This window comes from Nicotiana tabacum, chromosome 7, assembly GCF_000715075.1.
Source record: "Nicotiana tabacum cultivar K326 chromosome 7, ASM71507v2, whole genome shotgun sequence".
Classification (NCBI taxonomy): Eukaryota; Viridiplantae; Streptophyta; class Magnoliopsida; order Solanales; family Solanaceae; genus Nicotiana; species Nicotiana tabacum.
This window is the reverse complement of record NC_134086.1, coordinates 161,204,179-161,276,267: the sequence shown is the minus strand read 5'-3', so window position 1 is coordinate 161,276,267 and position 72,089 is coordinate 161,204,179. Positions and strand designations below refer to the sequence as shown.

At 39.1% G+C, this 72,089-nt stretch overlaps 1 protein-coding gene across 3 annotated transcripts; it reads left to right on the top strand.

The window, feature by feature from the left end:
- The first annotated feature begins 21,538 nt into the window (after positions 1-21,538).
- Positions 21,539-34,880, top strand: LOC107806310 (phosphatidate cytidylyltransferase 4, chloroplastic). 3 transcript variants are annotated; one of them, XR_001652644.2, is made up of 9 exons: positions 21,540-22,021; positions 22,505-22,806; positions 23,817-24,007; positions 30,438-30,562; positions 32,312-32,445; positions 33,112-33,227; positions 33,732-33,790; positions 33,897-33,998; positions 34,300-34,880. XR_001652644.2 is itself a non-coding variant. In XM_016630446.2 (7 exons), exons 1-7 carry the CDS (start codon positions 21,767-21,769, stop codon positions 34,389-34,391), a joined length of 1,215 nt encoding a protein of 404 aa, XP_016485932.1. In that variant the 5' UTR covers positions 21,539-21,766; the 3' UTR covers positions 34,392-34,880. The 3 variants fall into 3 exon arrangements, 1 of the variants encoding a protein (XP_016485932.1); XR_012693630.1 differs by lacking the exon at positions 33,732-33,790; XM_016630446.2 differs by lacking the exons at positions 33,732-33,790; positions 33,897-33,998 and having other exon boundaries at positions 21,539-22,021.
- The last annotated feature ends 37,209 nt before the right edge of the window (positions 34,881-72,089 follow it).

The window sequence follows — 72,089 nt, the reverse complement described above, 5'->3', positions numbered from 1 at the left end:
TTTGTCTCATAATCTTGTTTAAGTTTAATATAGGAATTGTTGGTTGTAATGTTGTTAGAGTTGGTTTTAAGTTCAATATTATTGAATTTAGAAATTTGAATATACTTGTTTGTTGTTGTTGTTGTTGTTGTTGTTGTTGTTGTTGTTGTTGTTGAATCTGAAAATAGGTTTGTTTGTTGCTAAATATATTGTTCAATCAAAATTTTAGTTGTTCTTTGTTGTTTAATTTGTGTTCATGTGATTTGTTGTTGAAATGTTGAAGAAATCATGTTCATGTGATTTGTTGTTTGAATTTGTGTAGAAATTGGTCATATTGGCTATATTTTGGTTGAGTTTGATTAATTGATTAGTTATAGCTGATGAGGGTAGTTTGGTAAATTGCAGCACGTCCAGGGGTAAAATAGTAATTGCAATAAGGTCGGAGGGGTAGTTTAGGAATTGTACATTTTGTAATTTTTTATGTTAAGCATGGGGGACAAAAGGTAATGGGGTGTAGGAGATATAGTTGTTTAATATAAATGGGGAACAAGACAAAATGAAGTGGAGGGGAATATGATATTTGTTTATGGTAGGCATGGGGGACAAAATATAATGGGGTGGGGTTGATATATTTATTTAATGTAATGGGGATGAGTGAGAAGAATAATGGGTTTGGTAGGAAAAAGTATTGATTTATTAGTTAATTAAAGGGTTTGGGAATGTGATATATATAGGAGGTCTTGGACAGATATAAGAAGACAGACAGAGAATAGAGAGAGAACAGATTAGAGAGAAAAAAAGAGCTGAACATTTATTCCGAAAAAACATTGAAACTCTCAAGAAAAGAAAAAACATACAAAGAAAATTAAAAATAAAAAGTTGAAAATTAGAAGAGAGAGTAGTACACACCTGATAAATATTCTGGTATACAGGTGTAGAAATTAAGGGTTGAAGATTAACTAGCCTTTCAAAAATCTGAAAATTTCCCTTGGTTTCTGTCTGTTATTTTCGGCATTCCTGGATTTTATTTTGAATTTTTCAAATCTGTCACTGGGGTTTTCGTTGACTGGTTATTGCTGGTTATTGTTGTTGTTGCTGTGTTACGTATTACGTTGCTGACTTTCTTCTTCTTATATTGACAATATCAGGTACACAACTGTAATTTTGGCATTTTGTAAGCCGAAATGAAGAATGGAGGGTTAAATTTTTAATTTAGTTTTATTTTTTTTTGTATTGTATTTAGATTATTCATGTATTATTATTCTGTAAATCACTGTCATTTGGCATAACTAGGCATGTTATAGCGATATATTAAATAACGCCTTAACCGGATTATTAGGAAATATATTTAAGCCTGATTACTAATTAAAACTGTTTAATAATCAAAATAGAAGAAATAACATAAAAAATGGCGTTATTGAATCAGTTTGACAAAAATTGACTAAGTTCCTTATTCATAAGGTTTTTTGTCAACGTTAAGTTAATCGGAATCATGTAGTTAATTTCAGTTAAAACATGAATTAGTTTGCGAATCAAGTATTAGGACATGATGTGAATTAAAACAATGTTAGTTAAGGTTAAATTGTTTAATTTTTTAGAAATATGGTTTAGTAATCAAGTTTTTTTTCAATTTTCAGTATTTGTAAATAATTAATTTCAATAAGCTTAAGGTCATACTAACAATATGAATTTTAATCCAACTATGGGATAATTAGTTTTTTTTTTTTTGACAATTCCATGTTGTTTGTAATTATAATTTTAGTAATATTACTTTCCATTAATATTTGTTTTAAATTAGTAATTAATATGTTATTTTTAAGTATGTAAAGATTGACTTCATAATTATAGATAAACTTAGTAATAATAAAGATGTAGTCATTAAAGGGTATTCATAAAATAAGGGAGGATCTCGCTAAAAAATAAATAAATATAAATAATACAAAAAATTGCAGTCCTCCAATCTTATTTATTTATTTTTTTAATATAAGAAAATATCTAGATTCCGAGATGGGCGATTTAGTAAAATTCACAGTCCTACCTAATAGTACCATAACGCGTAGTATTTTGGCGCATATTTAATAAGGTTATTTTCTTAAATACGGGTGTACATTTATGTAACCCAAATCACGATCTTGACGAAGTCAAAATGCGTCAACAAATCACGTGTGCACTGGTTGTGGCGTGGTTCGAGATGCGTTTTCACGACGTTGCAATTTTGTATAAAATAAATAATGATAAAAGCGGTTTTAAAAGTTAAATTTGCATATAAGTTCTTAATTGTTTAAAAATCAGATAAATGAGCCAAATATGACAATTGAGCGACCGTGCTAAAACCACAGAATTCGGGAATGCCTAATACCTTCTCCCGGGTTAACAGAATTCCTTATCCGGATTTCTGGTTCGCGAACTGTAATACAGAGTCATTCTTTTCCTCGATTCGGGATTAAAATTGGTGACTTGGGACACCCTAAATCTCCCAAGTGGCGACTCTGAAATAAATAAATAAATCCTATTTCGATCGTCCTTTAATTAGAAAAAACTCCCTTCACCCCTCGCGGGGCGGTAAAAAGGAGGTGTGACAGCTCTGACGACTCTGCTGGGGAAAAATTACCCAGAACCACTGGTTCAGGGTTAGAAATTCGAGCTTAGATAAATTGTTATATTTGGTTTTATCTGATTTTGTTATATGTTTGGGCTCAATGTGCTAAATGATGCTTTTACCGCTTTGATATTATTTGAACTGTATATAAACTGTGCCGAAACCCTTCTCTTCTTACCTCTGGGGAGAAGCTCGCTGGTCGAGACTCCCTATTCTGTTAGTGTCAATACCTAAAATAAGAAAGAGGCCGGATAAGTTACAAAGCCGGACGACCTCGCGGGTCCCCGGTACGTAGCCCCCTCCTCGACTCGAGTTGTCCGCTCGGGTACACAGTCTAGAACAAATACCCAGGTTATGAACCTAGAATAACTCAGCTTCATGCCGGATCCCTAGTAGGAACGTTTGTTTGCATCACGTGCATTTGACTTTGGAGGCTCAACACAGGGGTTGGGTCTGTCTAGGACAGGTGTACCAAAAAATGAAAATGACCATCCTGATGCATCTTACTTGCTACTACTTGCGCATTTATTTGATTCGGACTTGTGTGTTGACTGACTTGTGAATATCAGGAATAATATTTTGAAATTGAAAAAAAAATAGCGGTTAGGGAATTGATTGTTTATTTTTGAAAAAAACCAATACCCAAATACTATCAAAACTCTGCCGAAATTTTGAGAAAATGAGAAAAAAAAATGTCTTATAGAAAAAACAAATAGAAAAAAATAGTTTGTCTTGCCATGAAAATGAAAATGAAAAAAGAGTCTTATTTTTAAAATAGTTTTTTTTATGAAAATGCCAATAAAAATAAAAATAAAAAGAGTCGGGCGTTGAAAGTGGTTTCATTATTTGTTGCAAATATATATATATATATATATATATATATATATATATATATATATATATATATATATATATATATATATATATATATATATATATATATATATATATATATATATATATATATATATATATATATATATATATATATATATATATATATATATATATATATATATATATATATATATATATATATATATATATATATATATATATATATATATATATATATATATATATATATATATATATATATATAAAATAAAAATATTTTCTTTTAAAAAAATCCGAAAATATTTTGATTCTTCTTTCAAATTGAAAAGAAAATTCAAAATTCAAAAATATTTTTTTAGAAGCATTTCTTTTATTAAAGGTAAAATTCCAAAAAAAAAATATTTTCTTTCTTCTTTAGAATAAGAGAAAACAAATGAAAATTCAGACAAAAAATATCTTCCTTTTACTTTTGAAATTCTCGAAGTTCAAGTCAAAAGAAAAGGAATTCTTAAAAGTCTTTCTTTCAAAAAACAAAAAAAAAATAAAATCAATCAAAAATCCGAAAAAATACTTCCTTCTTTTAAAGCAGTTCTTTCACAAATTCCAAAAAAATAATAATATAATAATTAGTTTATTTACTTAATCATGATATGCCCCGAACTACGCGGGTTTGATTCTCACCGGATGTGAGATACGTAGGCAACCCTCATCGGGTCCAACCTCCCCTTTTGCTAAAAAAAAAAAGTCAAATTTTAATTTTGTCATGAATAAGTCGGGTGATGTTGTTTTGTCAAAATAGTCGAATGTTCCCGAAAGGGACGCCGGAGGGCTGACTTTGCATAAACAGCCACTTTTCGGGTCATGTTTAAGATTTGGTCTAGTGGACCCACACAACCCTATAAATCTTCGTCCCCGCGCTGAAGGGCCGTGTTTGCAACACCAAGTTTTTATTGTAATTTGAAAAGAAAAAGAGTCAGCGGTCAGGTGAATACCGTTTGGATTTTTTGTCAAAAACAAGCCGAGCCAGCTTCGGCCGCGTCTTAAACCGTTCTTGCCGAAATAGCCTTAGAGTATCTTTCAGTTGTCGAAAGGCTGTTTTCGTAAAAGAACGGACAAGTTTGTAAAGTATCATGAAATAATCCTCCCCGGCCTCAAAATTCATGTGGAATTCGGAAGGGGCCACGTTTGCAAAAGTAACTGTTCCGTTGCATTTGTCAAACGGAGAAAGGAAGCTGACCATTTGTTTTGGAGTTTGTAAATCTTTTAATCGGAATATGTGGGTTGTTTGATTTTCCAGTTTGTAGGTCATCTTCAAACCTTTGAAACCCAGTTTGTTATAATATGAAAATTGAAAAAAAAATATTTAGTATTGTTTATCTTTTAGTGGTCCGAACTACGCAAGGTCTGATTCATGCGGGGACATGATACGTAGGCAATCCACATAAGATTCGACCACCATTAAATAATAAAATAATAATAATAAAAAAAATGCGGGGGTTCCCTAAGTATAAATAAAAATAATAAAAAATATATATAAAATAAAATACGGGGAAAATAAGAAAATAAAAATACGGGGGTTCCCAAAGTACTTTAAGGGGCAAGTAAGCAAGCCGGGATGACGCATGTGTTCGAAGCAAAGCATGTTAGAAATGATTGACTGCCTAGGATCATTGCATCCCCAATGTGCTATTATCAAATCTGTTAAACTCTGACGCTAACAAGTTGGTTGTTTTCCCAAATACCAGACAGTTAGTTGTTAAGGCATTCTGGCAACACACCCGTACCGAACCAGATCTAAAGGACCGGTAACAACAAGCATGACTACTTCAGAAAATAGTACCGAGGAAGTAAGGCCGTTGAGCCAATTGTTAAAAAAAGCGATGGAGAAGATAGAAAAGATGGGGTTAGAGATGAATGCAATGCAGTTCGCTCTGGCCAAAACACAAAAGAGCCCTGAACCACTGGGGCATATGCCGAAATACCCTCACTCTGGCCCCTCAACCAGCCTCCCGAATCACCGTTATCTTCAGGAGAGAAGCCCCCATGATTCCCAAGCTCCACCACCCCATCAACCTCTCCCAATACCCAATGTTCCCACTTTTATGGGACCTGCATCAGCCACCCTGCAAAGATCAACCAGCGAGCCGTTGTTTCAGGCTCACGATACACAATACTATCCCCCTGAGCCCACATTCCATGCACCAGAACCCCATACTTACAATCCACCCTTGGAGGTACCGACGGAAATTGAAAAACCGATTAAGGTCCCAGAACAAGATGAGGTAATGAGGAAGTTCAAAAGCCTGGAGCAGTCCTTCAGGAACCTGCACAGATTGGGCAACCAGGTCAGCGTGGCCTACAAGGATCTATGCCCTTTCCCGGACGTCCAACTCCCGGCTGGGTTCAAGATGCCCAAGTTTGATTTATATGAAGGGCACGGTGATCCCATGGCGCATTTGCAGCGCTTTTGTAGCAAAATGAGAGGGGCAGGCGGCAAAGATGAGCTACTGATAGCTTATTTCGGTCAAAGCTTAACTGGATCGGCACTGGAATGGTATACCCGGCAAGATTCCAGCAGATGGTACACTTGGGATGATCTGGCACAAGCTTTCGCGAGTCACTTTCAATACAATCTCGAGATAATCCCTGACCGTCTCACATTGCTGAGGACCGGAAAGAAGTCTAGGGAAAGATTTCGTGAGTTCGGTTTCCGCTGGAGAGAGCAAGCGGCCAGAGTTGATCCTCCCATGAGAGAGGGAGAAATGGTGGACTACTTCTTGCAAACACTGGATCCAACTTACTTTGGTCACTTGGTGACGACGGTTGGAAAATCCTTCAACGAAGTAGTGAAGATAGGGGTCATGATAGAAGAGGGTCTGAGGTCTGACAAAATCCTGAATTACTCGGCACTCAAGGCAACGACCCAGGCTATTCAGAGCGGCATCGGAGGTGCGCTGGGAAGGAGGAAGAAATAAGAAATTGCCACGATTGAGGCAAGCAGTTGGTCCAGGTCTGACAAACCATACTACAACCAACCCAGACCCCACAAACCAAACTACCCATATAGCCCACCACAACACTACTATCCACCTCAAGAACCACACTTCCCTGTGCACCAAGCCCAAACATACACTCAGCCTCCGGTTCGCCCACAATGGCGCGCGCCGGCTCCCCAGAACACACATACACCACCGCTAAACACCTATCCACCACCAAGAGCCTACAGGAACCCTCAAGGGGCAGGTTTCCGGGGAAATCAGGCTTTCAGAAATGAAAGAATACAAAGAACATTCACTGGGTTGGGAGAAACCTATACTGCCGTGTTCCACAAATTAAGGCAGTTAGGCTTGTTGAGTCCTGTTGAGCCCAGATTGCCAAATCCCCTTCCCAAAAATATGGACCACTCGGTAAGCTGTGAGTATTGTTTGGGGGCTCCCGGACATGATACCGAGAAGTGTTGGAAGTTGAAACATGCAGTACAAAATCTTATTGACACCAACAAGATTGAGGTTCAGACACCAGAGGCACCCAACATCAATTAGAACCCGTTGCCGGCACACCTTGAAACCCACATGATTGAGCTAGCGCACGAAGGAGGGGAGCTAAAGAAACCCTCACAAACAGTGATGATGATCCGTGTCGGTTCAAAAGAAAAGTTAACCAATGGAAAAGCGGTGGTATAGTTGGAAAAGGTGGATGACAAGCCAGTTATGGTGTTGGAAAAGGGTTCAATAAGGCAGATGTGCAGTTTGTGGGGCTGAAAGCAAAAATCAACAATTGAATGGCTACTCCTCTTCCTATACGAAGGGAGTCTTGGTAGTGGGCTCTGATTTTCTTTCTGGTTGTCTGGATTATTCCAGGGTTGTAATCCAGATTTTTTCTTGTGCTCGCCAAAGTGTGAAACCTTGCTATCCCGTATTTTAATAAAGTGAAAGTTTTTTTTTTCTCATTCCTTATTTTGTTTTAATTTTTCTTCTTATTTTTCTCTTCTGAACAATTCTCTTTATACCGGTTCTAATCACATGGCATGCACGACGGATCTTTAACCTAGTCTAAAAAAAATCAATCTGATTTCGAACTTATAGTACAAGATTGTGATGATAAGTCGGAATACGATAAGGATGAAGCCTTCGAAGAAATTAACAGAGAGTTGAGCCAATTTGAAAAAAAAGAAAAGAGCCCAACTCAAATGACACGGAAGCCGTCAATCTAGGGGATGCAGATGACATCAGGGAAGCTAAGATAAGCGTCCACATGGAACCAAACATCAGGGAAGAACTAATCAAAGCACTTACTGAATTCAAAACATTTTGCATGGTCATACGACGACATGCCGGGTTTAAGCACCAATCTAGTGGTTCAAAAATTGCCCACTGACCCGGCATTTCCCCCCGTCAAGCAAAATTGAGGAAGTTCAAAACCGATGTGAGTGTAAAGATTAAAGAAGAAGTAACCAAACAGCTGAATACTAAGGTTATTCGGGTCGCTCGATATCCTGATTGGTTGGCTAATGTGGTGCCAGTGTAAAAAAAAAAAGATGGAAAATCCGGGTGTGTGTTGATTATCGCAATCTAAACAGAGCAAGCCCAATGACGCTTTATGATCAACAGATATCGAAGGGAAATGCGTCGACATGACTATCAATTCTGACACAGTTAAGAGATATTATGTATGATTTCTTGTAATTGTAATTTTTGTTTGTTTGTACTTAGCATTTATCAGAGAATGAAATGACGGAGGCAATTATTTCTTCTATCCAAACACTTTAACCTTTGCTTCCCCTTTTGAGCCTTATTTATTCTTTCATACCTCTCTTTTGGAATCAGTAATGAAAATAAAAGAAAAAGAGAAGGAAAAAAAAGTAATGATAATAAGAACAAAAAAAAACAAAAAAAAATAAAGGACTTGGGAACTACGTTTGACCTGATTCCTCAAAGAAGGATACTTAGGCGCCTCACGGCTCGGTCATAGTGTAACATAGTGTGCATAAGGTAACATAGTGTGACAAAATAAAAATCCCCGAGCAAGAAAAACTGGGGCAGAAGTTGGCGCTTGTAATTTTGGCAAGAAAGTTTGATTCCAAGAGTTGTACTATTTTACCCCTAAAAATTATTTTTGAACTTTGGATACCCCCTTCTCCTTTCAGCCATACACAAAAACCCCTATTGATGTCCAAAAAAGACCTCCCGATCAGTATCTGAGAAGTGCTAAGTCAATTCAAATGGAAGTCGGGAATAACACTCTGATCCCCAGCAAAGAAGAAGATCATAAGCTGGAAATGAATTGATAGCCGAAAGAATCCCCAACAGAGAGAGTCATATCGGCAGTACTCCAATCCCCGGCTGAAAAATAAAATAAAATGGGAGAGTCTTATCGGTGAAAACCTCCACAGGCACCATAAGGCGACGGGAGTTGAGAGAAATGAGAGAGTCTTATTAGTGAAAACCCCTCGAAGGGCACTATGAGGCGACAAGACAAGATTGGCGGGAAGGATCCGCATTTGTCAAAGAGTTGAGTGCCTGTTTATCCCCAGCAACATGAGGCCGTCCGAAAGGTTGATTGATACAAATAGACTGGGTTGATTAATCCGGAATGCGCGACATGATCGTTGGAATCGGTTATATCATTCAGATAAGTTCTTTTCTTTCCTTTTCCCCAGCATTTGTTCAGAAAGACTTCTTCTTTTTCTATTTTTTGAAATCATCACTTTTTCATTTCTTGGTTTAAAAGACTTTACCTTCCCAGCAGTTTGTTTTTGAAAAGGATTTTCAGAGCTTACTACCAGTTGCCAAAATGATGCAAAGCAAAATGCGAATAGGACATGCCAAAGATAAGGCGATAAAGAGAAAAGAAGTTGGTCGCAAGACCAAATGATGAAAGGGGTCTAGATCCCAATAGGACCAAATTTCCAAGGGAAGTTGAAGAAAAACAGGAAAACAATAATTGAAAGGTTGTGGACTTAATTCGAAGAGGGCCCCCAGCAGATCATCAAGATGTAGGAGCATCCCCGACAGATTTTCGATCAAGTTCCAAGAGGGTCGGACAACACAGAATTGGGGAAGGAAGGAAGGGAAAATTCATCCACAACAAAATAATTCCCAGCAAGTTTTGATAACATAATGAAACACAGAGCGGGGAAGGGAGAAAGACCATCCCCGGCAGGAGTGGCATGACCACTCAACATATTTAAAACTAACAAATTTTCTTTGATTTGAAGCAGGAAAAAGAAATCTTATTAATGGCGAAAAAACATGCCACAAGGAAAAGCACCAAAACCGGGGCAGAAAAATTTCTGTCATTTGTCAAAAAATTTCTCGGAGGAACGAGGAAATCAATTCAAGTTTTAAGAGATAGCAAGACAACACGATTCTAAGAAAAACAGTCGGAGGTAAGACAATTCCAAGTTTTGAAGTTGGGTTCACCTGCCCTCGAATAGGATATTTTAAGTTCATCCGCCCTCGAATAGGATATTTTGGGTTCATCCGCCCTCGAATATGATATTTTGGGTTCATCCGCCCCCGAAAAGGATATTTTGGGTTCATCCGCCCCCGAATAGGATATTTTGGGTTCATCCGCCCCCAAATAGGATATTTTGGGTTCATCCGCCCCCGAATAGGATATTTTGGGTTCATCCGCCCCCGAATAGGATATCTTGGGTTCATCCGCCCCCGAATAGGATATCTTGGGTTCATCCGCCCCCGAATAGGATATTTTGGGTTCATCCGCCCCCGAATAGGATATTTTGGGTTCATCCGCCCCCGAATAGGATATTTTGGGTTCATCCGCCCCCGAATAGGATATTTTGGGTTCATCCGCCCCCGAATAGGATATTTTGGGTTCATCCGCCCCCGAATAGGATATTTTGGGTTCATCCGCCCCCGAATAGGATATTTTGGGTTCATCCGCCCCCGAATAGGATATTTTGGGTTCATCCGCCCCCGAATAGGATATTTTGGGTTCATCCGCCCCCGAATAGGATATTTTGGGTTCATCCGCCCCCGAATAGGATATTTTGGGTTCATCCGCCCCCGAATAGGATATTTTGGGTTCATCCGCCCCCGAATAGGATATTTTGGGTTCATCCGCCCCCGAATAGGATATTTTGGGTTCATCCGCCCCCGAATAGGATATTTTGGGTTCATCCGCCCCCGAATAGGATATTTTGGGTTCATCCGCCCCCGAATAGGATATTTTGGGTTCATCCGCCCCCGAATAGGATATTTTGGGTTCATCCGCCCCCGAATAGGATATTTTGGGTTCATCCGCCCCCGAATAGGATATTTTGGGTTCATCCGCCCCCGAATAGGATATTTTGGGTTCATCCGCCCCCGAATAGGATATTTTGGGTTCATCCGCCCCCGAATAGGATATTTTGGGTTCATCCGCCCCCGAATAGGATATTTTGGGTTCATCCGCCCCCGAATAGGATATTTTGGGTTCATCCGCCCCCGAATAGGATATTTTGGGTTCATCCGCCCCCGAATAGGATATTTTGGGTTCATCCGCCCCCGAATAGGATATTTTGGGTTCATCCGCCCCCGAATAGGATATTTTGGGTTCATCCGCCCCCGAATAGGATATTTTGGGTTCATCCGCCCCCGAATAGGATATTTTGGGTTCATCCGCCCCCGAATAGGATATTTTGGGTTCATCCGCCCCCGAATAGGATATTTTGGGTTCATCCGCCCCCGAATAGGATATTTTGGGTTCATCCGCCCCCGAATAGGATATTTTGGGTTCATCCGCCCCCGAATAGGATATTTTGGGTTCATCCGCCCCCGAATAGGATATTTTGGGTTCATCCGCCCCCGAATAGGATATTTTGGGTTCATCCGCCCCCGAATAGGATATTTTGGGTTCATCCGCCCCCGAATAGGATATTTTGGGTTCATCCGCCCCCGAATAGGATATTTTGGGTTCATCCGCCCCCGAATAGGATATTTTGGGTTCATCCGCCCCCGAATAGGATATTTTGGGTTCATCCGCCCCCGAATAGGATATTTTGGGTTCATCCGCCCCCGAATAGGATATTTTGGGTTCATCCGCCCCCGAATAGGATATTTTGGGTTCATCCGCCCCCGAATAGGATATTTTGGGTTCATCCGCCCCCGAATAGGATATTTTGGGTTCATCCGCCCCCGAATAGGATATTTTGGGTTCATCCGCCCCCGAATAGGATATTTTGGGTTCATCCGCCCCCGAATAGGATATTTTGGGTTCATCCGCCCCCGAATAGGATATTTTGGGTTCATCCGCCCCCGAATAGGATATTTTGGGTTCATCCGCCCCCGAATAGGATATTTTGGGTTCATCCGCCCCCGAATAGGATATTTTGGGTTCATCCGCCCCCGAATAGGATATTTTGGGTTCATCCGCCCCCGAATAGGATATTTTGGGTTCATCCGCCCCCGAATAGGATATTTTGGGTTCATCCGCCCCCGAATAGGATATTTTGGGTTCATCCGCCCCCGAATAGGATATTTTGGGTTCATCCGCCCCCGAATAGGATATTTTGGGTTCATCCGCCCCCGAATAGGATATTTTGGGTTCATCCGCCCCCGAATAGGATATTTTGGGTTCATCCGCTCCCGAATAGGATATTTTGGGTTCATCCGCCCCCGAATAGGATATTTTGGGTTCATCAGCTCCCGAATAGGATATTTTGGGTTCATCCGCCCTCGAATATGATATTTTGGGTTCATCTGCCACCGAATAGGATATTTTGGGTTCATCCGCCACCGAATAGGATATTTTGGGTTCATCCGCCCTCGAATAGGATATTTTGGGTTCATCCGCCCTCGAATAGGATATTTTGGGTTCATCCGCCCTCGAATAGGATATTTTGGGTTCATCCGCCCCCGAATAGGATATTTTGGGTTCATCCTCCCCCGAATAGGATATTTTGGGTTCATCCGCCCCCGAATAGGATATTTTGGGTTCATCCGCCCCCGAATAGGATATTTTGGGTTCATCCGCCCCCGAATAGGATATTTTGGGTTCATCCGCCCCCGAATAGGATATTTTGGGTTCATCCGCCCCCGAATAGGATATTTTGGGTTCATCCGCCCCCGAATAGGATATTTTGGGTTCATCCGCCCCCGAATAGGATATTTTGGGTTCATCCGCCCCCGAATAGGATATTTTGGGTTCATCCGCCCCCGAATAGGATATTTTGGGTTCATCCGCCCCCGAATAGGATATTTTGGGTTCATCCGCCCCCGAATAGGATATTTTGGGTTCATCCGCCCCCGAATAGGATATTTTGGGTTCATCCGCCCCCGAATAGGATATTTTGGGTTCATCCGCCCCCGAATAGGATATTTTGGGTTCATCCGCCCCCGAATAGGATATTTTGGGTTCATCCGCCCCCGAATAGGATATTTTGGGTTCATCCGCCCCCGAATAGGATATTTTGGGTTCATCCGCCCCCGAATAGGATATTTTGGGTTCATCCGCCCCCGAATAGGATATTTTGGGTTCATCCGCCCCCGAATAGGATATTTTGGGTTCATCCGCCCCCGAATAGGATATTTTGGGTTCATCCGCCCCCGAATAGGATATTTTGGGTTCATCCGCCCCCGAATAGGATATTTTGGGTTCATCCGCCCCCGAATAGGATATTTTGGGTTCATCCGCCCCCGAATAGGATATTTTGGGTTCATCCGCCCCCGAATAGGATATTTTGGGTTCATCCGCCCCCGAATAGGATATTTTGGGTTCATCCGCCCCCGAATAGGATATTTTGGGTTCATCCGCCCCCGAATAGGATATTTTGGGTTCATCCGCCCCCGAATAGGATATTTTGGGTTCATCCGCCCCCGAATAGGATATTTTGGGTTCATCCGCCCCCGAATAGGATATTTTGGGTTCATCCGCCCCCGAATAGGATATTTTGGGTTCATCCGCCCCCGAATAGGATATTTTGGGTTCATCAGACCTCGAATAGGATATTTTGGGTTCATCAGACCTCGAATAGGATATTTTGGGATCATCAGCTATCGAATAGGATATTTTGGGTTCATCCGCCCTCGAATAGTATATTTTGGGTTCATCCGCCCTCGAATATGATTTTATTATGAAAAGTTGTTGAAATCTCGCCAACCTATAGAAAGGAATGACATTTTATTTTCAAAGTTGTTGAAGTCAGGAGCCCGCCTAAGAGAGGAATGGCGTTTACTTTCAAAGTTGTTGTTGAAATCAGGAGCCCGCCTGAAGAGAGGAAAGGCGTTTATTTTTCAAAGTTGTTTGTTGAAGCCAGGCGCCCACCTGTATAACGAGAGGAATACTTTTCAGTCTTATACTGCAGATTTTGAAGTTAGTAACCCCACCGGAAGGCAGAAGGTTACAACAAGAATCCCCTGCAGGGAACAATAAAAATCCAAGTACCGGAAGGTAGAAGGTGGCAACAAGAAGTCCCAGCGCAAATTCAAGCGCATGAGTCAAAAGAAAGAAAAGACGCGTCTTGAAAAATGGCGTGTGAACATTAAATCATGCCCAACCTAACAAATCTGATGAAGAGAATCGTGTCCCCAGAGGAACCGCCAAAAAGCTTAATGAAGAAAGCCATGTCCCCAGCGGACCAAACAAAATGATGAAAACTGGTATTCAAAAAAGCAAAGGGCCAGAAGTCTTGGTAAAAAGGCACCAGAGAAAACACAAGCCGACAAAAAGCAAGGCAACTGGAGCAAGGGGGAATACAGATAAGATTCTGTAATTTCTAGCTTAGTCTAGCTTCTTATTTTTTAAGAATGGTGTAATAAGGAGGTCAGCAAACAGTAAAAGTAGCATGCAACAACAGTAACATTGCAGTCCCATGGTAGTCCCAGCTACCAAGACTTCCCGAACTACATTGACCTGATTCCTGTTCAGCCCAGGATATGTAGGAAACCTCTGAAGCAAAGGTTCGGTCAAAATCTTTCAAAAATGCTTCACACGGAGTACTCGAACGGGCAAAAATCGCTCGTATTCGCTCACTTTATCTTTGCACGAAAACCCTTCGTGTTTTCGGACAAAGAGGGGCAGCTGTGAGCACGTGATTTTTGCCCTATATGAGAATTACTCCCAAAAATTCACAATAAAATGATTTTCCTTGGTGTGCAATTTTGAGAATTTTGTGACATTTTTGGATAATTATTTGTATTTGTTTGTGCATGTTTATTTGTTAAATTAATAAAAAAATACAAAAAATATGTCGCATTTGCATTTAGGATTTGGTCCTACAATTGTTAGTAATTAAGTTTGTTTTACAAAAATTAAAAATTACAAAAATAGGCATCTTTTACATTTTAGCATTTAATGTCCAAATATACAATTTTATGCTTAATTAGGTGTTAATTGTTATTGGGAATTAATTTGCGCTTTTATAACTTAATATAGTTCTTAATAATAATTTAAGTATTTTTATAATTTAGTTCTAGAAAAAATAAAAGAAGAAAAAGAGCAAAAATACAAAGAAAAACAGATTGGGCCATTTCTTCAAATTTCAACCCCAAGTCCAAACAATTGTCCAATCTTCCCCATGACCCGGTCCATTTCAAACTGGGTCGACCCAATCCATAACCCAACACCCCCTATCTTGCAAAAAAGAAAAAAAAACAAAGCAAAACAAAACAAAAAAAAAGAAGAAGGAAGAAAACCCTAAAAACCCTTCTCTCATCCGCCCCCCCCCTTTCTCTTTCTCTCTTTTCTTCTTCTTCTTCAAGCATCCAAACACACCATCCATGGCTGCCCTTTCCCCTTCACATACACACACACATACACCCGCTGCCCGTGTTCCTTCCTCTTCAAGATCGCGAGGGTTTCTTCTTTTTCAAGTTTACATTGAATGTCGTTGCTTCTTCTTCCTCACTTCATGCTGCATTTTTCAGCTCCCATAGCTGCTACTTGTTCTTCGTCCAACTGTCCCAGCCCTATCCGCCAATGATGAAGCTCGTCGAGCTCCCATGGTTGCATTTTCTGCTACATCACGGCGTTGCGAGCAGCTGTTGCTGCGTTTTTGCTGCTGCCACGCCACAACTGTTGCTGCGTTTTTGCTGCTGCCACGCCACAACTGTTGCTGCGTTTTTGCTGCTGTCCGCGCCTTGCTGCCGCTGCTGTCCGCGCCTTGCTGCCGCTGCTGCTTCACGAGCTGCTGCCCGCCACTGCCTGGCGCTGCTGCTGCGTTCCGGTTTTTTTCTTGATGCATACTTCTTCATCTTTCACCTCGAATGGTGTTTGTCGCTTCGACGTCTCCCAAGTTTCGTTGGTTTCGTTTAGAGTTCGTTCGATGTTCGTCGTTGGTCATTTACGGTTAGTTGTTCTAAGTTTTATTTCATCCATAATTTGTTTGATATTTTCAGATTTGGAATTAGTATAAGTTTGCTTTAGTTTTCTTATTTATTTTAGATAAAAATTGTTAGTTTAATTATATTGTTGTTAGATTTAAGTTGAAGATCCAATTTAATTATTTTTCAGCTTGTTTTATTAATTTTAAGAGGATTTAGTGTATTAGTTTAAATCGTTTCAAATCCGTTGTTGGTTGTTAATATAGATTTAGTTCGTGTTCATCTTGTTTGAAGTTCGTTTTTAATTTAGTAATTTAATGCGAAGTTGGTTTTGGCTTTAATTTTTGTATCATGCATCTTTGTTATAAGTTTTGTTGGATTTAATGTAAGAAAGATTAGTTGATTATTTGAAGATTAGTGATTTGAATATGTTTATTTGTTTTGTTTAAGTTTAATTTGAAGTTTGAACAAAGTTTGTTTGTTATTGTTATTGAATATTTTCATTCATGTTCATACTTTGTTTGGTTGATCTTGAATTCAAAATTTGTATAGTTTGATTTCTTGTTTATCATTTATGATTATTTCTTGAATTTGTCTCATAATCTTGTTTAAGTTTAATATAGGAATTGTTGGTTGTAATGTTGTTAGAGTTGGTTTTAAGTTCAATATTATTGAATTTAGAAATTTGAATATACTTGTTTGTTGTTGTTGTTGTTGTTGTTGAATCTGAAAATAGGTTTGTTTGTTGCTAAAAATATTGTTCAATCAAAATTTTAGTTGTTCTTTGTTGTTTAATTTGTGTTCATGTGATTTGTTGATGAAATGTTGAAGAAATCATGTTCATGTGATTTGTTGTTTGAATTTGTGTAGAAATTGGTCATATTGGCTATATTTTGGTTGAGTTTGATTAATTGATTAGTTATAGCTGATGAGGGTAGTTTGGTAAATTGCAGCACGTCCAGGGGTAAAATAGTAATTGCAATAAGGTCGGAGGGGTAGTTTAGGAATTGTACATTTTGTAATTCTTTATGTTAAGCATGAGGGACAAAAGGTAATGGGGTGTAGGAGATATAGTTGTTTAATATAAATGGGGGACAAGACAAAATGAAGTGGAGGGGAATATGGTATTTGTTTATGGTAGGCATGGGGGACAAAATATAATGGAGTGGGGTTGATATATTTATTTAATGTAATGAGGATGAGTGGGAAGAATAATGGGTTTGGTAGGAAAAAGTATTGATTTATTAGTTAATTAAAAGGTTTGAGAATGTGATATATACAGGAGGTCTTGGACAGATATAAGAAGACAGACAGAGAATAGAGAGAGAACAGATTAGAGAGAAAAAAAGAGCTGAACATTTATTCCGAAAAAACATTGAAACTCTCAAGAAAAGAAAAAACATACAAAGAAAATTAAAAAAAAAGTTGAAAATTAGAAGAGAGAGTAGTACACACCTAATAAATATTCTGGTATATAGGTGTAGAAATTAAGGGTTGAAGATTAACTAGCCTTTCAAAAATCTGAAAATTTCCCTTGGTTTCTGTCCGTTATTTTCGGCATTCCTAGATTTTATTTTGAATTTTTCAAATCTATCACTGGGGTTTTCGTTGATTGGTTATTGCTGGTTATTGTTGTTGTTGCTGTGTTACGTATTACGTTGCTGACTTTCTTCTTCTTATATTGACAATATCAGGTACACAAATGTAATTTTGGCATTTTGTAAGCCGAAATGAAGAATGGAGGGTTAAATTTTTAATTTAGTTTTAATTTTTTTTGTATTGTATTTAGATTATTCATGTATTATTATTCTGTAAATCACTGTCATTTGGCATAACTAGGTATGTTATAGCGATATACTAAATAACGCCTTAACCGGATTATTAGGAAATATATTTAAGCCTGATTACTAATTAAAACTGTTTAATAATCAAAATAGAAGAAATAACGTAAAAAATGGCGTTATTGAATCAGTTTGGCAAAAATTGACTAAGTTCCTTATTCATAAGGTTTTTTGTCAACGTTAAGTTAATCGGAATCATGTAGTTAATTTCACTTAAAACATGAATTAGTTTGCGAATCAAGTATTAGGACATGATGTGAATTAAAACAATGTTAGTTAAGGTTAAATTGTTTAATTTTTAGAAATATGGTTTAGTAATCAAGTTTTTTTTCAATTTTCAGTATTTGTAAATAATTAATTTCAATAAGCTTAAGGTCATACTAACAATATGAATTTTAATCCAACTATGGGATAATTAGTTTTTATTTTTATTTTTTGACAATTCCATGTTGTTTGTAATTATAATTTTAGTAATATTACTTTCCATTAATATTTGTTTTAAATTAGTAATTAATATGTTATTTTTAAGTATGTAGAGTTTGACTTCATGATTATAGACAAACTTAGTAATAATAAAGATGTAGTCATTAAAGGGTATTTATAAAATAAGGGAGGATCTCGCTAAAAAATAAATAAATATAAATAATACAAAAAATTGCAGTCCTCCAATCTTATTTATTTATTTTTTTAATATAAGAAAATATCTAGATTCCGAGATGGGCGATTTAGTAAAATTCACAGTCCTACCTAATAGTACCATAACGCATAGTATTTTGGCGCATATTTAATAAGGTTATTTTCTTAAATACGAGTGTACATTTATGTAACCCAAATCACGATCTTGACGAAGTCAAAATGTGTCAACAAATCACGTGTGCACTGGTTGTGGCGTGGTTCGAGATGCGTTTTCACGACGTTGCAATTTTGTATAAAATAAATAATGATAAAAGCAGTTTTAAAAGTTAAATTTGCATATAAGTTCTTAATTGTTTAAAAATCAGATAAATGAGCCAAATATGACAATTGAGCGACCGTGCTAAAACCACGGAATTCGGGAATGCCTAATACCTTCTCCCGGGTTAACAGAATTCCTTATCCGGATTTCTGGTTCGCGGACTGTAATACAGAGTCATTATTTTCCTCGATTCGGGATTAAAATTTGTGACTTGGGACACCCTAAATCTCCCAAGTGGCGACTCTGAAATAAATAAATAAATCCTGTTTCGATCGTCCTTTAATTAGAAAAAACTCCCTTCACCCCTCGCGGGGCGGTAAAAAGGAGGTGTGACAACGTGCGACAATGATCTTTATGCCACAAAAACAAAATTTATATCCTTTGTTATTCTACCTCTTCAGGAGGTGAGTTGTGGTATTTCTTCATTCACTCTAGGGAATGAAAGTGTGCTTCAAAAATAACTTTGAATAGCTTATTATTTTATTTAAGCACAAAAGACACACTTTCATAATATTTTCTTGCTTCAGAAGAAAAATTCAATTGTTTTACTATTCAAGGAGCAAATTTAAAATATAAAATATTGAGTATATATTCTCTCAATCATATTACCTCTTGGAGGTGAATCATAATATATTTACATTAATAGCGCGCTCATATTTACGAGCTTTATTAATATTGTCACATTCACTTCAGGAAATGGATTAATATTTATCAAAAGTTCTCATCTTTCATGGAACGGAACATAATTATCTGAACGCGCATTAATCACACAAATTGTGTGATGTCTTAGAAGCTCTTTTACGATAATGCTACTTCAGGAGCAAATCGAGGCATACATGTACCATAGAGAATATTTCTCTAGCTTATCTTCTATTGTAACAATAGAAAGGCTAAATTATCACTTCAGGTGGCCATAGGCATATACCACTTCTGGTGGTTAACGAAAATTTAGTTACAATGAGATATATGAAACATAACCATTTCCGGTGGTTGTTTATTTCTTGCAAACTCTGCTGGAGTATAAATGGATGTAACAATGGCATCACTTTATAGTTTCCTATGCAATATTACTCTTCTTGAGTAAAATTAAAATCTTAATTCGAAAATGAGTAAGTGAAAACAGAATATAAAGATATACAAATTATAGTGTTTTAAAATTCATAAAATGCTCCAGAATCTCGTCCAATGATTATGGCTCACTTACTAGGTTCCTAAGTACCTTTTTAATTTTATTTTAGTGGCAGTAGCATACATAGCAAGTAAAACGCATAACTTATCTTTGATTGTGTCTGCTAGACTCATCATATTAAGATGAATTTCAGCATCAAGCACCCAAGACACGTAGCTTTTGCCTTTGATACTTTCAAAGTATTTGCTCGAGATGACAGAGTCTCGTGCTGATAACGTGTTATAAAATAAAGATTTTAAAGTAAAGAAACTGAAGACAAGTAGAGAGAGAGAGATTTATTATTCAACTTCAAATACATGCACATAATGAATTGAAATCTCCTCTATTTATAGAAGAAAGGAAGCTGCTGTGTAAGCTGCTACTGCACGATGCTGTGTAAGTTGCTCGTAAGCTACTACTGCAAGCTGCTGTGTAAGCTTCTTGTAAGTTGTTTGTAAGTTGCTACTGTACCAGATATAGATAATCTTGTGTCGGGGGTAATATTTATCCATATCGGAGTACCGAAATGATAAGCTTCTTCAGGAAGCTTATTTCCAATAGAGTACTAAATAGATAACCATATTTACGGCAGAGTCCCATATGAATAAGCTTCTTCAGAAAGCTTATTTACAACGGAGTACTAAATGAACATCCATAATATAATATAATACATACATATATATATACATATATATATATATATATATATATATATATTTATAATACAAATACAAAAGTTGAATAAATTTACAATAAAAGATTGTCGTATACAAAAATATAAATTAAATGTAGGGAGTGCTATGTATTTCTTTACCATAATTTAGCACTTCCTAAAGAAAATCACCTAGTACTTGTAAACTTTAGTAAGGGCATAAACTTTTCAATTCATGAGCCTTAATTTGCAAGTAATTAACCTAATGTGAAATGGTACACATTTGCTCCTAAACTTTGACGAAAAGGGTCACTATTCTAGCAGTAGCACCACAATAAATGGAATTCAAATAATATCAATTGCACAGCGAAATTAATAGCGTCAGATTAATTGCTCCACATTAACCTCCTAATGCTAAAACAAATTCATTTAAAATTCAATTCCTAAACTATTGTAACAATCAAGGATGATTATAATGCTCGAGGACAACAGTTGAAGCTGTTGCCCCGATCTTGACTTCCACCTGTCTTAATTTTCATCTATTTTTGATTCTACGTATCACTTTATTATACGAGTGAATCGATTTTACCTTATATAAAATATAACTGTAAAATTGATAAAGATGCCAAATGTGCTATTTTTTGTATGAATATTTCGCATGTTCTTTTGGTGGGTGTCGTGGATGTGAGAAGGGGTGGTGAAGGAGTAAATGTGGTCTTTAAGTTGTATTTTTAAGAGGAGGAGAATTAATTGTTATGGTGATGTTCAATTTAGAGAGATTAAGAGACCGTTGGGACATAAGAAACTTTTTTTTTTTTAAAAAATATTTTTATTTTTTTTCGAAATCAACGTTTGTTCATAAATTTCGAATTTTCACTTGAAGATGCATTTTAAAAATTTTTGAAAATTCGAAAAACTCCGAAAAACTGTTTTTCAAAATTTTCACTCAAATCACTTACAAAACTTCAAAAACAACCCAAAATTATATTCATGTCCAAATACAACTCAAAATTTCAAATGCCATTTTCACTTGAAATTTTACGATTCTTATGTTCAAACACCTACTAAGGATGACGATCAAGAAAAATAGTTGTCAATTTTGGACTATTTCACAAAGTTTAAGGGTAAATTTAGATCATACTGCATAGTTCAAGGGTGATTTGAACTATTTTTTTTTTCTTTCTAAAAAGGCCAACGCATTAATTTTTTTAAGACAATTTCCCAAAATTGAACATTTTCCATAAAAAAAATGAGGAAGCAAAAGCCGGTAAAAACAAAAAGGTGTTGCTAATTCCTATGCAAGTAGCGGTGCTGAAATACCAACCCATCCCGTCTTCTATCACTTACATTCTCTCTCTTCTTTCCATTCAACAAATGGCGAATCTTGATTTCGTCTAACTCTTTTTTCAAATATGCCTCAAAATAAAGCTTAATTGAACTCCATTATCATCAATACCCTCAATTTCATATTAATGGCTTCTTCTTGTATAGATTTTGATAGATTCAAGCTGCTTCCTCTCTCCCTCGCTTCCCTCTCCAATTCCCACTCTCCTTCTACCTCATCCAGAGCCTTAATTTTGACCCGACCCAGATGTTCAATTCCAAGAATTGGGCTTTTTCTTGATGGGTCCAGAGTTAAGAGAGAGGTTTCGGGTATCATACCCAGAACCATTTTCTTGAAACATCCTCGAATTATTACTGCCGTTGCTCGTGCTGAACCGAATGAGGTAACTATTAGTCCTTGTTAGTTTGGCTTGAGAGTTTTATAAACTTTTAGTTAAAAAAAAGCCGTGATATGTGACAAATTTATATAAGTGAAATTGTTGTAATAGAATGACTTGACCCTAGTTTTGTTTGGCATTTAGGTAATAGTTGGTTGGTTGATTTTATCAATATAGCTATATCTTTTATTTTTGATTGTTAGAAGAAAATGTCTGCAAAATCATGATAATAATTATTTAAGTTGAATATAAGATGAAACAGGATCGCTACTTCTCATTTGATGATAATGAGTGGTTCAGCTTTTAACATTAGCTATACTACTAAGTTAACTGTTGCATTAACCTATGTGTGTGTGTGTGTTTGTTTGCTCTAATTAATCACATTAGGGAGTTATATAAGCATTTTTACTTCTTATCTTGGTTTGATCTATGCATGTCATGGTTAAAGCAGATTATTGAATTGGAATCACTGAGATAATTATGTTGTAGGAAGTCAACAAAGGCAACAGTACAACGGCGAGGGAAATTCCCACTTCTGAACTTAAGCAGAAAAATAGTCAATTGAAGAAAAGGGTAGTCTTTGGACTTGGTATAGGTATTTCTGTCGGAGGTGTGGTATTGGCTGGAGGATGGGTTTTCACGGTTGCCCTTGCTGCAGCTGTTTTTGTGGGTGCACGAGAGTACTTTGAGCTGGTTAGGAGTCGTGGAATTGCTGATGGAATGACTCCTCCTCCTCGATACATATCAAGAGTTTGCTCTGTAATCTGTGCTCTCATGCCTGTACTCACACTGTAAGTGTCATCATCTACCTTTTCAACATTCATTCTGTTCAGAAGACACTGTGCCATTAATCCCATGCCACAGATATTTAGGAAGTGGAACAATAACAGCAAGGTTTCATGCCTGCATCATCTATTGTACGTTGATGGATCAATGTAGCGCTTCAAAGAAAAAGTATATATGCATGGACATAAAATATTTTTGACGTTACTTCATGATACCATTCAATATTTGTGACCTTTGCTCATTAAGATAAATAGATTATCTATTTGCTGTCGCATTGACCCTTACCAGAATTATCAGCGGAAAGACTTTGTTTTTTACAAAATGTCAACCATGCATTCCATTGGCAAGACCTGCATTACTGTGACTGTATTTCTCAGTCTTTTAGAAAATTAGGCCAATAATGCTAGAAAATGATGACTTGATCCGTCAATCATTTATGCATTGAACGCCAGCTACCTGTGCTAGCTAGCATTGTGTGTAACCTCTTGTCTTTTGTTGTACCCTTTTTGGGCTCCAATACCTTGAAGAATTATGACTCATTTTGTGCATCCCGATTTAAACCGGGAAGCTACCACTTGATTAAACCCTTTTGTTGGGTTGAACTTGCTTGTTTAGACAGTCCAAGTCTTTGCTTTATCCTTTAGATTAAAAAACGGCAAAATTATCACTTCAAGAAGAGTTAATGGGATAAAATTTTTACAGAGCTATGAATGTCATCTTGAAGGTCTTCTTTTTACTTGGATTAACAACAACCCGAAGACACTGGTACTTTTATCATGCTTCCCCAATGGTCACACCCTATGTATGATTTTCTTCTACAATTAGGCTTTGTTCTTCCACAGTAAATGGACAATGGTTTCTCTCTAGAGTAGCTTGATACATGCTTGAGGACAGTATACAATATCTTAGAGTTGTTTTAATTGTTATTTCTTTCTTGTTGTTATGATTTATTTCTTTTCTGGAATTTGTTAAGATGAAGATTTTCTAATTGATTGCTCTTCGAATTTTTTGTCAGATATTTAGGTCAGATTGATGTTTCTGTTACCTCTGCGGCCTTTGTTGTTTCAATGGCACTGCTGATGCAAAGGGGAATTCCTCGTTTTGCTCAACTTACTAGTGCCATGTTTGGGCTCTTTTATTGTGGCTATCTCCCTTGTTTCTGGGTTAAGTTGAGATGCGGTTTGGCGGTACCTGCTCTGAATACTAGTAAGAACTGATGCCCCTTGTTCTGATTGTTTAGAAATAGAAAAGTATATACATATGTGCTAGCCCCCAGGGCTTTGGTCTAGTGTAAGAATGCAGAGCGTGACGTCTGGGTTAGGCACTCATCATGGGTTTGAAACCTGCCGTAGATAAAAGCATGGTGTTTAAGTGGAGAAGGGTAGAGGGGCGAACCCATTATCGATTGAGTTTCGGACCATGTGAAACTATCCCTTGAGGATTTCTCGGTTATTTAAAAGTGTACACACACACACACACATATATATCATGATCAGAATTCATGATAACGCTTCTATAAAACATAAAATTCCTCAATCCCGCCTTCATCACCCATTGTTTGAGTCCTGTTCTCTCAATAACCCTCTAATGGCCAGACGAAGGACAAAGTACTTTCCATTGTCTTCCTTTTTTAACTACTCAATTATTTAGACTTAATTTTCTGAAGTTATGAAGAAAAAACTAGATCAAGTAGAAATACTGAAGAAAAATTATTGGCAGGATCTTAAGAATCCATAAATTAATGGAGTATGTTTTCTTATGTCATTTGAAGTAGTCGCTATAACTACAGTGTTCTTTTGTTGAAAAAAATAAATGTACTATAATCTTGTGTTAGCTACGTGTGTGTCTCCTTTAATTTTAATATTTGTATCTGTGTCCAGCAGGAAATTAATGTTGGCCACGGCGTTGCGTAGGTGCTTTTCATGGTCTTCAATGAGCTATATTTTGGGTATAGCTTTTACATTTCAGTATCCCAATTGCCCCCAATCATTCCCTATTAGGATGATAATCAGGTTATGAGCTTCATTGCTCATTCTCAATTCATGGTTGTTGATGATATTCACGCCAATAGAAAATGTAGGGAACTTCTAGTGTTAGAGAACCTAAATTATTGAATACTAGAATGAGACAGCCATAAGATATTGGGCAGTGGGAATTTATATAGCGACCCCCAGTAGTGTGGGATTGAGGGATGTTTGTTGTTGTTGTTGTTGTTGTTGTTGTTACCTTTAGGCTTGTATGTCACATTGAACTTAGAGGCGGATCTAGGATTTCTTGAACATGGGTGCACCACTAAAAAAAAAATAGAACAAATATTATTAAGTGGGAATCGATCCTTGTTGCTCAAGGTAAATAACCCAAGATTCAACCAAATGCACCATTGAATCTTTTGGGAGCATGGGTGCCAAAAGACAATATTAGACTAATTTTTAAAAATACGTACATAAAATACATAGTTTGAAGGAGAGACCATGGGTTCATGTGCCCCATAATTGGGGCTATAAATCCGCCCCTGATTGAACTAATTCATAACTATGGACGTTAATGTAGTTCTTTACAAAAGAACCTTTATTACCCCGGAATATGGATACCAAATCATAGGAATGCTTTATTTGTTCCACATTTATAGTCTGGCATCGACACTAGTGGGACAGCCCTTCCAATGACAAATCAAAGTTGCAGTTTTCTGTATAATCTTTTTAATTCATACGCTGTTATTACTTATTTGAGGCACGAGTGTCACCCTATTGCGCATACAGGAGTTCACACTCAGGAGTTCTCCCAAGATTTTGCTGTCTCCAGAATTGTTTTCTTTCGGATACAAAAAATGTATTCTTAGAAAGAACATTTTAAGGTTCTATATGCCCTTTATTACTAGCTTTTTGGTGTTTCCAGATAGTGGTTTTGAGCTAGAGAAGTTATTAGTGATTTTTAATGGTTTTGAGCTAGAGAAGTTATTAGTGATTTTTAACTCTTTGCAAGAAGATGTTATAAAAAAAATGTTATCAAATTTTTTTTGCAAAGAGTAGTCTCCAATTTAATGTTACATCCATACTTTGTATGTGAAATGAGTTAAATTTACTGCATAAAGAAAGATAAGTTTATTTTTTCTTCTTATAAATTTTAGAAGAAAAAAAAATAACTAAACTAATTTATAACTCTTTTAGTCGATAAGGCACAAATTGGAACAGGGGGAAGAGGTTGCCACTAGAGTTAAACACTTGAAAGTGTGTTTTATTCTGAAAGTACTTGAACTATTTTGCCTTATTAGCAAACCATTAAAAGTTTGCCGATTTCAAAAGCTTACTTCTCACTTTTCCTTTTTGAGTTGTCCCAAAATAATGTCTAATTTACCTTTTTGTTGTCCGAAGATAATGTACACGTAAAATAATCTTCCTTCACCTTAACAAGAAAAGATTTTTTTCCACATATTTCTATGGCTGATGGGTATTTAGTACATTCTAACCCTTGTACGATTTTTCATTATCGTACTTAAAAATACAAAACCATCACTTAGAAGTCCTAACCCCAAATGGTTAGCTAGAGAAAAGGTCCTTCCACAAAACTATCACTTAGGGGTCTCTCTCTCTCTGTGTGTGTTGTCTTCTTTTTGTTTTTTATGCAAACAATTCTATTTGGAGGGGCGGTTATCTGCTATGGGAGCTTGGAGGAGTAGTGGAGACGCGAGCACTATGTGGTCAACTACGGCGAACTATGTGAGGAAGGCGGCGAGAGAGGTGCTAGGTGTATCGAAGGGTTTTTCTGGCAGGCACCAAGGAGACTGGTGGTGGAATGACATAGTCCAAGGTAAAGTGGAGGCGAAGAAGGTAGCGTACGCGAAGTTGGCAGGGAGCTCAAGCGAGGAGGAGAGGAGAGCGAATAGAGAGAGGTACAAAGTGGCTAGGAAGGAGGCGAAGCTGGCGGTCACGGAGGCTAAGAATGCAGCGTTTAGCCGTATATACGAGGAATTAGGGGAGAAAAGAGGGGACATGAAGTTGTTTCGGCTGGCTAAAGCGAGGGAGAGGAAGGCCCGGGATCTGGACCAAGTGAGGTACATCAAAGATGAGGATGGTAGAGTATTGATGGGAGATCCCCAGATTAAGCAGAGATGGTAGACGTACTTCTATGGTCTTCTAAATGAGGAGGGGGACCGGGATATAGCGCTAGGGGACTTGGGGCATTCGGAGAGTCTCCAAGATTTTAGGTATTGCAGGCGCATTAGGGTCGACGAGGTCGTGGGGGCTTTGCGTAAGATGAGTAGGGGTAGAGCGACCGGGCCAGATGAAATTCCGGCTGAGTTTTGGAAGTATGTGGGTAGAGCAGGATTGGAATGGCTGACTGGGTTGTTCAATGTAATTTTTAGGACGAAAAGGATGCCGGAGGAATGGAGGTCGAGTACAATGGTACCGTTGTACAAGAACAAAGGTGATATCCAGTGTTGTAACAATTATAGGGGTATCAAGTTACTTAGCCATACCATGAAAGTCTGGGAGAGGGTGGTGGAGGTGAGGGTAAAGAAGACGACGTCTATATCCGACAATCAATTTGGGTTCATGCCGGGCCGCTCCACTACGGAAGCTATCCACCTTATTAGGAGGTTGGTGGAACAGTACAGGGATAAGAAGAAGGATCTGCATATGGTGTTTATTGACTTGGAGAAAGCGTATGACAAGGTTCCTAGGGAGGTGCTCTGGAGATGTCTTGAGGCGAAGGGCGTGCCGGTAGCCTACATAAGAGCGATCAAGGATATGTATGATGGAGCTAAGACTAAGGTTAGGACTGTGGGAGGCGACTCGGAGCATTTCCCGGTTGTTATGGGATTACACCAAGGCTCTGTGCTTAGCCCATTCTTATTTGCCTTGGTGATGGATGCTTTGACACATCATATTCAAGGGGAGGTGCCATGGTGTATGCTATTTGCTGATGACATTGTTCTAATTGACGAGACGAGGGCAGGTGTTAACGAGAGATTGGAGGTTTGGAGATAGACTCTCGAGTCTAAGGGTTTCAAATTGAGCAGGTCTAGGACAGAGTACCTGGAGTGCAAGTTTAGCACTGAGTCGAGGGATGTAGGCGGGGACGTGAGGCTTGGGTCACAGGTCATCCCCAAGAGAGATAGCTTCAAGTACCTTGGGTCGGTGATTCAGAGGGATGGAGAGACCGACGAGGACGTCACTCACCGCATAGGGGTGGGCTGGATGAAATGGAGGCTTGCATCTGGAGTCTTGTGTGACAAGAAAGTGCCACCGATACTCAAAGGTAAGTTTTATAGAGCTGTGGTTAGACCGGCAATGTTGTATGGGGCAGAGTGTTGGCCGGTTAAGAACTCCCATATCCAGAGGTTGAAAGTAGCAGATATGCGGATGCTGAGGTGGATGTGCAGGCACACTAGGTTAGACAAGATCAGGAATGAAGATATTAGGAGGAAGGTGGGCATCGCCCCTGTAGATGACAAGATGCGGGAAGCGAGGCTCAGATGGTTCGGGCACGTACAGAGGAGAAGCATCGATGCTCCGGTGAGTAGGTGTGAGCGGTTGGCCGTGGTGGGCACGAGAAGGGGTAGAGGGAAACCTAAGAAGTATTGGGGAGAGGTGATCAGGCAGGACATGGTTCGTCTGCAGATTTCCGAGGACATGACCCTTGATAGGAAGGCCTGGAGGACTAGCATTAGAGTTGTAGGATAGGGGTAGTGGAGCTTTCCTTACTGCATGCCGGGGGTGAGGCGAGGTTGGATTAGGGTTGATCTTAGATGGTTTGCAGTTTATGTTGAACCCACACTATTCTTGTTGTTTATCTTAGATTCCTTAGACTCTGGTTACTGTTATTGCAAGTCATTCATCTTTTAATTTTTATGCTTCTGTTACTATAATGGTTTTTACTGGAGTTACTAGTGAATTCTCTTTTCTTTTCTTGTTTTCCTTGTTTTTCTTTATTTCCGTCGTTCTGAGCCGAGGGTCTATCGGAAACAGCCTCTCTGTCCTACCGGGGCAGGGGTAAGGTCTGCGTACACATTACCCTCCCCAGACCCCACTATGTGGGATTTTACTGGGTAGTAGTTGTTGTAATTCTATTTGGAAAAGGCGAAACCCCAGTATAAGTTTTACTCAAAGGGGGTCATTTGGTTTTCGGGATTAGTAAGATTAGTATAGCTAATCAACAACAACAACAAACCCAGTGTAATCCCACAAGTGGGTCTGGGGAGGGTAGTGTGTACGCAGACCTTACCCTACTGTGTGAAGGTTGAAAGGCTGTTTGCGATAGCTAATCCCAATATTAGATTTAGGATTTATTTATCCACTGCCGGCCTTTATAGGAGTAGGGGAGCGTGGTGAGATAGATAGACGTCCAATCCTGCAGCAGCAGCTAGTTGCTTGGCCTTAGTCGGATAACCAGTGAAGACACATCTCACAGCTCTAGGATCCAATTTCTCATGAGAGGTCCCGGTTACATAGACATAACACACACTGTTTGGTTATTGTTATTAGCTAATACCGGTATAAATTTTATACCAAAATCTTGGTATTATCTATCCCAAATAGAAAGTGGGATTATAATCCTGATTATATTCCAGGATTGTAATCCTCGGATAACCTTTTGTTTGAACCAAATGAACCCAAGAGCATTGTACCTAATGATTAGCTCCAATTTCCATCAAATCATCTACACGAAGCAGCACGGGATGCGTACTTCAAAAGTAGAGAAAAGTAGCAAATGTGTTGATCCATATCATTTGATTTTCCTTAAAGGCTAAAGCTTTCTCAAAAATCTTCCCTTTTTATAAAAGAAAATTACAATTTTCCTGTGAGATTAACACATTGTATAATTATATATGATTATTTATCTGCATATGATGTAACAGTTAGACTTTTCTTTTGTTTCTTTATGTCTGTGGCAGTGTATGTGCTACTTCGATTAGGAGTCATTATTTGTGTCTCACTATTTGATTGACCCACTAAAACTCCCAGCTCAAGAAGGCCAGGGCTATGAAGAAGTTTCCTATTGAGACAATCAAGCATGAACAGAAGAGTGTGGTGTCAAACAATTGTTACAGATTTAACATCCCAACAGTGTAATCTGATATGATACTTTTATTGGATAAATATAATCTGATATAATTATCTTAGCCACTTGTTTTTTTTTGGTTGATAAATAGCTTCGCCTCTTATGTTTCATGCCTTCAAAAACCTAAAATTTTTTTGTGGGGGGAGGGAGAGTAAGTCGAAGTATAGAATTATCAGCTGTTCAAGTAAAAGGCAAGACGGCTTTAAAGTAAACAAAGCTTGCATTTGGCCATTACGGGTGTAATATTAATGTTGCTATATGAACACCCCGTGAAACAGTAAAAAAAGATAATTTAACTTGATATCTAAGCCCCTGAAAGGGTAGCCTAATAGTCAAAGAGATGGACTGACAACCTTGGGAACAAGTTCACTTAGGTGCATTCTTCTTCTTAGGCCTACCTATGTTGGTGTGAGGTAACAAATATCTAGTGAATTAGTTGAGATACGCGCAAGCTGGCCTAATTTGATGTCTAATGTAGCATTTGAAAATTCTTTGCAGTTGGTTTCTTCGACAGCTGATCCGCTAAAGCTACTGGTCTTCTGACTTTTATTGGCGTTTCAATGGGTTTACACAGGACTGGGAGCATCGTGGCCTGTCATTTTTGGAGGCCAAACTCAGTGGACTGTGGGGCTTGTGGCAACCTTAATTTCATTCAGTAGTATCATTGCAGCAGATACATTTGCTTTTATTGGAGGCAAGGTACTTTTCCACTCTTGATGTTATTTTTGTAAATCGGTTCTATCCTTGTTCAGATGTCTCAGACTAAAACAGTCCAAAGACTGTTTGTTTTCTTGTTAAAAAATGTAGTACATAACCTGGCATTATCATATTTTTGGTGCACCTGTCCTTGATGTCATTGCATCTTTTATGTCATCCTATCATGAGAAATATGATAGACTTGATAAGACAGTGAATTGGCTTGTCTTGTATCCTCTCCTGTTCTTTTGTTGTGTAATCATGGAAGTAGTAGCTATTTAGTAGAGATTTAAATGATTATTTTGGATCCATTCTAAACATTGAAGATAAACCTCCTTTGGTTTTGTCTGGCATTTGTATGGAATGCAATATTTAGGGAAATTTGAGCTTCACTGTATTATTCTTGCAACTGTAACATTCACACTGTCTTAGTGCTGGATTCTTTATATAAATCCTCTGTAAATACTTTACTTCATTCTTCTTTCCCAAACTAATTAATTTAAGTTAAGCTAGGGGTTCCTAAAACTAGAGGTTCTCTAATTCTCACACTCATCCTTAAATTGGCATACGTCTCTAAGTAGACTAAGGGCTCGGGTTCATGATAACAAGGGTAACTTGAAGTTTAAGTGCCCTTATAAAAGAAAACTTGAAATAATTGTAAAATACTAAAATTGATATTACCGATGTTGAAAGGACCAAGGTTTGAACGGAATTACCGTCCCAGAATACTGGCTATACACAAAGAAAGAAAAATGACACCAACAGTCCATGTCAATGTGCATATTCGCAGACACAAACACATAGACAGAAGGGGGGGGGGGATGCGTGTTACTCTGTAGTTGGATGAGCTATGAAGAGAAAAAGAATCCGAAGAAGGAAATAAGCTGGAGGCGAGAGAGAGGGACAGAAGACGTATTAAAGATGTCTCAAACTTGATTAACCATCTATACATAATAAAGGCCACATGTGTAAGCTAGTAGCATTGCCTTCAGTATTCTTCTTGGAGAACCAGACTTGACACCAGCTTGCCTTCAAATAATCTCCTTAGAGAACTAGATTGATGTCTTGGCAGATGTGGTATCCAGGATCTCTTGCATTCGCGTAAATCAGCTGTCATTCTTACTTCAACAGATTCTTCTGAAGAATGGATGTCACTGGGAGTTACAGACATCAAGAAATCAGCCAAACAAGTATGTAGATTGCCTTGTCCTTTGTAATCCAATTCCAAATTGGATTTTACAATTAAGTCTTTAGTAATATTATATATATCCTATTTATAAATATATAGTAATTATGAGTATTAAATTGTAAAATCCAATTTGGAATTGGATTACAAAGTACACGGCAATCTACATACTTGTTTGGTATGCGATGTGCAACTTAATATAAAAGGTTTACGAGTAAGAATCCAACTTTGAATTGGATTCTTCTGCATAGGGACAATTTGGCAGTCACGAAACCCATTTGAGTGGGATTGACATTGACCCTTTGAGCAACTTAGAAACTAATGATAGCAAATGAGCACAGTAATGCTATAATGCTTCTATGCGGAAGTATGCATCTCTTGGTTTCCCCTTTGCTTGTCCTGTTCCTCTTGCTGTCCTTTAATCTTTGCATGCTGGAAGTACAACAAAACTTTTCTTAGTTCTAATGCTTTTTTATTTGGAGTAGTGGAACAAATTCAAGTAATTGTGATGTCTCTTTGGTGGTCTGTGAAGGAGGAGCACATAACAGAGTTGAAATCCTTTGCAGGCTTTTGGTCGGACACCGCTTACTAACATTAGCCCAAAGAAAACCTGGGAGGGAGCTGTTGCAGGCTTAGGAGGTTGTATAGCCACTTCTGTGTTGTTATCAAGAATTTTTTGTTGGCCTACATCCACATTAAGGTAATAATATTTTCAATGGTGTTAATTACTTGTTTTGCAGACCCTTTGATGTGTCTATAGCTGCAGTAAGGAATATTCTCCTTGTTGGTGGGTGAATATACAGGGGTGGGGCTAGGATTTGGATAATTTTTTTTTTATCTTCCCCCCCCCCCCCAATTTTAGAGAGGTAAACTAATTACAGATATATTATTTGATAAAAATATAAAGAATGGAATGATATACAGTGGTTCTTTCACCTTTTGGCACATGCTCTGGTTTCCATAGCATTTCCCCAAGTGTAATTTTGAGTCTTTATAACTCTGTATGATATCGTATACTCATGTAAAAAATTGAATACTTTACAGGAGTAGTGGGATATTATGTCATATTAACTTGTCATCACGTTTGCATTTTAGTTGCTAGCGCTTAAAAAAGCATATCAGGAGTTCTATTTATTACAATTTTTATTTTGAAAACTCATGTTTGGAGTTTATACTATCATTTGTTTTTTCTTTCTAAACTAGCACATGATATTTGAAAAGTTTTTTGGTTTCTTATTGTGGGTGTATTCACATTCTAGGTTGGTGCAGTTTGAGCCTTAAAATTGTTTAATCTTTCCTGTGAACCTGTAAATTGCGGAAAATCATTGCTTTCTGAATTCATGTTTGTGTCTGAACGGCTTTTCAGTGCTGTAGCTTTTGGATTTCTAAACTTCTTTGGATCTCTCTTCGGTGACCTCACTGAGTCAATGATCAAACGTGATGCCGGTGTGAAGGACTCAGGATCTCTCATTCCTGGACATGGTAACTACTTCTGTACCTTTGATTGTACTTTTCACTGATAAATTGAACTCTGTTCTGACGCCAAAACATAGTAGGCATACTGTCTTATCCCCCAAAAAAGGTATGTGCATACTGGAAATTGAATCTCTAAATACCAAATGGGGAAGATAATTTTAAAATTTTGAAACTTGAGAGGATATCATTGCTCAATGAAGAGGTAACAAAGTTTGTCATTTATGTGTCCTGTCATAAGTTTTTCGACGTGAATTTACATGTTAGTAAAACTTTATTCTCATAGGCTGATATTGGTATATGACGGTTTGAAAGTTTGGTTATCTCTGACATCAGGCACAACTATATGAGGATATGGTTAACATTTGGACTGTCATTATATGCTAGACAATGGAATTAATGTCACATGAACCGATATTTTGGATTTTCCCACAGTATTCGGCGTGCTAAATTCTAAGTAGACCATTTCTTTGAGATAGTATTCCAAAGGTCTTCTTTATGTCGTTGGAACAGGAGGATCATGTACTATTGATGCCTAGTGAAGACAATTGCAGCCATGAAGAATCTCTGATGTACTTTTTTTTTTTTATTAAAAAAAAATCTCAGATGTACTAATGTGTGATTGCTGTGGGTTGTGGACATTCTTCGTTTATCAACTTCCATTTAATTTGTTAACAGGACTATAATGGCGGGAAAATAAAAGATTTTCTGATGGTCTCATTGTCATCTTTTGGACCCAGTAACCAAAACTCTTTGGGTAGTCATTGCGGCAAGATTAGTGTAAGACTCCTAAAACTGAGGTCACATGTTGAGTTATCAAACTTGAGCATGACAATCCAGGGGGGATGTCCAATCAATGAAAATCTGCTACTTGCTAGGTTTTCTTATGCTTTCTTAACGTTCTAAATCCCATCTGTTGTGACCTTGTATAGCTATGCTAGATTCTTATGAGATACTTCCCCAATTCGAAATGATCATCCTTTAGCATTGTTATCTTAGCTGAACGAGAATGTTAACTGGCTAGTAGCCTCGTGGCAAGTTTCTTGGGTCTTTCTTGAATGAAGTGATGCCTGTTTTGCAGGAGGAATACTGGACAGGGTGGACAGCTACATATTTACGGGGGCATTGGCATACTCCTTTGTTAAATTGTTCTTACCACTTTATGGAATTTGATGAACCTGGTAACGATTCCCTACGAAGAAAAAGGATACTTCATCGCTGTTCTCTTAACTTAGGAGCAAGCACAAGGTGACTTACTCAATACAGTAGAGCAACATACGACATAGGAGGTTCCATTGAAGGTCAGTTAAGTTTCACACGACAAGACCCTCAGATTCTACTGATTCATATACCTGATTCCGAGATCGAGGAAGTCAAGTTCATAGTAGTTTCAGCACTTTAGGATGACAGACCGGGGAAGGGATCCGCATGATGTTTGCGGATCAGTGTTGGGTTGTTTTGGCTGATACTAAGCCAGCTCCCCCATTGTGATTTTATAATTGTTGCATAATTATGATTCTGCAAGTGTATATTCGTTTTAGATAATTATGATTCTGCAAGTGTATATTCGTTTTTAGTCACAGAAATGTCATAATCTGTTTAAATAATTACTGGCGATTTGACATCTTAATAATGAAGATGAGAAGATTTACCGTTCTTCAAGTCCTGGTAGGAAATACTGAAGTTGCAACCTTTTTCAGTTGCATCGAGTGATTGGATATGTTCGTTCTACTATATGCTAATTCTCTAAATGTCTCTCAGCCTGAAGTTATTGATGTGTGAAACAAATGGCAATCTTGAAAATTTGATCAAAAGTCGTTTTGACCAGATTTCTGTAATTCGCCAAAGTAAAACCTGGTTGGAATTGATTGCAGACAAAGGCTAAGCATGTATCTCTAGACTAGATAGGGGGAAGAGCCAGCAGCTATGAGGCTCTACGCATTATTTGCACTATTCTTTTTGCTGTTGATATTGAGGCAATATTATCTCAAGGTTCAAATGTTCTTTTCTCATGTTCTTTCAGCTTCATAAAGTTTGTTATCGTTTATTCTTTTAATTGAACTTCAAGTTTTATGACAATTAAAAACTGAGGTTGGATTTAGCGTTATATATTTTCTAATGCTCGTCAATGTGTCAAATTAAACAGTCACATCAATGTAAACTGTGGTTTGTTAGTGAATACTTATGTATGGAACAATTATGCTTCATCTAATATGGCGAATCTTGACCTTTAGTTCTATTAAAAGTAAGTCAAATAAATTGTGTTAATGTTAACGTTTACGTGGAGAAGTAGCTTATTTTGGTTCTGTGGTAGGTTCTAAGAACCATTAAATTTGTGTCCAAGAAGGAGGTCAATTGTACGGAAGCATATCCCCTTTTCATTTATAAATTATACTCCAAATTCACTCAACAATTGAAGAGTATTACAAATAAATATTTTTGACCCGGTTTGAGCCGGCCATATTTATTATTTATTTTTTCTAGACATATACATAGATTATATATTGATTATGTACGATTATAAACATGTTAAACACAAATTATCCATATGCTATATCTTCACCGGCTATTTTTTATTTAAGCGATTAAGTAGTTGGCTAATCGGGTTAATTCTTCTTACTAACTATATCTTGGAAGAAGATTGATGTTATAACCACTAAAATTGTTAGCTTAATTATATGACCTTTTTACTAGAGATTAATAAAATATATTATAGATTTTTGATAAACAAAATATAAATATTTATTAGGTCATTTTCTTATAGTCAAGTACTCTAAATTCATTAAATTCGAGTTGCAGTATGTAAGTCCAGTGTACACCTACTTAAGTGGACGGTTCAAATTTCACAAAAAATCATCATCCTCATGTTTTCTTCTCTTGCCAATATTCTCAAGTCACAATGATTATGAAAATGGAGAGTTAATAAATTGGAGAAAAGAAGAAAACTATCACATGACATGATAGAGACAATTAATTTAAAAGACTTAGTCAACTTGAAAAATAACTAAGAGGAAGAGATTGAGACAAAAAGAAGCAAGCAAAGGACATATATATCGTTGACTTAGCTTGATGAAGTGTCACAAAAATAAGAAGAGATAAGAGAAGAAATAAAGTAGCGGAGATTAAAAAAACGACGGCACCACATTGCAAATGGAGTAGCCCCAAACTCAATCCACATTCAAATTTTTTGGCCACCCAATAATTCCCAAATAGTGGAGAAAAAGATTAAAAGATAAGGGGTCGTTTGGTTGGAATGAAGTTATCACAAGATTAACAATTTCGAGATTAGTTATTTAGTTATTTCACCTTTTTTATGGAAATAAAAGAAATACTACAATTCCGGAATAATTAATATCGAGATTAATTATACATTTTTCTAACTAAACATGAAATAAACTTTTTTTAAATTTAATCTAGGAATTAATTATTATTCATCCCTCGAGCCCAAAGGAATCTTGAGCTTCAAGAGACAAAGAGAGACACTAAAGTGAAGTTTCTTTTGTTTCCTTTGCTTTGAAATGACCCATCAAATGAACAAGGCGAGCTAGCTAAAGGGATGTTAGGTAGTTATCAAGGGGCCTACAATATGTAGCTTTTAACAAGAATGAGTGCTTGCTTTAGGGTTTTGGTATATATCAAAACAAAAAGAAATTATGTGGGAAGGAAAGAATGCGTTGTTCTAAAGCTGACTATGAAAATAATGGATTGCAAGCAATCCAAACCAACCATAAAGCTTCTTTTTTGTCTTTTTTCTTTATTTTTTAAAGAAAGAAAATACAAAAAAAAAAAAATATGGTTTCCCATCCGGTGTCCAGCATTCACATTGGGGCTCGACTAAATCTGGATTCGCGCTGAAAATCCTACATTGGAAGTAAAGCGTTTCCTAACAAATGCAATTCCATACCCCGGGACTCGAACCCGAAACTTCTAGTTAAGGATGAAGAATAAAGTCTAGTGATATAGATTGGGCGAGCTACATGTACCGAAGAAGTTTCAATTGGATTTCATTCGAAAAATTATTCAGTACCACCAAAAAATGAGTTAAGACAATCTTTGTATATAAATGAGTTATAGAATCCCTATAACTTAAGAAGAGTTTATATTATTATAGCAAAAGTGGTATAAATATTGCTTTGGATTGAAGGTTTGAATCTCAAATATGACATTTTTGCATTTCTTGAATACACTAAATCTTAGGTTTGATTTTATAATGACCCAAAAGGTCATCACTAGTTTTAGAAATAAATTCTGCGTTTTGAGGCCTTAAAAGTCTCTTTCAGCATCACCTCGATTTGTGTGTACAGTCCGGGCGCATAGCCGGAAAGCCATTATGTGAAAATCTGTGAAAAATGATGAATTTTGACTTTAAAATGAATTTAAGTTGACTTCGGTCAACATTTTGGGTAAACGAACCCGTACCCGTGATTTGACGGTCCCGAAGGGTCCGTAGGAAAATATGAGACTATGGCGTATGCCCGGAATCGAATTCCGAGGTCCCAAGCCCGAGAAATGAATTTTGAAAGAAAATTATTTTCTGAAATATTTATGAGTTTTTGAAAATAAAATGTGTTTAAAACTTGATGGTATCGGGCCCGTATTTTGGTTTTGGAGCCCGGTACAGGTATGATATATGATTTAATACGAGTCTGTGAAATTTAGTAAGAAACGGACTTGAAACGACATGAATCAGACCGTATTTGAGAAAATTGAAAAATTTGAAGTTCTTAAGTGATTTCATGATTTTGATGCTAAATTCATAGTTGTTGATGTTATTTTTGGCGATTTGATCGCACGAGCAAGTCCGTAGGGTGTTTTTGAGGTAGTGTGCATGTTTGGTTTGGAACCGCGAGGGCTCGGGTGAGTTTCAGATAGGTCTTGGAAGGTTTTTGAACTTAGGAAAATTTGCAGAAACTGTTGTTCTGATGCACAGGCCTTCTGTGCTTCGCGATCGCGAAGCCCTTCACACGATCGTGAAAGGGAAAATTGGGCAGGGGTGGATTTGTTCAATGCGAACGCGAGGTAAGGGACGCGAACGCGGAGCACTGGGGGGTTGCTCTATGCGAACGCGACCCGTTTCCCGCGAACGCGTAGTGTAAATGGGGGGCTGGTTTGGGAAGTGGTCGTTCCTCTATGCGAACGCGTGCACATGCCCTTGAACGCGAAGGTCAAGGGGGCCAACACATCGCGAACGCGTAAGAGGACTCGTGATCGCGTAAGCCTGAGGAAGGTTGCTCTTCGCGAACGTGGCAGACCCATCGCGAATGCGATGAAGGTCTGCCCAGTGATTTTTAAACAGTAACAGAACATTCGGGATTAAACCCAAAATTCATAACTTCTTCTTCCAAACTCCAAATTGGGCGATTTTTGAAAGAGAACTTCACCACAAATTCATAGGTATGCAATCTTAGACTCATTTTCTTCAATTTTCATTAGCACCCATTAGATTTCTAGGCCTAAATCATGTTCTTAAGGGTAAAAAATTAGGGATTTGGGTAGAGTTGAGACTTTTTATATAATTGGAATTTAGACCTCGTTTTGGGGTCGGATTTTGAAACTAATTACATATTCGGGCTCGTGGGTGAATGGGTGATCGGGTTTTGGTCCGGACCTCGTGTTTTGACCAAGCGGGCCTGGGGTCGATTTTTGATTTTTTGGGAAGAATGATAGGAAATCCATAACTAAGCATTGGAATTAAATTGTTTAGCGTTTATTGATGTTATTATGTCTAGATACACTTGATTTGGAGCCAAATTCAAAAGAAAAAGCGGTATTTGAGGCTAGAGTTGACCGTGGAAGTTCGAGGTAAGTGGTTGGACTAACCTTAGCTTGAGGGTTTAAGAGTCGTGTCTTATTTGCTACGTGTTAACTGTGGAGTACGACGTATAGGCATGGTGATGAGTATCTATACGTCAGTATCAAGCATGCCCGTGAGTCTTGTATTGTAACTGTTATGACTCCGTCGTGGTTTGTTGTGCTTCATATGAGGATTATCATTATTGTTCCCTTGCCGGGATGTTGTTGTGGTATTATTGTTACCTTGCCGAGATATTATTATCATATTATTGTTCCATTGCCGGGATGTTTGTTGTGATATTATTGTTCTCTTACCGGGATGTTGTTGTAATATTATTGTTTCCTTGCCGGGATGTTGTTATATTGCTATTGTTCCCTTGTTGGGAATTTTTTATGATTGGTGGTAATATATGAAATGGGAGCGGGTTGCACGCCTGCAACGGTAATATATGAAATGGGAGCGGGTTGCACGCCTGCAACGGTATCATATGAAATGGGATCGGGCTGCACGCCTGCAACAGTATTACATGTGTACCTGTTCTTCTTATTTCTTTATCTTTGCTGGTAAATGATTTATGACATTCCTTATATTTCTCTACTGTTGTTTTGTTGTTATCTGTTACTCCCTGCAACATGTTTCCCCCATCCAACTTTAGTTGTAATTATCTGCTTTTATTTTCGTTGTATATGAATTAACTGCACAGGTTATTTGGTAGTCTGGTCCTAGTCTTGTCACTACTTCGCCAAGGATAGGCTAGGCACTTACCAGCACAAGGGATCGGTTGTGCTGATGCTACACTCTGCACTGTGTACAGATCCCGTAGGGGCAGCTTTTGGACCATAGCTTTGGGTGGTTGCCTTCAGTCCAGTCAGAGATCCCGGGGTAGTCCTACAGGCGTCCGCAGGCCCCGACGTTCTCTTCTACCTTTATATTCTTTTTTCATTTACTTCAGAGATAGATTGTATCTTTCTTTCCAGACAATTGCTTGTAGTATTCGTAAACGGTCTGTTATATTGTGACACCGGTTCCGGGTAGAGATGTACTTGATATTGTCGTACTTGTCTTTGGCTAAGTTATCAGATTATGTCTTCCGCGTGTATTTAATTATTGTTAATATTTCACTGTTGATCGCATGATATTTTAAACTGTTAAAAAGGGGTAAATAAAAGAGTTAGTGTATCTATAATACTTGGATTGCCAAGCTTTCACGAGTAGGCGCCATCACGACTCCCGAGGGCAGGAAATCCGGATCGTGATAAGTTGGTATTATAGCTCTAGGTTACATAGGTCTCACAATTCACGGACAAGCTTAGTAGAGTCTGAGGGATCGGTACAGAGACGTCTATATTTATCCCCAGAGGCTACAGAGTTAGGAAAAAAAACTTCACATTTATTCTTTCCTATCGTGCGGTTTGGTTTCTCAATGCTAATTGAATTTCTACTCTGTTCTTTCGCAGATAGCGAGAACACGCGCTTCCTCATCTACCGATTAGTAGCCCGAGCCCTCAGCAGCAGCTCCCATGAGGGGTAGAGGGCGAGGTCGAGGCCGTGTTAGAGGTCGAGGTAGGGGCAGAGCTCAGCCCAGAGCAGCAGCACCAGCGCCGGAGCCTCAGGTTGACTTTGATGATGAAGTTCCGGCCCAGACAGTTCCGGTGGTCCCAACTCAGGTCCCAGAAGGGTTTATTGCTACCAAAGTACTCCAAGATGCTTTGGTCCATCTAGTGGGCCTTATGGAGAGCGTCACCCGGGTAGGCTTGTTTCCTGCAGCACCAGCCATCTCTCGGGCTGGAGGAGGAGCCTAGTTCAGCCGGGTGTGGTAGCCCAGACCGTTGATGGAGCAGCTATGTCTGTCGATGCTTTGTGGAAATTGGACAGGTTCACCAAGCTCTTCACTACCACTTTCAGCGGTGCATCTTTTGAGGATGCCCAGGATTTTCTAGACAACTATCATGAGGTTCTCAAGAACATGGGGATAGTGGAGACCAATGGGGTCGACTTTGCTACTTTTCGCTTATCTGGATCCGCCAAGACTTGGTGGAGAGATTATTGTTTGGCTAGGCCAGTTGGGTCACCAGCTTTGACTTGGGAGCAGTTTTCTCAGCTATTTCTGGAGAAGTTTCTCCCTATCACTCAGAGAGAGATCTATCGGAGGCAGTTTCAGTGTCTCCAACAGGGTTCTTTAACTGTTACTCAGTACGAGACCAGGTTTATTGATTTGGCCCATCATGCTCCTCTTATACTTCCCACTAAGAGAGAGAGAGTGAGGAAGTTCATTGAGGGACTCATTCAGCCTATTCGACTTCAGATGGCTAAGGAGACGGGGAGTGAGATTTCTTTTCAGGAGGAGGTCAACGTGGCCAGGAAAGTGGAGATGGTTCTGTCGTAGGGAGGTGGTCAGGGGTCTGACAAGAGGCCTCGTCATTCAGGCAGTTTCAGTGGCGCCTCATCTGGAGGCAAGGATTTGTATGGTAGAGGCCATCCTCATAGGCCTTTTCAGTCAGCACTTCAGGTTTCTCACGGTGCTTCAGATGGCTGTGGTTCTCACATGCAATATTGTGATCAGTAGTCCTACAGTGCACCACCAGTTCCTACCAGTGCACCGCTGCTTCAGAGTTTTTAGGGTCGTCTGCCCCAGTAGCCGAGGGCTTGTTTTACTTGTGGCAACACGAGGCACATTGCTAGATATTGCCCTCGAGCATCGAGCATTTCTCAGCATCAGGGTTCCCTTGCTATGGTACAGGTACCAGGTGTTCCAATGCCCGCTCTGCCAGCTAGGGGCAGGGGTAGAGGTGCTAGATGTGGAGGTAGAGGTATTAGAGGTGGAGGTCAGGCAGCTAGAGGTGGAGGCCATCCAGCAGTAGGCCGTCCCAGAGATGTAGTTCATGATGGTGGGGCCCAGCCACGATGTTATGCTCTTCCAGCCAAGACTAAGGTTGAGACTTCCGATGCAGTTATGACAGGTACTGTTCTAGTTTGTAGCAGAGATGCTTCAATTTTATTTGATTCGGGGTCTACATACTCCTATGTGTCATCTTATTTTGCACCGTATCTGGTCATGCCTAGTGATTTCTTGATTGCCCATGTATATGTGTCTACCCCTATGGGTGATTCTATTGTGGTAGATTGAGTCCATCGTTCGTGTATAGTTGTGATTGGAGGTCTTGAGACTCTTGTAGATTTGTTACTTCTAGATATGGTTGATTTTGATGTCCTATTGGGGATGGACTGGTTAACACCTTACCACGCTATCTTGGACTGTCATTCCTAGACTATGACCTTAGCCTTGCTGGGTTTACCCCGTTTATAGTGGAGAGGGACTCCTAGTAATTCTACCCATAGTGTTATCTCTTATGTGAAGGCTCGGCGTATGGTCGAGAAGGGGTGTTTGGCCTATTTGGCATATGTTCGTGATTCTAGTGCCGAGGTTCCTTCTATTGATTCTGTGCCTGTTGTTCGTGATTTCCCTGAGGTATTTCCTTCAGACCTGCCGGGTATGCCACCCGACAGGGATATTGACTTCTGTATTGATTTGGATCCGGGCACTCAGCCCATTTCTATTCCACCGTATCGTATGGCCCCTCCTGAGTTGAAAGAGTTGAAGGAGCAGTTGCAAAACTTGCTTGAAAAAGGTTTCATTAGACCTAGTGTTTTGCCTTGGGGTGCGCCGTTGTTGTTTGTTAAGAAGAAGGATGGATCGATGGAATATGTATAGATTACCGGCAGTTGAACAAGGTTACAATCAAAAATAAGTATCCATTGCCGAGGATTGATGATTTATTTGATCAGCTTCAGGGTGCCAAGGTATTTTCGAAGATTGACTTGAGATCTGGCTACCATCAGTTGAGGATTAGGGCATATGATGTCCCTAAGACACCTTTCCCCACTCGGTACTGACATTATGAGTTCTTGGTGATGTCATTCGGATTGACAAATGCCCCAACAACTTTTATGAATTTGATGAGCCGAGTGTTCAGGCCTTACTTGGATTCGTTCGTGATAGTCTTCATTGACGATATTTTGATCTATTCCCGCAGTTGGGAGGAGCACGAGCAACATCTTAGAGTGGTTCTTCTGACTTTGAGGAATAGTCAATTGTATGCCAAGTTTTCGAAGTGTGAGTTCTGGTTGAGTTCAGTTGCATTCCTGGGTCATGTTGTATCATCAGGGGGTAATCACGTTGATCCGAAGAAGATATAGGGAGTCAAGAACTGGCCTAGACTCGCATCAGCAATAGAGATCTGGAGTTTCTTAGGTTTGGCAGGCTACTATCGTCGGTTTGTGGAGGGGTTTTCGTCTATTGCAGCCCCGATGACAAGGTTGACCCAGAAGGGCACCCAGTTCAGGTGGTCGGACGAGTGTGAGGCGAGCTTTCTGAAGCTCAAGACAGCTTTGACTACGACATCGGTGTTGGTTTTGCCCATAGGTTCAGGGCCTTACACAGTTTACTGTGATACATCTCGTATTGGACTTGGTGCGGTGTTGATGCAGGATGGCAAGGTCATTGCCTATGCCTCGCGGTAGTTGGAGATTCATGAGAAGAACTATACGGTTTATGATTTGGAGTTGGCAACCATTGTTCACGCGTTGAAGATTTGGAGGCATTATTTGTATGGCGTGGCATGCGAGGTGTTCACGGATCACAAGAGTCTGCAGTACTTGTTCAAGCAGAAGGAGCTAAATTTGAGGTAGAGAAGGTGGTTGGAGCTGTTGAAAGACTATGATATCACCATCTTATATCATTCGGGAAAGGCCAATGTGGTGGCCGATGCTTTGAGTAGGAAGTCAGTCAGTATGGGCAGTCTTGCTTATATTCCGGTCGGCGAGAGGCCGTTTGCTTTGTATGTTCAGGCTTTGGCCAATCAGTTCATGAGGTTGGATGTTTCTAAGCCCAACCGTGTGTTAGCTTGCACAGTCGCTCGTTCTTCGTTATTGGAGCGTATCCGTGATAGGTAGTATGATGATCCTCATTTGTGTATCCTTAGAGACACGGTGAAGCACGGAGGTGCCATGCAGGTTACCTTAGGAGATGATGGAGTTTTGAGATTGTTCAGTCAAGTTTGTGTGCCTAATGTGGATGGACTCCGAGAGTTGATTTTAGAATATGCCCATAGTTCCCGGTACTCTATTCATTTGGGTGCAACTAAGATGTAACAGGATTTGCGGCAGCATTAATTGTGGCAGAGAATGAAGAAGGACATTGTTGCACATGCGGCTCGGTATTTGAACTGTCAGCAGGTTAAGTACGAGCATCACAGGCCCGGTAGTTTGTTCCAGAAGATTAAGATTCCTGAGTGGAAGTGGGAGCGTATCACTATGGACTTCGTTGTTGGACTCCCACGGACTCAGAGGAAGTTCGATGCAGTGTGGGTTATTGTTAATAGGCTGACCAAGTCAGCACATTTCATTCTTGTGGCAGTCTCCAATTCTTCCAAGAGGTTAGCTGAGTTCTATATCCGAGAGATTGTTCGTCTTCATGGTGTGCCCGTGTCTATCATTTCGGATCGAGGTACATAGTTTACCTCACATTTCTAGAGAGCAGTTCAGCGGGAGTTGGGCACACGGGTTGAGTTGAGTATAACGTTTCATTCTCAGACGGACGACAGCCCGAGCGGACTATTCAGATTTTGGAGGATATGCTCCGAGCTTGTGTCATTGACTTTGGAGGCTCGTGGGATCAGTTTTTGCCTACAACAACAACTACCAGTCGAGTATTCAAATGACTCCTTATATGGCTTTGTATGGTAGGCGGTGTCGGTCACCGGTTGGATGGTTCGAGCCGAGGGAGGCTTGGTTGTTGGGTACGGATCTGGTTCAAGATGCGTTGGACAAGGTCAGGATTATTCAGGATAGGCTTCGTACAACTTAGTATAGGCAAAAGAGTTATACCGACCGTAAGGTTCGTGATTTGGCTTTCATGGTCGGTGAGCGGGTATTGCTTCGAGTGTCCCTATGAAGGGCGTGATGAGATTTGGGAAGAAGGGAAAGCTTAGCCCTAGGTTTATTGGCCCATTTGAGATTCTTGATCACGTGAGAGAGGTGGCTTACAGACTTACGTTGCCGCCGAGTTTATAAGCCGTGCATCTAGTGTTTTATGTGTCCATGCTCCGAAAGAATCACGACGATCCATCCCACGTATTAGATTTTAGCATTGTCCAGTTGGACAATGACTTGTCCTATGAGGAGGAGCCGATAGCTATTCTAGACCGGCAGGTTCATCAGTTGAGATCGAAGAGTTTCCCTTCTATTCGTGTTCAGTTGAGAGGTCAGCCTACTGAGGCATTGACCTGGGAGTCCGAGTTCGATATGCGGAGCCGTTATCCCCATCTTTTTTCCGACTTAGGTACTTCCTTCTTATGTCCGTTCAAGGACGAACAATTGTTTTAGAGGTAGATAATGTGATGACCCAAAAGGTCATCACTGATTTTAGAAATAAATTCTGCGTTCCGAGGCCTTAAAAACCTCTTTCAGCATCACCTCAATTTGCATGTGTAGTCTGGGCGCATAGCCGAAAAGCCATTATGTGAAAATCTGTGAAAAATGATGAATTTTGACTTTAAAATGAATTTAAGTTGACTTCGGTCAACATTTTGGGTAAACGGACCCGGACCCGTAATTTGACGGTCACCAAGGATCCGTAGGAAAATATGGGACTTAGGCGTATGCCCGAAATCGAATCCCGAGGTCCCAAGTCCGAGAAATGAATTTTTAAAGAAAATTATTTTCTGGAATATTTATGAGTTTTTGAAAATGAAATGTGTTTAAAACTTGATGGTATCGGGCCCGTATTTTGGTTTCGGAGCCTGGTACAGGTCTGATGTGTAATTTAAGATAAGTCTGTGAAATTTGGTAAGAAACGGACTTGAAACGACGTGAATCGGACCGTATTTGAGAAAATTGGAAAATTTGAAGTTCTTAAGCGATTTCATGATTTTGATGCTAAATTCATAGTTGTTGATGTTATTTTGGCGATTTGATCATACGAGCAAGTCCGTAGGTGTTTTTGAGGTAGTTTGCATGTTTGGTTTGGAACCCCGAGGGCTCGGGTGAGTTTCGAATAGGTCTCGAAAAGTTTTTGAACTTAGAAAAACTTGCAGAAACTGCTGTTCTGATGCACAGGCCTTCTGTGCTTCGCGATCGCAAAGCCCTTCACGCGATCGCGAAAGGGAAAATTGGGCAGGGGTGGATTTGTTCAATGCGAACGTGAGGTAAGAGATGCGAACGTGGAGCACTGGGGGGTTGCTTGACACGAACGCGACCCATTTCCCGCGAACGCGTAGTGTAAATGGGGGGCTGGTCTGGGAAGTGATCGTTCCTCTACGCGAACACGTGCACAGGCCCGCGAATGCGAAGGTCAGGGGGGCCAACCCTTCGCGAATGTGTAAGAGGACTCGCGATCGCGTAAGCCTGAGGAAGGCTGCTCTTCGCGAACGCGGCAGACCCATCGCGAACGCGATGAAGTTCTGCCCAGTGATTTTTAAACAGTAACAGAACATTCGGGATTAAACCCAAAATTCATAACTTCTTCTTCCAAACTCCAAACTGGGCAATTTTTGAAAGAGAACTTCACCACAAATTCATAGGTATGTAATCTTAGACTCATTTTCTTCAATTTTCATTAGCACCCATTAGATTTCTAGGCCTAAATCATGTTCTTAAGGGTAGAAAATTAGGGATCGGTAGTGCTGATGCTACACTCTGCACTTTGTGGAGATCCCGGAGCGGCATCTTTTGGACCATAGGTTTGGGTGGCTGCCTTCAGTCCAGTCAGAGATCCCGAGGTAGTCCTGCAGGCGTTCGCAGGCCCCGACATTCTCTTCTACCTTTATATTCTGTTTTCATCTACATTAGAGACAGATTGTATCTTTCTTTCCAGATAATTGCTTGTAGTATTTGTAGACGGTTCGTTATATTGTGACTCCGGTTCCAGGTAGAGATGTACTTGATATTGTCGTACTTGTCTTTGGCTAAGTTATCAGATTATGTCTTTCGCGTGTATTTAATTATTGTTAATATTTCACTGTTGATCGCATGATGTTTTAAACTGTTAAAAAGGGGTAAATAAAAGAGCTAGTGTACCTATAATACTCGGCTTGCCTAACTTTTATGATTAGGCGTCATCACGACTTCCGAGGGAGGGCGGGAAATTCGGGTGGTGACAGATTTCATGCATTTTCGTTTGGAACTCGTTACTAGAGTTCTTTATTCCACGACTGCATGAGGACGGAAGCTTTTTACACAATAAGTATGAGTTCAATTTTCATTTATCTCTTTTTCGTGTTCGTATTTCCTAATCCCAATATGTAAATAGAAAATGAAAAAATAACTATATTGAATGAAACTTAAAAGAAAGGAAAAATTGTTGGAAGAGATATATATGGTGATCAAGCCAAGCATATACAAAAGCTCTTTTCTTTCATATGAGAAGCCAAAAAGCCAAAAGCAAAGAGTCATAATGACAACTCTTAAAAACTTTTCTAACACCCTTGCAATATAATATAGAAGATCATACTCTTCCAACTTACCTCCAACCTTTTCTTTTCTTTTCTTTTCTTACTTTTCCCTCATTTTCCCTAAGCTTTGGATGCCTTGACATGATACCTTTTTTTTTTTTCATTTCTTTTATTTTAGAGATCATTATTGCTTTAGTTTTTTTTTATTTTCTTGTACCCCATGTGAGTTTGTACACCTACTTGTGGCTTAATCTAACTTTATTAGCATATGTTATTGGTCTAAAGGTCTAAACAATTATTAGAGCCTTTTTTTTTACAACAAGAATAAGGCAAACGCGTAATGTCGATATCTTGAGAATAATTGACTTTGACAGTGATTGGAAATTTAAATGATAAAAATGCATGTAGAGTTTCTGGCTGGCACAAGTACATGCATAATTTTTACACATTAATTAATTACTAGAAAGAAAAGACAGGAAATCTAAAAATTATGAAGAAAGTATTTTACAGTTTCTCTTAATAGCTAAGGATAGAATCATAGAATATATTCTGGTAGCACTCTTCTCATGATCTTACCAAGACTTTTTCATTATTTCTTCAGCTAAAATTGAAAAAGAAGAACACTATCTTTCCTTCTCTTTTTCCCCTACTTTTTTTTACGTTTCTTAGTTGTAGGAATTAAATTAATTGGCTTAGGAACAGTGGGGTAAAGTATACTATGGATTGTTTAGGCTTTCTCCTTTAATGAATTAAAAAGATATAAAAGTTAAAAAATTGCTTTTCACATCCAAATGTTTTCTAATTATCAATTTAGGTCCCACTTGTTTCTTTTTAGCTTTTTATATATATATTTCAAGAAGCTAAGTATGGGACACTTTCATTTTAGGAATTAAATTTACTGATGACCCACATATTCTGGCAATACCAAACATAAAGTAATCTTGAAAGAAGGCAAAAGCTGCCAAAAAATTATAATAAAGTGAAAATGTATTAGCCCTAGATCATGGTGGCATATTTATATCTGCATGGCAAATGATATTTTTAAAATGAAATGCACAAAATCCCTCACTCCTAGGAGAAGCTTCCCAATGACAAAAGTACCCCCACTTGGATTCCTTAATGAAAAGTTATTTATCATTATACTTTCCATGGAAGGATGTTTTTTTAGACCTTGGAAAAGTTTTACAAACTTTTTTGGGCTTCTGTATCTAGAAGATGCTAAGATATTGCTCCCCCCTTTCCACCCACAAAAGAAAAAAAAAATAAAAATGCATAAGTGCCCCCTTGACCTATATTCGAATTTTCAACTACATATTTTTCTTTGTGGGAATCCTATTACCCCTAAATTTATTTTAAATGGAATTATTTGCACCCTTAACGCTGACGTGACAGAGTGTGTATTTCTGGGAGAGTGAGAAGCAAGAAAAAACGATTTTCAGATTATTTTTATTCCTTTTTACCATTTTTTCTTACTTTTTTCCCCTTTTCCTTTTCCTTTTTCTTTGTCTTTTTTCTTTTACTTTTTTTTTTCGTTTTTTCTCTAATTCCAACGGATATTCATTCGCCGACGACTTTGTCTAACCATTTTTCTTCCATTTTTTCTTTTCACACACAAGTCTCTCAAAAAGATCTATTCATAAGCAAATCAAAATACACTCAGATTTGGGGAGAAAAATTCATCATCGGAAAACTTTCCCACGCCGGGAAAAAATGATGTATTGAAATTTTAACTGGAAAAAGTTTTCTCAGCTTATATTCGTTTTTATTTCTTTTGCTTTTCCTCCCACACATAAATTACACTTTCAAGAAAAAATTGTATATATATAAAACAAAACACACTTAGATCCGGATAAAAATCTGTCGCCGGAAAAAATGGTGTTTGTGAAATTCCGACAAGCACCATTTTATGCCGCCGGTGACCAAAACAAAAAGAAAGAGAATGAAATAACAAAAAAAAAAATGAGAATAATAAGAAATAAGAAAAAAGATAAGAAAAACAAGAAAGAATAAAAAAAGTACAAAAAATATATGTGGGGGCGCGTGTAGTTCACTATTTGCCAAGAATTTGGTTGTCAGCGTTAAGGGTGCAAATAATTACATTTAAAATAAATTTAGGGGATAATAAAATTCCCGCAAAGAAAAAATATATAGTTGAAAATCCGGATATAAGTCGTGAGTTACTTATGCATTTTCCCAAAGAAAAATCCCAAGAATCTGCTTTCATATACTGAAGTGACACACAGGTACAAGTGGAAGGTCCATAAAAATAGAGAGATATTTTCAAGAATGAGGAAAATGAAAAGAAAAAAAAAAGGCTCCTTTTTGTGGTCCTTTGTGTTCATATATATTTTTCCTCCTAGCTCAATTGTAAAATTGATAATCATTTCTCTAGACCATGTATTCATGTACAATGTGTTATGACTTATACTATCCATATATAATTGTATCAAAGGAAGATATCCTAGAATATTTAGGCAGCAGAACATATTCTATTTTGGAGAGAAAAAACAAACAATTAAATTAGAGTGCGAATGTTGAGTTTGTTAACTTAGGAATGAACCCAATTTCAAGAAAATGACTTAATAAATGATTGCCATTTTCTTGAAATAAAAAGAATATAATTAGATCAAACTTCCGTACTTGTGCAAGACAATGGGCTAAACTAAGCAAGAAAATGATCAATTGAGGGAAAAAAACACTTGAAAGCTCTTGTTATAAACCTCTACATTAGAAAGCAACTCAAATAAATTTATGTGGGGGTGTGCCATTTGCGTGTTATCCTGATTTTTTATACGGCAAAGATCACTTTTAGTTCATAGCAAAAATTATTTATATTATATAATTACAAAAATATATAAATTTTATACTATATATATATATATAACTATTTTTTTAAAAGCAGTTATACAATATTATTTTTCCTTTTTCATATCTTCAATGTACCAGTAGTGCCACTTAGTACATTATAAAAAACATCCTTTTCACCTTTGGGAAATTTTCACTTTTTTCTAAAGCACATTTATTCATAAAAAAACAAATTCACTTTGTTCCAACTTCCAAGAGGACCAAGACCCTATAATGATAGATCTTTGACCAGGCATTGGTTTAATAAAAGGTCTCCATTAGCAATAGTCTTTTTTTGCTTCTGCTAAATGAGCTTTCAAGAAATTACATCATCGAACTTGTTTAATGATTGACACTACAAATTTTTCATTCTCTTATCATTCCATTAGCAGTTACTCTACTATTTGTAGAAGTTAAATTCTATAAAAAGGAAATTCTTTCCTTACATCTAAATTATAGTAGTATTAAAAACGAAAAAGAAAAAAAGAAATGAGTGTTCCTACTCTTCTACTCCCTCCGATCTAAGTGATTTCTTTTGTCTTATTTTGGTCTAAGATAAGTAACCTTTTATGTAATCAAGAAGGAATTAATTTTATTTTTTCAAAATTTGCCCTTATTTATATATATATTCTCATGTGTCGATTTAACAATATATAAATTTTAATTATGTGTAATCTAGTCAAAATACTTATCTTTTTTAGGAGTTAAGAGACAAGGGGAAAATAGATCACTAGCTTGAATCATGATAATTCCAAACTTCTAGACTTCATTTCTTCTTTCGGCTTTACTTTCTCTCCCATTTCTGTAAACTTTTTTTTGCTCATTTTCTTGAATAAGGAATCTAAGAATAGGAGAGTTTGAGAGCACTTGAAACTTGTACACAATTTTTTGAGTTTAGCCTTGTAAAAATAAGTATGGAAACCCCACAAGCCCAAATTGGGCACTGGAAACAGTGTCACATGGAAAGCTAGAAACAAAGTGACTCTCAAAAGTTTTCGTGAAGAAAGAAAGAAAAAAGGGCATGCAGAGAATCTATTTAAAGGATGATCATTGTTGTTTGAAATACAATGAATTGAGAGCTCCAATTTCAAATACTATCTTCTTTTTTTAATTATCCATTCAAAATTCACGGGCTTGTTACGATGAAAATCAAAATACGATGGATGTCTACTCTTCCTTCATGATCTTTCTCTCAAATGGTTAATGACATATTCAATGACATATTGCATGACATATTTTTTTCATTTTTCATGCCTATATAAAGGTCTTGTAATAGACAGGAAAATACACACAATTGAAGAAGAAAATCTCTTCTTTTCTCTCTATCTCTATTTCTTGTTCATGTTTTACTAAATTGTCTTTATTTCTTATTCATGTTTTACTAAATTGCTTTTATTTCATAACACGTTATCAGCACGAGTCTCTAACCAATTGTATATATACCTACAAAAAAATTTCCTACATCCGAAAAAATTACAATTAGAAGCTATACATATCATCACATGGTTAAATGTAAAGAGAAACTACATATGGTAAGTAATGAAATGTAAGAAGGTATGATTATCTTATACTTGTCATTCCTTTAAAATCTCATATGCACACAACTTCGTACTACACCTGTATTGCATAAGCACATATTAATATTACATCTTTTATATCACATGAATGAAATAAAATTTTCGAAGTTCTATATGTGAAAATCATAGTAGCAGTTAATTGTTGATATGATGCATGTCATGGTAACCAAAGATATTTTATATAAATTGTCTTATGCATATTTGTGTTAACTATCTTTAATCTATCCTGCCGTTTTTAATATTTTCTTTTACTTGGATGAATATTTTTTTTTCTTTTGGATTTTTACACTTGCATATAGTACCCAAAAAAAATGAATAAAAAAATAGTAAAATTGGTCACACTGATTAAAAACATAAATCATCTTGAAGAAAATAAGAAATACTTCACATCTTTATCTAGGTTGATTAATTACTTCTTTAAAATTTGGAAAACAAACCAGTTATTGAGAAAATATACTTCATAATTTATGGTCGTATCATTTGAAAGCAAACAATGATTAGTATGACTACTAGAAGAGGTATTTTTGAGTATCCATGACCTACTTGATGCTTGCTACTGACTTACCATTTTTAAGTATTTTATATGAATGATGCACAAGCTACAACTGGTAAGTTTTTACCTATAATGTCACTTTTCAGGTAATATAAATGCTGAATTTATGTATTAGTACTATATATGTGTTGTTACCTATATGGTGTACTTTTGATAAATTTATTCACTAATTGCTTGGTTGAATTGAGTGAAGGAAAGTCATGACATTTAATCAAATCCAATAGGTAGGGTATACCCCGAAAACAACAATATTTTTGAGAGAGACTCAATAAATGTTATGACAATAATTTTATGATCCTTTTAAACTCTAATAGAATTTAGAAGAAATATTCTGACTACAAACGGTTGTATTTCATATAGATGCTACAAATAATTAATAAAGCTTTACGTTGATTTGAGATTTGTACACTTATTTAAGAAAGCAAATTTGATTTGCTAAGTTGCAAATTAGTTGTGTATAACTTTCTTGGCATGTGATTGAAATTAAGGCTTGAGAATGAATCTCAATATTGTTTAGCCTATTATGCCTTTGATTGAGGGTAAGACATCGAGATCAAGTCCTGATGCTCCATAATGATAAGAGTTGGGTTTGAGTTCCAATTTATTATGGCCTGTGAACACGTGATTTTTTGTCCTATGAGAACTACTCACAAAAATGCAAAATAAAATGGTTTTGTGTTTTTTTGTGATTTATTTGTATTTTTGTCTGTGCATGTTTATTTCTACTTTAATTAAGAAAAATACAAAAATATGGGTTGCATGTGCATTTAGGATTTAATTTTACAATTTAAATCGCAAAAAATATGTACTTTGTATTTTTTGCATTTAATGTCCGAATTGTGTGATTTTATCATTATTTGATGTTTAATTTCGTGTGATAGATTATTAAGAGTTAATATTTTAGTTAATTGTCAATTTTATAATTTAATAAGGATTTTTAGTTGGTAATTAGGAATTAAAAAGAAAATAGAAGAAAAAGAAGAAACAAGAGAAGAAAATCGGACTGGGCCAACTTTAAAAGACAGTTCAGGCCCAGTCAAAATACCCTCTTACCCGGTCCAACCCAACCAGTCTTGAGGGCAGGTGGAACGATGCCGTTCGGGCATGAAAAATCTGGGACGTCGATCTCACTCGATCGAACGGTCCAGTCAATCGCCAGATATATCCAAACGACGTCGTATATAGCCAATAGATCCAGGACATTCATTTCATTTGATCCAATGCCTCAGAACAATCCCCACAACCCGACCCACTTGCCCCCGGATCGACCCTGCCCCAGTACTAATTCAAACGACACCGTTTCCTTTAAATGAATTGATCCAGGCCATTGATCGTGCTTGATCCAACGGCCAGGGTTAAACCACCCCTCCGTATATAAGCCCAACCTCTCACCTCACACCCCCCTAAGCCATACCCCTGTTCATCGTCTCCTTCAGAGACAAATCAAACGACCCTCGAAACCCTACCCGCCCTAAAACCCTTTCGCCTGAAAGCCGGTGGCAACAACGCCGATGACCATGAAACCAACACCCCTAGAGCACCTAACCACCCTCTCCATGAATCCCTTACCCATTTTGCTCGAATCAGACTGTAGCTTCTCGAATCTTCAATCGAAGATTCGAGCAAAACTTGAAACCCACCACAACCAGTCCCAAACTCACACCAAGGTACCCCCTGACCACCCTCGTTACGGATCTGTTAACCGTTTGCCTCGAATCAACCTCCAGCTTCTCGAATCTTCAATCGAAGATTCGAGCAGAACCTAAACCTACCCCAACTAGTCCCAAACTCATACTAGACATCTCCCTGACCTCCCTCGTTACCAAACCACTGTTGGTTTGGTTCGAATCAGACCAGAACCGTTCGAACCCCAAATCGAACCCCCAAGAACCCTAGAAAACCAAAAGGTTGAAGTTTGTCCGAAGAAAAGGAATTTGGGTGTCCAGTGGACCTTAGTCGAAGTGTTCTCAGTTGAGAAAACTCGATTAAGGTCCGTTCGACCTCAAAAAGGTCCGAGTCAGAGTCCAAGTCAGGATCGTCTAGTCTCCGAGTTCCTGAGGTATTTTTCTTTTCCTGTTTGTTCCATTTTTGTGTTTGTTTATTCTGTTTACTTTGTTTAAGTGTAGCTTTATTGATTTTTCAGTTTTTGTCGATTGATTCTGTATTTCTTCATCAGACCTTTTATTTGGTCCAATTTTATCGTTGCTTCTGTTTGTTGTCGATTGTTATATGTTATAATTTGTGTAATCGATTGAATAAGTGTCGTCGATTAGTCTGGTACGCTTGAATGTTAGATTAACATGATAATAGTCTAATTTGTGGTTCATTCTTGTCTGTTTCCTTCCTGCCTCGTTTGTGTTCTAAAGTTTGTATTAAAATGAGCTCGTTGGTATATTTGAATTTAGAATTGAGCGTGTTGGTATATTCAGTTCATTGAACTGAATTTATTGGTCATTTGTTATCCTGAATTACTAGCTGATTTGAATTGGTTATAGCTATTGTAGTATGTTGGATTCAGCTTAGTTAGTTGGTAGGTTTGAATAGGTTAGAGTTGAAAGGTTCAATGTAGAGTGAAAGGGATTGGGTAGGGCAGTAATTTCAGGGACTTTAGGAGGGTATTTTGGGATTGAAAGATTTGAAATTAGTTAAGTTGAATGTCTTGACAGTGGGGTATTAAAGTACCAATAAACTAATGAATTGTTCAGTAATCAATGGGGAACAAGGTTTAATGGCATGGGAAGTTGATTAAATAAATTAAGTTACCCATAACCTTGGATTAAAAAAGAAAAAAAAAACATGTAGTAGTGGCTGTCAAGGAATATCATGGGCAGAAATACTTTCCTAAGTGCTCCTTAGAGCTGGAAAATGGGCTGAGGTTTTGGGTTTAAATATAGAGTTGGGGGAGGACTTTTGAACGGGCAGTAAAGGTTTAGAGTCAAAAACATATAGAAAAAGTCCAAAGATAGACATACAGACAGAGAGAAAAACAGACATTGAGAGACAAATAAGGGAGAGGGCTTGAGACATACACACTTCCTGACCTTGACAAAGATTGAGAAAACCTACTGTTGCATTGGTGCTCCTGAAGTCAAATTAGAATTCCAGTTGATGAGTTGCATGTTTCTAGTTTGATTTCTGATTGTGAGAGTTTCAGAGGTTTCCTGGTTGGTTTTCTAGTCATTTTGGGTTTATTCAGGTTGGTTTTGAGTCAGTTCTGGTAATTCTGTTTGGCTTTAAACACTTCTGGATTTTTGGTTTATCACTTGGGTCTGCTCGTTGTTCTATATTACTGGGCATTGATTACTGCTGTTGCTGTTCGAGTTATTGTTGTAGCTGACCTCTTCTACTTCATTTATATTCCAATTCCAGGTACACGACTTTGCCTTTGATAGTTGCGAGCTGAAATATGAAAGGATTGAAGCATGAAATCTAAGTTATTTCAATTTCTGTAACTATATATTCAACATTCAGCTTATTGATGTGGTTTAGATTTCTGTTTATGATGTATTAAGTGGGCTAATAAACTGCTAATTATGAATGTGTCTAGTTGAGTCATAAAATCGTGTATTCATGTATACAAAACGTACATGAATTTTAATCGTTGAGCACCAGTTGTGATTAATTGGAAGAAGTTCATGTTAGCTTTAGTTAAATTCATGTCAACTATTTTCAAATCTATTTGAGAAAACTCATGTTATGAGATAGAATTCCCAGTAGCATTTGTCGTGTAGATCATAATCATAGGCGAGCAATTGGTTTTAATTGGTGACTTTAAGCTGAGTCCCAGCGCATTAATTTGCATGTAGGAAAGGTAATACCCAAATAACAAATAGGATTTTGAAATTGACAGTTTGTTTGCCTATAGAGCATTGAATAAAGCCATGATATCCCTGTACAGAGGCTCATGATGGACCAATTATCAAATTGAACTGAATCTATTTGAGTACTTAATCACGGTTCAGTGACATGCTAATTAATTAGGGCATTTTCTTATTACTAGAGACAAAATATGATAGAAAAAATGTAGTCACTTTAGGATCGTCCTTTTAAAATAAACGAGATGAGCCTCGCCAAATGAAATGCACGGACTGCGGGGCCCTCATAAATGTATGTATTAATTACTTAGACTTAGGGACGGTCCGTTTAGCGAATTTCATGGCCTTCCCCAAAAGAAAATAACGCGCAAGTCACTTCCAGCGCGCTTTAAATAATTTACTCTCTTAAACTCGGGTGCATATTTATGTGACCCAAATCCAAATCTCAACAGAGTTGAAATGTGTCAATAACCACAGGTGCATTGATGTGACGTGGTTCGAGATGTATTTTCACGATGTTGATATTCTCGATAAAAATAATAATAATAAAAGCAGTAAACAGTTAAAATTTGCACATAGGATTCAACATGTATTAAAATCAGATAAAAAAGCCGAATATGACAGTTGAGCGACCGTGCTAAAACCACGGAACTCCGAAATGCCTAACACCTTCTCCCGGGTTAACAGAATTCCTTAATTGGATTTCTGGTTCGCGGACTGTAATACAGAGTCAATCTTTTCCTCGATTCGGGATTCAACCGGTGACTTGGGACAACATAAATCTCCTAAGTGGCGACTCTGAATTAAATAATAAATCCCGTTTCGATTGTCCCTTAATTGGAAAAACTCCCCCTACGCCCCTGCAGGCGCAGGTAAAAAGGAGGTGTGACAGCTCTGGCGACTCTGCTGGGGACCGAACCCAGAATCTCTGGATCAGGGTTCAAGAATTCGAGCTTAGATAAATTGTTTATTTGGTTTTATATGATTTTTACATGTTTGGGCCTAATGTGCTAAATGATGCTTTTACCGCTTTGATATTATCTGAACTGTATATAAACTGTGCCGAAACTCTTCTCTTCTTGCCTCCAGGGATGTTGCTTACTGGTTAAGACTCCCTATTCTGTTAGTGTTATACCCTGAAATAAGAAAGAGGCCGGACAAGTTACAAAGCCGGACGATCCCGCGGGTCCCCGGTACGTAGCCCCCTCCTCGACTCGAGTTGTCCGCTCGGGTACACAGTCTAGAACAAATACCCAAGTTACGAACCTAGAATAACTCAGCTTCAAGCCGGATCCCTAGTAGGAACTTTTGTTTGCATCATGTGCATTTGACTTTGGAGGCTCAACACAGGGGTTAGGTCTGTCTAGGACAGGTGTACCAAAACGACAAAAGACCATCTTGATGCATCCTACTTGCTACCTGTGCATTTGTTTACTTCGGACTTGCATGCTGACCGGCTTTCGAATACTTTGAGGAAAGAGAGATAGAGGTAGTTAATCGCCTGTTTTGAAAATAAATCAATGTCCAAATAGCGTCGAAACTCTGTCGAATTTTTGAAAAGAAAGGGTCTTGTTTATGAAAAATGGTTTTATTTGCCATTGAAAAGAGTCTTGTTTTCAAAAGAACTTTGTTTTACCTACCCGAACTACGCCGGTTTGATTCTCACAGGGTGCGGGATATGTAGGCAACCCTCATTGGGTCCAACCTCCCCTTTCACAAAAATAGCAAAAAAAAAAGTCAAATTTTAATTGTCAACGTAAATAAGTCGGGTGATGCCGTTTTTGTCAAGAATAGCCGAATATTCCCGAAAGGGATGCCGTAAGGCTGACTTTGCATAAACGGCCACTTTTAGTCATTTTTGGATTTTTGACCGGTTGACTCACCCAGCTTTAAAGTCTTCATTCCCGAAGTGCTGAAAAGCCATGTGCGGAACCGGATTTTCCTTTTAATCTGTGGAAAATTAAAGTCAATTTGTTGAGTCAAATAAATTTTATTTCTTAATCACCTTAATAAATGTGCAGGATGAGCACGATACAAAATGAACCTTTTTCAATAATGACTAAAATCCCTTTCAAGTTGCGGCTATGGTGGGATGATTTAGGTGGTGAAGGGCAAGAAGAGGTTAAGAAATATCTAAAAGGTCTTACGGGTTTATTGGAAATCCAGCCTCGAGGAGATATCATAAGAGCTTTGGTCACCTACTGGGACCCGGCACATAATGTGTTCCACTTCTCCGATTTTGAACTCACTCCTACTTTGGAGGAAATAGCCGGGTACATCGGAAATGCTGAAGTTCCATTGAGGCAAAAATACCTGATTGCTCCAAGAGCTGTCACTATGCATCGGTTTTTAGATTCGTTAAAGATACCTAGGACGGTCCATAACCCAGATTTGGCCGCAGGTTTTTGTAATCCGCGCTTCATATACGACAGATACAGTCATGTCGGAGGATTCAACAACCTAGGTAACAAGTTATGCAGCAAAAGTAACCGTCAGAAATGGGACGAGCATAGACGAGTGGCTTTTATGATAACCTTTTTGGTCCTTTTGGTATTTCCAAGGAAAGACAGAAACATTGATCTGAAAATAGCCGGGGTCGCCAGTACCTTTCTCATTCAAGGTGAAAGCACTCTTGCGCCTATGATATTATTTGATATCTTCCGAGCTCTCACAGCCTGCAAAGCCAGAGGGAACTTTTTATAACTTGTTGCTACAAATATGGATAACTGAGCATCTCTGCCACCGTTCCCAGCTCTTGAGTTATGGTTCCTCGAAGAAAACTTGCATAGAAGAGTTCTACACAAGAAACAAGGGGGTCAGTCTACTCGAGGAAGTTACGGCATGGACATCATTCTTTCGGACCCTCACCGCCAGCCAAATACAGTGGATACTAGGATGGTTGCCCATTGATGAGGTCATCCATATGCCGGCAGATAGGACCCACTTTCTATTGATGGGGCTCCAGAGCATTCAGCCTTACGCGCCATATCGGGTTTTGAGACAACTCGGGAGATGCCAAACAGTGCCACAGGAGGAAGATCTTAGTGCTCAAGTAATTGAGATTAGCCCTGACGGACAGTTCCCTGAAGCAAGAGTCCGTCAGATCTGGAGTGAATGCCAATATTTAAAAGCAGATACATGCGTGCAGGATCGAGCCAAAGGCGAAGTGGCACCAGGATACCTTGCTTGGTACAGGAGAGAACTTGAGCATGAAAGGCCGGCTAAAAGACCCCATCTCCAGGAACTTGAGCACGGTCTATGCAACAAATGAAGAGGGACTACGAAAAGAACGTTGCTATATTGAGAGAAACAATATCCACTCTCGAAGAGCGGATCTTTAGACAAGCCCGAGATGCCAGAGCAGATAGGAAGCGCTACTATGATCTAATGGCCCGAATAGAGAAACAGATGAATGAGTTTTAGGATCAATTCCTTTACAACGCTCAAATGTTGGGGACGCGGAATCAACAAATAGAGCGATTGCTTATGGAAAAGGACAGAATCAAGGGAAGAATTGACGATATCGGGCACTACATCACCATAAAGTGCCTAGCTTGTGAGGATATGTCCCGTACCACCTTCTTTGCTTCAATAATGATTTATGTCCGCCAGCTCATGGAAGATTTGAAAGATCTGCAAAGGGGCCTTGAACCAAAGCCCGCGGCGAGGCCGGAAGCCCTGTGGGCGCCAAAATTCAAAACTCTGAAACATTCATAGTTTGAGTCTGTATTTTCCTTGTCTTCAGAGTCTGTTGTCCGTCGGAGTTTGTATTTCCCTTTTGGCATAAAGCCTGTAGTCTGTATCAAGTCTGTCAATTTCCTTTTAAAAAAAATGTTTTGCCTTGTAATAAAATGTTTTGCTAGTAAAGGTTGAAAAAAACCCAAAAATGGTGTCTTTATTTTCCGCACTTGTGGCAGAACTACGGTCGGTCTGATTCATGCGGGGACATGATACGTAGGCAATCCACATAAGATTTGACCACCACTAAAAAGGAAAAGAAAAAAAAAGCAAAGGGAATAAAAGAAAGGAAAATAAAAAAATAAAAAGAGAGATAAAGAAAGTTTCGGAAACACTTAAACGAGGCACAAACAAAGTAAGCCGGAATGATGCATACGGTTGAAGCAAAGACATGTTAGAAATGGTTAAACTGCCTAGGAACATTGCATTTGCCAACGTAAAATTACAATATGTGTTAAACTCTAACGCTAACAAGTTTGTTGTCCTTCCAGAGATTTCAAACCAGTTAGTTTGTTAGAACGTTCTGGCAGATTACCATTACCAAACAAGATCCAAAGGGCCCGTACTAAAAAGCATGACTAGTTCAGACCAAAGTGTCGAGGATGAAAGGACGGAGAATCAAATGCTGAAGGAGGAAATGGATAAGATGAGACGGGAGATGAAAGAAATGCAGCTGGCCTTAGCTAGGGTACAAAAGGTGCCTAACCCTCCAGTTACTCCCACTCTCCCACCGAGACACACGTCGGAATACCCTCCCCCCGGCCCTTCAACAAGCTTCCCCAGTCACCAATACTATCAGGGAAGAAATGCCTATGATCCCCAAGCTTCACAACCCAATCAGAACCCTCCTCCACCAAATGTTCCTGTTTTCGTGGCACCCCCACTAGCCACGCTGCAAAGATCATCCAGCGAGCCGTTGTTTCAGGCTCACGATAACCAATATTACCCCCTGAACCAACCTTCAAAGCACCCGAGCCTCATACTTATAATACTCACTTCGAGATCCCGGTAAAGACTGAAAAGCCAGCTAAGAGCCCAGAGCAAGATGAAGTGCTTCGAAAGTTTAAAATCCTGGAAAAGTCCTTCAGGAATATCCATGGGTTAGGTAACCAATTCAGTGTGGCCTACAAAGATCTGTGCCCATTCCCCGACATTCAATTGCCGGTAGGGTTCAAGATGCCCAAGTTTGATCTATACGAGGGGCACGGTGATCCAATGGCACATCTGCGAGGTTTTTGCAGCAAGATGAGAGGAGCAAGTGGTAAAGATGAGCTGCTAATAGCTTACTTTGGTCAAAGTCTAAGTGGGTCTGCACTGGAATGGTACACAAGACAGGATCCGAGCAGGTGGTACACCTGGGACGATCTAGCACAAGCATTCGCAGGTCACTTCCAGTATAACCTTGAGATCGTCCCTGACCGTCTCACATTGCTGAAACTTGAGAAGAAGCCGGGAGAGAGCTTTAGAGAATTTGGGTTCCGGTGGAGAGAACAGGCAACAAGAGTTGATCCTCCGATGAGAGAGGGGGAAATGGTGGACTACTTTCTACAGACTCTAGAGCCAACTTACTTTGGTCACTTAGTGTCGTCAGTTGGCAAATCTTTCAACGAAGTAGTAAAAATGGGCGGTATGATTGAAGATGGACTTAAGTCCAACAAAATCTTGAGCTATTCGGCGATTAAAACAACCACTTAAGCTATCCAGAGCGGCACGGGAGGTGCGCTCGGAAAGAAGAAAAGAGAAGATGTCGCAACAGTCAAGGAAGGTACTTGGTCCAGATCCATAGGTCCCCCCCTCACTACCAACCTAGACCTCATCACTCAAATTACCCACACATTCCATACGGCCCTCCACAGCTCTACTACCCACCACAAGAGCCACACTTCTCTATCCATCACGCCCAAACTTACACCCAGCCTTCGGCTCGGCCGCAATGGCGTGCGCTGGCTCTCCAGAATACATATCCACCTCCAAAAAATACATATCCACCCCCACAAAACACATATCCACCTCCACAAAACACATATCCACCACCAAGGGCCTACAGGAATCCTTCGGGACCAGGCTTCCGTGGGAATCAGACCTTCAGGAATGAAAGGGTGCAGAGGCAGAGAACATTCACTCCGCTGGGAGAAACTTATACTACTCTGTTCCACAAATTGAGGCAGTTAGGCCTATTGAGTCCTGTGGAGCCCAAATTGCCAAATCCCCTTCCCAAAAATCTGGACCACTCGGTAAGTTGTGAATATTGTTCGGGGGCTCCCGGGCAAGATACTGAGAAATGTTGGAAGTTGAAGACTGCCGTACAAGATCTTATTGACACAAATAGGATCGAGGTCTAGGAGCTAGAGGCACCTAACATCAATCAGAACCCTTTGCCGGCACACCATGAAGCCCACATGATCGAACTAGTGCAAGAAGGAGGGAAGCTCAAGAAGCCCTCACAAACGGTAATGATGATCCGTGCCAGTCCGAAAGAAAAGTTGATCAGTGGAAAAGGGGTAGTACAGTCGGAAAGGGTAGAAGTCAAGCCAGTGGTGGTGATAGGGAAGAGTTCGTCTGATGTTTCCAAGAATCTAGAGCCGGTCAAAGTAACGGTGCAAAGGGTACCAAGCAAGCTAGCATGCATAGGGCCAGTTGTCATCAGGCCAGTAATGCAGATACCGATAACCAGCGAGAAAGCCGTGCCATGGAGCTACAGTAAAACGATGGTAATGTACAAAGGGCATGAGGTTGTGGAAGAAGTATGTGAGGCACAGGGGTTAACTCATTCGGGAAGGTGTTTTGCTCCCGTAGAGTTAAGAAGGTCCAATCCGCGGTGGTAAAGAAGCCAGTGACGGAGGAAGAGGCTGAGGAGTTTTTGAAGAAAATGAAGGCACAAGACTACTCCATTGAGTAGCAGTTAAGAAAGACCCCAACACAGATTTCGTTACTATCACTGCTGATCCATTCCAGCGATCATTGTCAGGCACTGATGAAAATCCTGAACGAGGCCCATGTTTCGGATAAAACCTCTGTAAATCACTTGGAGAGGATAGTGCACAAAATCTTCGAGGTAAATCGAGTGACGTTTTCTGATGATGAATTGCCAGCAGAGGGTACAGAACACAACAAATCCCTATACTTGACCGTTGTCACACCTCCTTTTTCTGCCCCCGCGAGGGGTGAAGGAGTTTTTTTTTCAATTAAAGGACAATCGAAATGGGATTTGTTTGTTTATTTCAGAGTCGCCACTTGGGAGATTTAGGGTGTCCCAAGTCACCAATTTAATCCCGAATCGAGGAAAAGAATGACTCCATATTACAGTCTGCACACCAGAAATTCGGATAAGGTGTTAACCCGGGAGAAGGTGTTAGGCATTCCCGAGTTCCGTGGTTCTAGCACGGTCGCTCAACTGTTATATTCGGCTTGATTATCTGATTTTATACAAATATGAACTTATGTGCAAATTTTATCTTTTTACCGCTTTCATAATTATTACTATTATTTTTACAGGGAATTGCAACGTTGTGAAAATGTATCTCAAACCGCGTCACAATCAATGTACCCGTGGTCGTTGACACACTTTGACTCCGTTGAGATTTGGATTCGGGTCACATAAATGTGCACCCGAGTTTAAGAAAATTAAATTATTAGAAGCGCGCCTAAAGCGACTAACGTATCATTTACTTTGGGTAGGGCCGTGGAATTTTGCTAAACGGTCCGTCCCGAAGTCTAAACAATTTTAAAGCAAATATTTACTGAGGGCCCCACAATTTTTGTATTTTTGTTCAACGAGGCTCATCTCATTCTTATTTTTTAAAAGGAATTTGCAACGTCATGGACACGCATCTCGAACCACGTCACAATCAATGTACCCGTGATTAGAGACACATTTCGACTCTGTTGAGATTGGGATTTGGGTCACATAAATGTGCACCCGAGTTTAGGAAGATAACATTATTAAATACACGCCTAAAGTGACTAGCGTATCATTTACTTTGGGTAGGGCCGTGGAATTCGCTAAACGGCCCATCCCGAAGTCTAAGCATTTAAAATAACCATCTATTGAGGGCCCCGCAATTTGTATTTTTATTTGGCGAGGCTCATCTCATTTATTATTTACAAAGGCAAACCTAAGGCAGCTACATTTTTCTACTTTGCGAGGGCAACGGAAAATCCAACCAATGGCACACTTCGATTTCTAAAGAGTTGAAATTTAATTAAGGGCCGTGAGTTATGGAAATTTTTTGTAAAGGGAATGTACGACTTAATTGTTAAAACCAAAAGACATAACGTAAATAAAAACCTTTCAAAATTTTCTTCCCTACACGTTACTTTACAAATCACAACTAAACAGAAACAGAAATTAATTTATTCGAATCATCATCACATACCCAAAATGCATGCCTTAAACAGATTATTTACCAAAAATATAACTATAATATGAGTGATTTTTCTTGCTTGCACCAACAATTCTTAATACTTGACTGTCCTAATAGTTAAGAATTAAGCCATATTGAACATCCATCACAACAAACTACAAGTAAGATGCATTTGAATACAGTAACAACATTTATAAGAAAATAACTTTATTCAACTACCATACATCAATTTTAGGAGAATAAGATGACAAGAGAAGGATTAGAAGCGGACCTTAATTGACCAAAACAGTTTTCTATCCCAGAACTTGATTAATACACCAATTTCGACCAACCGATACACCCATTCGGAGCAACAAATTCGACCAAAACTGAGTTCCATAAACCTGCCGTCGACATGGAACCTCGCTCAACCTCGAAACTTCGATACTTGCCTCCGAACAGATCTCACAAACGATCTCCAAAAAATGGACTCAACCTAACGGGCTAGAATGCAACGACACTTTGAATGAAAAAAATAGAGATCGAACAACAAATGGAACGCAGGGAACCAGCTGCTGGACAGCAGCGTAAACGACCAATTATGGAGGTTCGACTGGTCGTTTGGTTGCTGGTGTGTGGGGGACGACGCTGCTGGTGGTTCAGGCGACGTGGATAGTGGTCGTTTGGCCGTGCGAAGGGGCTGGCTGGAGGTGGGTCACGACGAGAAGCTGGGCAGCAGGGTCTTGGGGCAGTGACGGATGAAGCAGAAGGCAGAAGCAGCTGCGACAAGCAGCTGGGGACGATGGTGATGACGGGATACGGGTTGTGGTCGCCGGACTGTTTGGTTCACTGCTGTGCGCGAGGAAGCGACGGGGAGTCTGGTCATGATCGCTGGACGTGAGGATGGAGCTGGTTTCAATGGAGGAAGAAGGCGAGCTACTGGTTTTTCCGGCGACGAAAGGGGTCATTTTCTGGTGGTCGCGGAGAGGTTTAGAGGTGGGGAAGACGATGTGGGAGTTGGGCTGGTTATCGCGACTGGTTTTCTGTCGTTCGGAATCCTGAAGAAGATGAAGCCTTAGGGTTTTTTCTAGGGTTTTTCTTTGTTTTCTTTTAGGAAGAAGAAGATCAAGTCTAAGTGTTTTCTCTTTTTTCCAAAATCAGTCCCCCCCTCCAATTTTTCTATCCGTGTGTTTTTGTATCTTCTCAAAGAATATGGACCTCACGTGTGTAAGGGTCCAAGACTTGTGTCCCCCATGCGCGGTGGGGTTCCCCATGTGTGGTATTCCGTCCGTGTTCCCCACACGTGTCCCCCATGTGTGGTGGGCTCGGATTATTACGGGCTAGGTCCGAAAATTAGGCCTAAAAACGGGTAGTTTGAACCCAAATATTATTCTTTGACCACACCCGAGAATAAAAACACGATGTTATTCAATTAATCCTATGCAAGCAAAATAACTACCGAAATAAGATTAATTATTTAAAATAAAACTATTTCTTCTTCTTTTTTTTTTCTTAGTATTTTTTCAAGATTAAAATAGCTACAAAGCATAAATAAAACTATTTTTGTCATTTTCGTTTTCATATAAAGATAAAATATAAAGTACTGTTTTTGTATTTTTCAAGATTAAAATGGCTACAAAATGTTAATAACTTTTTTTTTGTAATTTTCGAAATTATACAACGATAAAAACATAAAGTACTATTTTTATATATTTTTTAAGTTTAAAATGACTACAGAACATTAATAAAACTATATTTTTTATAATTTTTGAAATTATATAAAGTTCAAAAACAAGGTACTATTTTTTTGTATTTTTTCAAGTTTGTGAGAAATACATAAGCTAGAATTTATATATATATTTTTGTAATTTTTCTTTTGCGACGAAATAAAGTAAAATAGTCAAAATAGCTATATTAGACCCAATTTAAATATTCAAGCTAAAAATGTGAAAATTCCCGGGGAGGGTCAAAAATCACACGTCTACAACCGTGCAATGCGAAGACTTAGTGGTTACCCGAGTATTGATTGATAATGGATCAAGCACCAACATCTGTACTTTGACTACTCTGAACAAGCTGAAAGTTGATCATGACCGGACTCACAGGAACAACGTCTGCGTCCGAGGTTTTGATGGAGGTGGTACCGACACGGTGGGTGATATCATACTGGGATTGACCATTGGTCCAGTGGAATTCACCATGGAATTCTAAGTGGTAGACGTGGCAGTATCATACAATCTTCTATTGGGGCGACCTTGGATCCATGTCGCCAAAGCAGTGTCTTCTACATTGCACCAGATGGTAAAATTTGAATGGGACAGGCAGGAGATAGTGGTGCACGGAGATGACGGTGCAGGCATTGTGAGTGATGCAGTTGTGCCATTCATAGAAACTGATGACGACAAAGGTCCATAGGTGTACCAGGTTTTCGACGCGGTTTCAGTGGATAAAATTTCTGAAGGCGAAGACCTTCCACTTCCCAAAATAGCAGCTGCAACTGTCATGGTAGCCTCGTGAAGAATGGGTTTGTGCCAGGCAAAGGTTTAGGGGCTGATCTTCAGGGTATTATTCAGCTGGTTTCTTTGCCCAAAAATCTGGATACCTTTGGGTTGGGGTTCAAGCCTACAACGGCGGATGTGAGACGGGCCCGCAAGTTGAAGAAAAGAGTCTGGGGCCTTCCCAAGCCAATCCCGCGCCTATCCAGATCATTTGTCAGAGCAGGTATCAGAAAGTTGTCGGTCCCGAAAGTTCTCGGACCACTGATTGGGTCAGATGGAGATTTGAATCAGGGTTTTGAAAGGCTGTTCGCCGACATCAACGTGATAGAAGCTGGAGAAGGTTCCAGTAGGGCAGATATACAGTTTGTGGGGCCTAGGGCCAATGTCAACAATTAGACAGCTACTCCCCTTCCTACTCGGAGGGAGTCTTGGTAGTGGGCTTTGATTTTTCTTTCTTGTCTTTTTGGATTATTCCAGGGTTGTAATCTAGTTTTGTTTTATATTCGGCAAAGTGTGAAACTCTGTTATCCTGTATTTTAATAAAGTGAAAGCTTTTGTTCTTCTTATTTTGTTTTAACTTTGTTTTCTTCTTTTCTCTTTCTGAACAGTTCTCTTTATATTGGTTCTAATGACATGGCATGCACAACGGATCTTCAACCCAGTCTAAGAAATCAATCTGATTCCAGACTAATTGTACAAGAGGTCGATTATGATGATGAATCGGAATATGATGGGGACGAAGCCTTCGAAGAGATAAACAGAGAGTTAAGCTAGTTTGAGGAGAAATCCAAACCCAACTTAAATGACACAGAAGTCATCAATTTAAGGATGCAGATGATATAAGGGAAACTAAAATAAGCATCCACATTGCACCGAATATCAGGGAAGAACTAATCAAAGCACTTATTGAGTTCAAAGACGTTTTTGCATGGTCGTATGATGACATGCCGGGGTTAAGCACAGATTTAGTGGTTCACAAATTGCCCATTAACCTGGCATGCCCTCCCGTCAAGCAGAAATTAAGGAAGTCCAAAACAGACATGAGTGTGAAGATTAAAGAGGAAGTAACCAAGCAGCTGCAAGCAAAGGTTATTCAGGTCACTCGATATCCTGATTGGTTGGCTAATGTGGTGCCAGTGCCGAAGAAAGATGGGAAGATCAGGGTATGTGTCGATTACCACAATCTAAACAGGGCAAGCCCAAAGGATAACTTTCCATTACCCAACATCCCTATCTTGATCGATAATTGTGCCGGACGTGAGATCGGGTCTTTTGTGGATTGCTATGCTGGGTATCATCAGATTCTGATGGATGAAGAAGATGCAGAAAAGACGGCTTTCATTACACCATGGGGGACTTATTGCTACCGGGTAATGCTATTTGGTTTGAAGAATGTTGGGGCAACGTACATGAGAGCAATGACTACTGTGTTTCATGACATGATACACAAAGAGATTGAGGTATACGTGGACGATGTGATCATAAAATCCAATCATCAGGAAGACCACGTAGCAGACCTGAGGAAGTTTTTCCAAAGACTTCGAAGGTATGATATTAAGCTCAACCCGGCCAAATGTGCATTTGGTGTTCCATCTGGAAAGCTGCTGGGATTCATCGTCAGTCGGCGAGGCATTGAGTTAGACCCGTCAAAGATCAAGTCCATCCAAGATTTGCCACTACCGAAGAACAAGACAGAAGTAATGAGTCTGCTGGGAAGGTTGAATTATATCAGCAGGTTTATTGCTCAACTCACAGCAACTTGTGAACCCATTTTTCGGCTACTAAAGAAAGATGCTACGGTAGAATGGACGGCAGAATGTCAGGAAGCATTTGACCAAATCAAAGGATATTTACCAAATCCACCTGTGTTGGTTCCACCTGAGCCGGGAAGACCATTAATTCTTTATCTAATGGTCCTGGAGAATTCGTTTGGCTACGTACTGGGGCAGCACGATATTACGGGAAGGAAGGAGCAAGCCATCTATTATCTCAGCAAGAAGTTTACAGGCTATGAGGTTAAGTACACTCAACTTGAGAAGACATGTTGCGCCCTAACTTGGGTGGCCCAGAAATTGAAGCATTATCTGTCATCATATACTACTTATCTCATTTTACGCTTGGATCCACTGAAGTATATTTTCCAGAAGCCTATGCCTACAGGGAGATTGGTGAAATGGCAGATATTACTCACAGAATTTGACATCGTCTATGTGACGAGGACGGCCATGAAGGCCCAAACATTGGCTGATCACTTGGCTGAGAATCCTGTTGATGAAGAATACGAGCCCTTGAGAACGTATTTTCCTGATAATGAAGTGATGCATATAGATGAGTTGGAAATAACCAAGGAACCAGGATGAAAGCTTTTTTTCGATGGAGCCGCAAATGCAAAAGGAGTTAGAATAAGAGCGGTACTTATTTCTGAAACAGGACATCATTATCCTGTTACGGCTCAGTTGCGTTTCTATTGTACCAACAATATGGTTGAGTATGAGGCATGCATTTTGGGTCTACGGCTATCTACAGACATTTATGTCCAGGACGTCTTGGTCTTGGGAGACCCGGACCTCCTGGTGCATCAAATTCAGGGTGAATGGGAAATAAGGGATTTGAAGCTCATACCATATCGACAATGTTTGCACGATCTGAGCAAGCGATTTTGATCAGTGGAGTTCAGACACATCCCAAGAGTTCACAATGAGGTTGCCGATGCTTTGGCCACTTTAGCATCGATGTTGCACCACCCAGACAAAATTCATGTTGACCCGTTGCATATCCAGGTTCGTGATCAGCATGCTTATTGCAACATGATAGAGGAAGAAATGGATGGCGAGCCATGGTTTTATGATGTCAAGGAATACCTCAGGATGGGGATATACCTGGAGTAGGCCACCGGAGATCAAAAGAGAGCCATTCGGCGAATTGGCAAATGGATTTTTCCTCAGTGGGGGAGTGTTGTACAAAAGAACACCAGATTTGGGAATGCTGAGATGTATAGATGCTAGTCAAGTCGCAGCAATTATGACAGAGGTACATGCTGGAGTTTGTGGGCCACATATGAACGGATATGTATTGGTGAAGAAGATTCTTCGAGTAGGGTACTATTGGCTCACTATGGAGCGTGATTGTATCAGTTTCGTGCAGAAATGCCATCAGTGTCAAATACAAGGTGATCTGATTCATTCTCCACCGACAGAATTGTATACAATGTCAGCACCATGGCCATTTGTTTCATGGGGCATGGATGTCATTGGACCGATTGAGCCGGCAGCTTCCAACGGTCGTAGGTTCATTCTAGTCACCATCGATTATTTCACTAAGTGGGTTGAAGCTAAGACTTTCAAGTCGGTTACCAAGAAGGCAGTGGTAGATTTTGTTCACTCCCATATCATCTGTAGATTTGGAATCCCAAAGGTGATCATCACGGATAATGGTGCTAATCTTAACAGCAATTTGATGAAAGAGGTATGTCAACAGTTTAAGATTACACACCGCAATTCCACCCCATATCGTCCCAAGGCGAATGGAGCAGTTGAGGCAGCCAACAAAAACATAAAGAAGATACTTCGGAAGATGGTAGAAGGTTCGAGACAATGGCATAAAAAGCTACCATTTGCATTGTTGGGATATCGCACTACTGTTCGCACTTTAGTAGGTGCAACTCCTTATTCGTTGGTATACAGAACTGAAGCAATGATATCGGCGGAAGTTGAAATTCCATCCCTTCGGATTGTCGCTGAGGCTGGGATTGATGATAATGAATGGGTCAAAGCCCAATTGGAGCAGTTGAGCCTGATTGATGAAAAGAGATTGGCAGCAGTATGTCATGGCCAGTTGTATCAGAAGAGGATGGCAAGAGCATATAATAAGAAGGTGCATCCCAGGAAATTTGAAGTAGGACAGTAGGTGCTGAAATGAATCTTGCCACATCAGGCCGAAGCAAAGGGCAAGTTCGCCCCGAATTGGCAAGGGCCGTTTGTTGTGACCAGAGTGTTATCTAACGGTGCCTTATGTTTGACAGATGTCGAGGGAAGATGCATCGACATGGCTATCAATTCTGACGCAGTCAAGAGACATTATGTGTAATTCCTTTGATTGCAATTGATGTTTGTCTGTTTGTACTTGGCATTTATCGGAGAATGAAATGATGGAGGAAATTCTTTATTCTATCCAAACACTTTAACCTTTGCTTCCCCTTTGAGCCTTATTTATTCTTTCATACCCCTCTTTTGGAATCAGTAATGAAAATGAAAGAAAAAGAGAAGAGAAAAATAATGATAATAAAGACAAAAGAAAAGTCACAAGAAAAACAAAGGAATTGGGAACTAAGTTTGACCTGATTCCTCAAAGAAGGATACGTAGGCGCCTCACGGCTCGGTCATAGTATAACAAAAAAACCAAAAATAAATCCCCATGCAAGAAAAACCGGGGCAGAAGTTGTGTTTATAATTTTGGGAAAGAAAGTTGATTCCAAGAGTTGTAATGTTTTACCCATCAAAATTATTTTGAACCTTTTGATACCCCTTTTTCTTTTATCCATACACAAAAACCCATATTGATGTCCAAAAAAGACCTCCCGATCAGTATCCGAGAAGTGCCAAGTCATGCAAACGGAGGTCGGGAATAACACTCTGATCCCCAACAGAGAAGAGGATCATAAGCTGGAAATGAATTGATAGCCGAAAGAATCCCCAGCAGAGAGAGTCATATCGGTAACACTCCAATCCCCAGCTGGAAAAAAATAAAATAAAATGAGAAAGTCTTATCGGTGAAAACCTCCACAGGCACCATAAGGCGACAAGTTGAGAGAAATAAAATGAGAGATTCTTATCGGTGAAAACCTTCACAAGCACCATAAGGAGATGGGAGTTGAGAGAAATGAGAGTCTTATTAGTGAAAACCCCTCGAAGGGCACTATAAGGCGATAAGATAAGATTGGCGGAAAGGATCCGCATTTGGCAAAGGATTGAGTGCCTGTTTATCCCCAGTAGGATGAGGCCGTCCGAAAGATTGATTGATATAAATAGACTGGGTTGACTAATCCGGAATGCACGACATGATCGTTGGGATCGGTTATATCATTCGGATAAGTTCTTTTCTTTCCTTTTCCCCAGCGTTTGTTCTGAAAGATTTCTTCTTTTTCCATCTTTTGAAATCATCACTTTTCATTTCTTTTGTTTTAAGACTTTATCTCCCCAGCAGTTTGTTTCTAGAAAGATTTTTCAGAGCTTACTACTAGTTGCCAAACGGTGCAAAGCA

Coding starts and splice junctions, on each gene's coding strand:
- LOC107806310 (XM_016630446.2), top strand. CDS start 21,767: ATGGCTTCTTCTTGTATAGATTTTGATAGATTCAAGCTGCTTCCTCTC. Junction 22,022..22,504: donor CTCGTGCTGAACCGAATGAG/GTAACTATTAGT, acceptor ATTATGTTGTAG/GAAGTCAACAAAGGCAACAG. Junction 22,807..23,816: donor CTCATGCCTGTACTCACACT/GTAAGTGTCATC, acceptor ATTTTTTGTCAG/ATATTTAGGTCAGATTGATG.